This window comes from Lissotriton vulgaris, chromosome 4_1 (assembly GCF_964263255.1).
Source record: "Lissotriton vulgaris chromosome 4_1, aLisVul1.2, whole genome shotgun sequence".
NCBI classification, from domain to species: Eukaryota; Metazoa; Chordata; class Amphibia; order Caudata; family Salamandridae; genus Lissotriton; species Lissotriton vulgaris.
Window position 1 is genome coordinate 1,735,645,487 of NC_141691.1, and position 72,089 is coordinate 1,735,717,575.

Here is a 72,089-nt window from a genome sequence, read left to right on the forward strand (position 1 = left end):
TCAAGACGCGCTGCACGCCGCTTCAGAGCCTCACACGGGTAAGACAGGAAAACAGAATGGATATTGTGACTGATATTCCTTACCAGGAATTGGTCATGTTAAATTAGACTATGAGCTTGACGTTATTCAAATTTGCTGTTATTTCAGCCTGGGGTTTTCGTCGTTTTTCGAGCCATGCCCGGCATGAAAACGTGGATTGAAACAATTGAAAAGGTAAGCCTGCACTAATTTTCACCCCAGTTACGATCCTGTGACATATAGTACGTATTGGGAATACTCTTATCGGAGCCCCTAATTCTTTCAGAACAGCACCCTGTTCGATGTTGTCTACAATACTGGATTTACTATATATTTTTTGACTTCCGAGCCTCTCAGACACTGCTACACTGCAGATATGTAAGTCTTTTTCAAACTACTTAATCCTGTTTGTGAGGGATAATCTAGATTCTGACCCAACAAATATGCTTTTCAACTGATAATCAGGAAATAAAAGTGTCCACGAGTGGATTTTGTCCGTCAACGGTCGGTTACGATGTTTCTATTAATTGGCATGCTCTATATAATAGTCATGGAAACTGGATTCATAGTTCAGATGACTACTTGTGAAAGTTTTGATAACGAGAGTCCGACTTATGTGTAGTGACTCATCTTATTTGGTCCAGTTATAGAATCAAGAATTTTAACCTTCGTCGCATATACTCATACCGAGTGCCATCGGTCACGGGCCCGGCTGGGTCGGAATTATCACCAGCTGAGCGGTGAGCCTCCATTCACTTTCTCTGACAGCCTCACTATTGTTATGTTTTCTTGCCTACTATTACAATTAGGACATGTAGTGATGAGGTTTTTCCCCTTTTTTTCTTGTTGTTGATTTCTTATCTGAATATACAGACCTTTTGACGTTGACACGGCCATCTAGGTATGTGTTCATTCTGTGCATTAAGTCACAGTTTCTATCACTGTGCACTACTCACTAAGCATGAAGTATGAATGAGTCGTACACGGATAGTACACTTTTTCCGCTGCGACAATTATGACGCTATATATCATTCTTCTCAAGGAACGGTATTTAGGTTCCTTCACCGTGTCATCACAAACTCACCAGTCACAAGCACGTCCATTTAAAATATCGGCATTGGACACACTCTCGACACGAATGTGTTGTGGTGGCACATAGAAGATGCAAGGTGAATCACTGTGCGTTCACTGCAGTAGGAAGCTAATAAAGTCTGTACAGACCACATACCAAGGTCTTATTTGTAACTGTATCCATACAAGACACATGCTCTATTGTTACTTATCTGTTTGTTTCAGCCCTGAGGAACCGCGAGTGCGATGAAACACGTGTCGGCTGGCTGTATACTTCATTAAAGATTCCACGATTTACTCTTCAATTGGAGTTCTGTTGAAATACTTCTGTCATTATTTTGCTAAACTGTTGTTGTATTGTTACCTAACAATCTATATACTATATTTGAGTGCATCGGCAACCCAGCCAACAGACTTAGCAAAACGCCTCCTGATCTTATCCAAAGAACCAATACAATCCACTTGTCCCATCAGCAACCCAAAAGAAACTGCTGACAACATAAAGTCTATCCGCTCAGGGGCCCATACTGGCTGCTGCTCCCATCACGCTTACTTCAGAGAACTGAAATCCATTATTGCCATACTCACACCCACTCTGAATGCATCCACCTCTTCTACGACATTCTGAGGCACTTGGAAATACACAACTGTCCTCCCAATGCGGAAGAAATGCTCTGCAGGCCTTCAAGTCTCACCAACAACCGACCGATCTCCCTGCTACCATTACCAGCCAAGCTCTTGGAGAGAATCATCAACAGACCCATCACCAAATACCTTAATGACCACTAAGACCTCAACACCACTCAGTCTGGTTTCAGACTCAACCACAGTACAGAAACTGCGCTCATTGCCGTCCCGGATGACATTCGCATAACTCTGTACAGAGGAAACATGGTGTCCTTCATCCTCCTGGACCTCTCAGCAGCAGTTGACACGGTCTCCCCACCCATCCTTACCTAAAGCCTACATGAAGAACAGAATCCAAAGGCATGTACTCTGATGGATCTGCTCCTTGCTGACTGGAAGGGCCCAGTCAGTTAGCCTGTCACTGCATATCTCAGACAAATGCAAACTCATCTGTGGATTTCTGAGAGGATCCTCCCGGAATCTTACTGTCTACACCACATACATGATCGCTCTGGTTAGCATCATCCACTCTCATGACATCATTGTCCTTTTCTACGCCAACAACACACAAATCCTTCACTCCCTGGATGAGAGACCCAGAACCTGGATCAAGTTCAAAGTCTGCATGACTGAAATTACCCACAGGATCAAGACAAACTGTCTGAAGCTGAACACCAACAAGACCGAAATTGTGATCTTTGTGAAAAGCAATTCACTCTTGGGCTCCACCTGGCTTCCAACAGAGCTAGGACCCACACCCATCTACCCGCCCCCCCACCCTCACCAAGAAACCTCAGTATTGTCACTGACGGCAAGTTTGATATGACCGCTGCTGAAAGGTGGTTTGTTAGTAGGTGCAGGCAGGTACCTACAGTTAGTAACAACACCACAGTCTCAAATAAGAACCAGCAAAGTCTCAGTAAATTAGTCCTTGCTGGACCCTTGGTAGCTTGGCTCACGAGCAGTCAGCCTTAGGTGTGTAAAGCATTTAAAAACAGCAATAACAGTGAATAAGTATTATACAACACACAATAAAAAGCCTGTCAAAGGCTGGCCAAGCAGAAGAGGCAGCTACAGGACTGAATTGAGTAACTGTGGGAAAACAGTTCTATAACTTAATTCCTATAATAGTTATAATAAATACAACTTGGCAAGTTGTTGATTTATTACAACTATTAATTTGACACTTTAAATTATTATAATGTTGGCTTACTCCTGTCAAAAGATAAACATTATTAATGTTAAATCAAGCTTTCCAATGTTAGCCTGTTGAACTAATGTACTACAATGAGGGAAAACGAAATTGGCTGTTTTTCACTCACCAGGGCATGTAAACATCTTTTATAACGTCCCTGCTTATTTTAACATGACACCCTCCCCTTGCTGCACATAGTGCAGACCTTAGTAGTATCTTATGTAAAAATAAGATAGTTTAAAACTCTGGAAATACCTTTAATTGCAAAGTCAAATGTGGACTTGGTGTTATTTTAAAAGCAGTCGGCAAGACTGGCTTTTAAAATGACAGCACGTACCACAGCTGTGCACACTTAAGTGCATTAAATCTAATGGGCCCCTAAACCTACATGCCCACGATATATTAGGGACTTACAGATAAGTTGTCCCTACCAATTGTAATTACACCTAATTGCCATATACCTTTTATTCAGAGCACATACCCTGGGCCTGGTTAGCAGATCCCAGCGTACAATCTGAGTCAGTAACCAGCAGTATCAGTAAAATAAATGGGAGTGATCAGGGCACTCAGGATGACTTTCTTATTCACCCCCCTTCAGACAAAAGATGATGGGTCCTCTTCAGCTAAGTTGAAAACCCTGTTTAGCAGAGCCCAGTGCACACTCAGAGTTAGTAACCACCAGTATCAGTTAAAGAATGGGGGTTATCAGGGTAAAAAGGATGACTTTCTCTCAACCACCCAAGTCAGCGCTGTCTCCACCTCATGCTTCCATACCTAGAAGATGTTGAGGAAGATTTTCAAATGGCTCCCAATCAGCATCCAGAAAACCATCATGCACAGCCTCGACACAAGCAAGCTGGAATATGGGAAAACCCACTATTCCGGGATCAACAAAAAAGTCACGAGAAGGAAGCTGCAGATCATCCAGGACTCGGCAGGCCAGAATCACTCTCAACCTCCCATGCTGCACTCACAGCACTCCACACCTGAAGGAGCTCCCCTGGCTCCCCATACACAAACACTTTCAAGGCACTACATAACACTGACCCAGCATGCCTCACCAATTGCAGCTGCTTTCACAAACCTTGCAGACACCTCCACTTGTCTGGACTCCAAATTGCGCCCATTCAATGTACACAGAAAACTAAATGCTGCTTTTTAGCCTTCTGCTTCATCTTTCTTAAAGCATGGAATGACCTGCAGCAACACATAAGAGCCTCATCCTCACTTTTTGAATTCAACAAGAAGCTGAAGACCTAGCTTTTTGAATAGTCCCTAGGCCCTAGGTTTGGCTATACTCAAATCTGCTCGGCACCAGGGTACCCTCCCTGGTGATAGTATGTTCTACAAATCTGTGTAACATCACATAGCATAATAAAACACCATTTTAAATATTAAATAAGTCACCCCTAAGAGCACCTCACTGCCCACAAGGTAGAGGGCATGACATTTAAAAGTGGAACATTATTGTAATTAGAAATGGCATATTCTCGCAGTGATTAGGCCCAAATGACTTTGTCACTGGTCTGGCAGTAACTGGTACAGAGGAAAAGTCAAATATAGATTATATACTTTAATCTATTTCCTTTGACCTGTAACAGATACAAACTCCATTCAAAGACTTACTTTTATGGTATATATAACTGTTGTACTTCATTACCTTCAAAGGAACCTACCCAGTCAAAAGTAAATATCAAGTGCCAGTTGGAAAGGTCCATCCTTGGACCCCATAGTCAAGCTGGAACCAAACCCAGTGGAAGGAAAGCTACCCTCAAAAATGGTTTTGAGTAAACAGAGGAGGGGACTGCACATTAACATGGCCACACCTCGGAGTGGGCACACAGGCTCTGCACAAGGGGTGGAGGGTTTCACCATCTTGCATTTTGAGATTGAGGGGCGCTATTGGACTATTTACAGTAAGGCATACAGGAACTACAGAAGAAATGGTTAGGGCTGCCCCCAAGAAGTAATCATCCATTTGTTGTTAAGTGCCCAGGAGTCACCCCCACCCACTAGCTGGTGTCAGGAATAAATGTGGCATCCCCAGGAACCCTCCTCAGAACACTTTTTGGACTAGCAGATGAACAGAAGAAGACTGGACCTGCTGTCTGTTACCAGAGGGAATGCTTGAAGGATTGGACCTTCTCCCCTTTTTGCCTTGGACAAAGTTATGGACTCTAAGAGTCAGTTGGCTGACCTGTGTGCTAAAGGGACAAAACAAGCTGCAAGAGGTTTTTCACAAGCGCCCAGTTGATAAGTTTGGACTGGACTTGGACTGGACTTTGCTGTTGGCCTCTGTCTGACCCCTGTTATTCACTAAGTGGCTTCCCCAGAGATCCTGAGGGGCCTAAGAACTGTACTCTTGTGGTTGTTGGGGCACCAGAAGAAAGTTTGGAATCTTTTACAAACAAAGCTTCAGTGGGACCAGACATGGAAAGTATACAACTGGCAGTTGCATGACATTGTATTGAATTTCAGCGTTGTCCTGGTAAAGGTTCCTAACAACTTGACAATGACAACAAATTAAGACAAGACGGTACTAAGGAGGGACTAACAAGCCTAATAACGAATCAGAAGCCAACATTTACGAAGGACAAGGACACGAGCCAATGACAAATATGGGCGGAGTGGTGGGGGGGCCTTCGAGTACATACTCCAATACAGCATTGCTGGCAGAGCAGCGCATGCGCTTCCCAGGCTCGACCTAATAATGACTAGATCCCATTCTGAGTTGGAATTTTTCTTCTCAAGAAGAGATGATGTTTCTTTCTGTATTAGGACTTAGCTACATTTAAATGCATTTTTTTTTTTAAAGTGACTATGTCTCCTTCTGAAGTTGGTCCTAAATACTTTTTCAAACTTTTTGACTTCCATATTTTTCACAGGACAAATCCACTTGTATCTGACCAGGACTCCATTGAGGTCATCCTCAAATTGCACCAAGGTCTCGGTATTTCACTCCCACTGAGTATCATTGATACTTTGTACTTTTGGTTGCTTTTGTTCACTATTTTAAGATGTAAAAAATTCACATCTCCGGCTCTCCTTATTTAATTTTTCTAAGTAGGTTTTTGTTTTTATCGTTTGGTGTTTTGACTTTATTACTGTTTTGATACTTAATACAAACTTTATACATTGCCCTAAGTAAGTCAGTCTGCTCTGTGCCATGGCTACCTGGGGTTGAGCTCGGGGTAATTTAGCGACCTGAAGGGCTCACCCTGACAAGAAGTTTTATCATTTCCTGAGGTGGGCAGTCATACACCAAAAATAACAATCCACTTTCTTACAGAGCTGATTTCCTGTTTATGGTAATTATGTCCACTATCCAAGAATGCCTGGTGCGTCATCATGCGCAAGTTTAAAGCCACACTTCCATGTAATGAATCATCACAGTAAACAATTCATTAATCTTGCAAATAGTCCTTCTCATCCTTTTTATCTTTCTTGAATTTGAAGTTCAGACGGAGGCGATGTGATTAAAACCTGTTAATGCTCAAAGACTGCCCATCCTGACTTTCTCCAACAGCTTGATGAATTGCATTTCATTTCGAGTAACCAAATACATGTCCATACAATACATTCCAGGCTAAGAGCACCTCATCAGAGGTAAGCGTGATTTAAAAACAGCCCTTCTGGAACCATAAATGGATTTTAAACACTGCCAAAACCATGTAATATGCTTTCCATGCTATAGTTACTCAAACATCTATTGCATCAAAAACATCGGTGTGCTTTGGAAGGGTTCTGTACTTGTCTCCTCAGTAAATTTATGTTATGTTTTTTGTGTGTGAAGGAAAGGAGTTTAGGGTTCTTTTAAATGCAGGGAATCACTTTGTTGCACAGTTTTGGCCCAATGTTTGTTTGGTATGTTTTGTAATACTGCTGCTGGTGTGATGTAGTGATTTACAAATGGTGTTGTTTAGGACTGACCTTGCATGAGGGAGCTATTATCAGATATAGATGTTAAAGGAGGGTTTGCTTGGCTTTCTCGATAGACAAAAGGGAATATATTGAGCTGATATGCTCTGAAGGTTCGGCACGCAGGAAAATACTGAGATAGGTGGGCTGTCACAAGACTGATAGGGGCATATGTATAAGAAAGTGGCGGAGCGCGAATTAGCTCCAAAATTGCTAGCGCTGCGATGCCGCACTTTAGAAACACAGAGATGCACCGTAATTACAATAAGATGGCGCACCCCTGTGTTTCTCCCTGAGCTGGCGCTAAATTCAGCTACCTAGTGCCAATGCTTTCTCCCCTGCAACATAGTCCCTTCCTGCACATAAACAATCCAAAATGTCCATTTGAAACTTCCATGTTTGCTGCATTATGTAGAACACATAGAAGTTACAAATCGTCATTTTTCAAATGATTGTTTATGTGCAGGAATGGACACCTTCCTGCACATAAATAATAATTCATGGCACTTTGCTGTTTCTATGTGTGTTGCACAATGGTGCACACATAGAAACAGCAAAAGTGAGGAAAAATAAAGCATTTTTCCTCGTTTCGCCATGTTAAGACCAGGTTTTCCCTGGTCTTAATTTTGGCGCTACCTCCTATTTTCGCCACCCTTGTAAATAGGGGGCAGCGTCAAAATCAATGGGTGTTGCCGCGGAAGGTCCACCTCAAAACCCTTTGCACACCTTTTTCATGCTAAGTGTATTGTGAAAGGGGGCCTTATTTACAAGGTGGCGTTAAGGCACGTTAAGTGATTTAACGCCACCTTGTAAATAAGGTGCAGGGTTTATCACCACAGGAATATCACTAAAAGTGATGTTCCTGTGGCAATAGGGGCTTGTAAATATGCCACATAGTTTCTTAGTGGTGGACTGAAATTAGCAAGAGTTTAGTGGACAGCAAGCAGACAAATAGGACTAAAAAGCAGGTTCGTGCCTCCAGGGACATAGGAAGTGTGAATTTAGCAGCTGGTGCATTGGTGTTCTCCAGGTTTGTTTTGAGTGCTGGTATTAAAGTCCCAATGTTATCCCCAGATCAGAATTTGGGGAAACATAACTTGAGTGTTGGCTATAACTTCTCTACCGGTGATCACTACTCAGCTTTGGTGTTAGGAAAAAATAACCTTAGGGGCTCAATTGGTGAAGGAGACCTTCTAAAGATCCTTGCCTCAGCATCTCCCCTTCCACATAATTCCACGTGTAATAGCCCTGGCTAAAGGTCCCTATGGAAAATTGCATGGGGAAAACACCTTTTGGTACTCCCCTTTTTTCTTAGCCCCCGCTTGACGAATCACCCCCAAACTTTCAGGGAAGAAGCGGAGCGGAGCAGGCCATTTTCTTTAAGAAATTCGCGAAGTTTCGTCCACCGGCGCCAACGTTATTCCAAATAGAATGTTGTGGATTTCCTATGAAAACTAGGTCCTAACTGTCGCCAGTAGGTAATATATATATAGAACAGGTGGTGTTTCATCATGATAGGGGGCGGAGCAGACTTTCTTCTACAAAGAGTGCGGCAGGTTGGAACATTATGCAAAATTGGAAGCTGAGTGAAGTTCTTTGGCGCTGAAGAAGGCACCATTTGCCGAAATGCATCCGACATTACTCTGCCAATAAAGCTGCTTCCTTTTTGATCCCCCGACGTGGCCTCTGCTCCTTTGTGGTTTTTAAGGAGTTTACTGTTATATATATATATATATATATTCACTAAAAAAAACATAGGTTTCACAATTGTTATAGTTAGGAAACTATGCCCGGGAGAGTGTCAGAGACCTGGCACGTAATCCCGCCTCAACTTCCACCGGAGGACAAACATCATCGGGGAGAGGAAGATCAGTGGAGCTGATTCCCAACATTCAGCCTGTTTTCAGCGACATCAACATTCGTTGTAAGCAGTGTAATGAACTGCTTTGTGTTGGAGAACAGAGTATCCTCCTGATTGTTCGCAAAACGGAAGAACACCGCTGCCCTCCCCAGCCCTAATTTTTCCCCTTTTTTTTGCTCCTGCTGAGCAGTTTGGCATTCCCTATTTTTGTTTTTGTTATGATAAAAATACCCAAAAAAATGAAAAACTTTCGTAAAAAGAAAAAAATAAATAAAAAAGAAGAAAAAAAACAGTTCTTTTTAGAACTCCCTCCAATTCTCCAAAAAGAGCTATATTCTTTATATTTTGTGAAGGAGTGAGTGAAGTGGTGAGCTCAGGGTGTGCGTACCGGTGAGCGTACATGGGAAGGCACCCAGCGCTTACCCCACGAAAATTGCAACAAAAAAAAAAAAGGTTTTTTACCCTTCAGGGTCCTTCTAGGCCCCCCTAAGAAAACCTAGGGGGTCAGAGGGTGTGTACCCTGCCCCCTTTTAAACATTTCCCCCTTTTTATTTTCACCTCTTGTGTCTCGATTCTACCGAGACACAAGATGGCGGACACTCCGGACTGTTTAGAATGTTGACAGACATCCGACAGCCAATCAGCTTTCCGCTCGCGCGCTCTGATAGCGAGCCGGGTGCGCTCTCCGGTATGCGTACCGTTGAGCGCTTGGAGCGCGCTTATAGATATATATGTGTTTTTGAAGTTAATTTTCAAAAAAAACACCGGAGCAAATTTCACCAAATATAGCAAAGGCACATCTGCGCACCAGTCCCTACAATTTTGCAAAGTTTGACGTAACTCCGTTCAGCGGTTCAGGCTGTAACCGTGTCAGAACGTCCTATGGAAAATTGCATGGGGAAAACATGTTTTGGGACCCCCCTTTTTTCTCAGCCCCCACTTCACGAATCCCCCCGAAACTTTCAGGGAAAGAGCAGAGCGGAGCTGGCCAAAATTTTGGAAAATTACACGCAAATTCCTCAACTGGCGCCAAAGTTATTCCCAATAGAATGTTGCGGATTTCCTATGGTAGCTAGGTCCTAACTATAACTACCTACTGGGGACCGCCAGTAGGAGATATATATATATATATATATCGAAGCTCCAAAGATCCTGAGAATGCCCAGCCGGGTCACAGGAAAGAAAAAGCACTCGCAAGCACGGCACAGCTCGTTTCACAGGGCAAGTTTATTAAAGACAGACGCGTTTCGGGAGAGCCCTCCCTTTCTCAATGGTTTCATCTTACAAGACGGGCGCAGCGCCATTATGAATGTTTACAAACTCATATGAAAACAAACAAAGGACTGATACTTTTTCGCAGCAAGAGGCGCCATCTTAGAATGTACTAATTTGACATGTATTATACTGTTTTGCTTATCAGAAAACCACAAACAAAATAATGCCGTGTATCGGCTATCCTATTGTCAAAAAGAAAAACCCCAATATTATTCATATGTAGTATATCATAAGGCTAAGACAATAACAAGATGTTGGAAACTGCCCAACCTACGACATGAACACCGTGTTTGCAATGTGAACAGGTCGGATAAATCTTGCCGTGGATCGGCAATTGCAGCCCAGTGGACTGCAGAACATACAATGTGGTTAACTATTTAAGCACATCCTCCAGTATAATCTCAGTGGTGATGAAGGCATCCATCACACAACAGAAACAAAGAACAAAAACAAAAAACACTCAGAACAATTCCAGTGAATCATAGCACAAATAAACAGAATGTCAAGTCGATGTTGGAAATTCAGTACTTAACTTGACAGAAAGTCATAGCACAAAACTACACATGTTTTCAACCCAAGTGAGAGGCCAGTTCCTCTCCCATATTTAGGCCTCCAGGTGCTTTCGTCTCAAGGTCGATGATATACCGGGACTCAAGTCTCCTGAGTGCAAGTAATCTATTGCCTCCTTTAGGATTTTCCTCGACTCGGTCCAGGCAAAAATACCTGAGAAGGTTTCTATCACTGTTGTGTTTTAAGGAGAAATGACGGGCCACTGGATAGGTGAAGTCCTTATTCACAATGGCCCGCATGTGTTCCAAAATTCTCAACTTAACAGGATTGATGGTACTCCCAACATACCGTGACTGACAGGGGCACATTAAGCAATAGACAACAAAGTCAGACTGACATGACATAAACTTTGCTATTTTCCTACCACTCTTTTTACCCGGGACTTGGTATGTTAAGGTCCTTCTACTTGAAGCACAGGCTTTGCATTTTCCACAAGGAAAAAAGCCTTTGGCGTCTTTCAGGGTTCCTAGTGATTTTTTCATGGGTGGTAAGTAGCTATGCACCATTTGATCTCTGAGGGATCTGGCCTTTCTGAATGTAATCAGTGGGGTGTTGGAAATGTCCGGCCCTACGATCTGATCCGATTTTAAAATGTGCCAGTGTTTGGACAGAATAGATCGTAATTTAAATGAGTCGGCAGCATATGGTGTTATGATGCGAAATTTACCTTCAGTTTCAGGGCCTTGTTCCTTGGCAAAGAGACTAGCACGTGGTATTTTTCTGACCCTGTTTAGGGTGTCTTGCAAAAGGGAAAAGCTGTAACCTCTTGTTAGGAATCGTTCCATGCATTCACCAGCTGCTTTCTCGAAGTGAGTGTTATGGCTGCAATTACGTTTTAACCGCAAAAACTCCCCGTACGGGATGTTATTAATCAGTTTACGGGGATGGCCGCTAGAGGCGTGTAAAACGCTATTGCCGGCCGTAGGCTTGCGGTACAGTTGCGTGCAGATACGTCCCTCACTTACACTAACTTCTAGGTCTAGATAGTTGACCCTGTCCCTGCTGATTTCACTGGTAAACCTCAGATGGTATTCATTTTCATTGAGCAGTTGGATATATTGGTTAGCTTCCTCAACCGTACCATTCCACACCAGGAACAGATCGTCTATGTATCTGCTCCAGGTGACCACCTTGGTGTTCCAGGTGGCCAGTCTGGGGGCCCAGGCTACCTGCTCCTCCCACCAGCCAACGAAAAGATTCGCGTAGCTGGGGGCGAAGCAGGAACCCATGGCCGTACCAGAGAGTTGGCGGTACATAGTATCCTGGAAGAGAAAGATGTTATGACGCAGGCAGAATGAAATAAATTCCAAAAGCATCTTATTATGCATCGCATATTTGAGTTCTTTTTTGTTAAGGAAGTATTCCACTGCCTGTAACCCCTGTTCGTGGTCAATACAAGTATATAAACTTGTTATATCCAAGGTAATCAAGATGTAAGATGATTGCCACTCCAACTGTTCCACCTTTTCAATGAAATCAGTAGTGTCTCTGATATATGATCTGAGGGACAGTACGAAATTGAACAAGTGGTGATCCAGGAATTTGGACAGATTTTCAGTCAATCCTCCTATGGATGAAATAATTGGTCTACCTGGAGGTTCCTTGATATCCTTGTGAACCTTAGGTAGATGGTAGAAGCAAGGTAATACAGGATTCGTAGTTTTTAGAAACAGATATTCCTCCAGCGTTAGCATTTGTTTATCATACCACTTCTTCAGTAAGGTATGAAGATCGTTAATGCTGTTGAGATATTCTTGTTTTTTAATCACAGCATAACATGAACTATCCTGAAGCTGGCGCATGGCTTCTGCGATGTATTTTGGCCTTGACATGATCACAATGTTGCCTCCCTTATCTGAGGGTTTGCATACAATGTTCTTGTCCTCCATGAGTGAGTTAATGGCATGTTGTTGCTCCTTGGTGGTATTGAATTGCGTCTTCTGGTTGCTTTCGGTATTTCTTAGAGACATCAGATCCCTGATGACCACATCAGAAAAGACGTCAATAGGGTCCACTGGTAATTGGGGCACAAATTTAGAAGCCAACTTAAAATCACTCTTTGGTGCAACCTGATCTATGTCGACATTGGCCAGTCTTTGTGTGAGTGTATTTTCTACCAAACTGGCTTCCAAGTCGCCTTCTCTTCTCAGATTGTGTAATACTTCACAGGCTGTCAGGTCATTAACTGTGAGGAGGTCCGTTACATTACGATTCAATCTCAGTTGTTGAGCTTCTTTCGCTGTGGGCTTGGTTTTGTGAAACTTGTGAAGTTTGACTTTCCGAATAAATTTGTACAAGTCAATACGCGTTTGCGTATATTCCATGTTCCTATTCGGACAAAAAGTGAGTCCTAGCTTTAACACGGACTCTTCAGTTGGCGTGAGGTGTCTTTCGGAGAGATTAACGATGGTGAGTTGCTCTGACGGACTCACCATCTTCCTCTTCTTTGACTCCTGGTAACCCTGGCTGTCGGTTTGGTCTGGTTGGTGCCTCTGCCTTTTCCCTTTTCCTTTCCAACCTCCCCGTCGGGTTTGTCGGCCACTTCTGGTGGCTTGTTCTTGCCGTCCCTTAGCCAACTTTCTTGGATGACCGTGAACTCCTGTTGAAAAGGGGTCTGTTCAGCCACTGCCTCAGATGTAAATGCCGCGCCAGATGTTTCTTCGCCTGACAGTTCACTGGCATTAACGTCGGAGTCTGATGTTTCCACTCTCGTTGCGACGTTTGATTTGGGCAGTTGTCTTTTTCTTGCCACCTCCTTACGTGGCTGATCATACTTCTTTGAGAAAGTCAGAACCCTTCCCATGGCATAGTCCCGCTCATCTCGGTCAAACTTTTCCTGTTTCCGTTGTTTGATTTTCGTTTCATATTTCTGGAGTCTCTTTTTCATGTTGGCCCTCAACGTTTCTTGCTCCTCTTTGTCAGTATTTTGTGCTATGACAAATTCCAATTCTTCAATTTCTTTAACCACTTTGTCGCGGTCACTCCAAGCAAACTGGATTAAGATCTCCAGCATGCCTTTACATGAACTGGCTATGTGGGCCGCCCAGGCTTCTAGTAGGAGGGGGTCTGGGTTTTCGTATGCAGGGACGGTAAAAATTCTCAAACCTCTAGGTACTCTCTGTACCTCGATGTAACCCTGCAAGGATGTGCCCTCCCACCATTTACGCAATTCACGTTCATATAGTTTTTCCAACTTCTGGAACTACGTTGTCAGGGCATTAGGGGTGGTCACATTGGTGGTGCGTGCTGGTTTGGAAATGTCCGGGTTTTTGTTTTTGAACATGCCCCCAGCTGCGTCTCTGCGCTCTGACATATTAAACATGTCGCAATCAGTTGTCTTGTATCTCAATTGGAGCCTGGTCCCAGGATCCAATGAATTGCCCTGCTGTGAGTCTGCTGCCGGCTTTCGCTAAGCCACCTGTCAAAACGCTCAGCTCAAACAGTCAAATTGGGATTGTAATTGTAGATACGGCTTACCGCTTCGTGGGTCTGCCGGTAGGCTGCAATCCCTTGCGCTGTTCAGGTCCGGAGTAAAACAACGTATAACCAAGTACACACCTGTGTACGAAACGCGTCGTCCTCGTCCTCGCTTGTGGCAAAAGAAAATTAAAATTAAAAGCTGAACAAAACCCAAAGGGTGGGCTCGTCTGGATTTCTTTCAATTGGATTTCCGACCATCACGATATATATATATATATATTTTCATGATGCTGACAATTCGGTAGACATACATCTAGCTCAAGGATAGATGGAGACTCAAATTGTTGCTCAGTGATGATTTTTATTGCCAGGCACAATTCTACCGTAGCATGTTTTGACCGCCACTGACTGCCTTGATCTCACACCTGTTTGCCACCATTTGGTGCCCATTACGTCATCATGGAAACCGACAACAGAACCCAAACATTTTATACCATTCCGGTACGTTGGAGCCCAAAAATGTGAATAAAAATAAAATAACATTTCAAAAGGAACATAATTTACATCTTTCATTACTTCATGATGTTCTTAAAAAATGACACAGGTTCACATTTGAAATAGATTCAGTGTGCCAAAATCCCATAAAAGTTCAATATCTCTGCACAAATGTCAACTATTCGCATCATAGTGACGACATTTCCTATCATGATTGAACCCAAATGGTTGATATATATATATATATATATATATATATACAAAACCTCCTTCCCAAGAAAAGAAGAGACAGATTCCCAGGAGGACCAGGTAGGGGACGCCTCTTTATTGGTAACCTTGCAAATGCATTTCGGCAGCATAACTGCCTTCCTCAGCGCCCAAAGCGTTCCATAGATGAAGCACCACGCTGTATGTCAGTTCCTCTCAGATATGCTTGTTAGAGCAAGTCAGCTCCGCCCTTCTGCTGAAGTCCTCGCACCTGTGAGTAGTTCCAAGTGTTGCCCGGAACTGCAAGTCCCAGAATGCAGCAGGAAAGATGTTAGGGACCAAGGTGCAGGGGAATGACTGGAATGTACAAAGTCATTGCGGGCTGACAGGGGAAAAGGCGTGATGTCTTAGGAAACTGAATGTCCGTCTTGCTTTGGAGTTTCCAACTAGTGAGTGCCTCCTCCGGTCCCCCTTGACCACCGCAACCACATCGACCTGAGAGTCCGTAAAGCATTATATAGCAATATATAGTTCCACAAGTGCCCAAGAGCGGGGCTCACTCCCTGTTGGCTCACTCCAGGTAAGGGAAGGTACCAGTGCACCCAGCACCATCAGAGCCTGACGCGTTTCGGGCTAGCGCCCCTCCTCAAAGGCTTTCTGCATATCGATGAACTGCCAACAAAACTACCACCAGTATTAGTCCCTTATTTATTTCCATTCCTCAATCACATTCAAGTGGATAATATATTCGAAATGCATTCTGGGGCCAGTAGTTCATTAAATACATTCCAAGTGGGCCGCAGGCAGTACCATCAATAAAATACGATTTCATGATCACAGGTGTACAGGCAAAGTCCATCCCATTCAAAGTTTGTGCCAAAATGTCCCGCTGCGCTGATAATCACACCAGCTGCGGAGACGCACAATTCCGCGGCGGTGAGCCCCCCGGCCAGGTCAGCCGTTTAAGAAACAGTTCCACAAGTGCCCAAGATCGGGGCTCACTCCCTGTTGGCTCACTCCAGGTAAGGGAAGGTACCAGTGCACCCAGCGCCAGCGCCAAGTGAATAACTTTATTGAGACAGACCCTGACACTATCAATAAAGCCCAAGTGGGCACAGTAATACAGGAGGACAATAATGTTTAAGATCCTTAGTTCGACGATAATGCCCAAGTGGGCAAAATTACCACAATAAGTTTAATCAATCCGTGCCTTCCCCCAAGAAGGTAAGACAGTCTCAGCTCATATATCCATTCTTGTCTCAATGCTGTGCCTCCTATAAACCTTATATCATGACAAGCAACATTACATTACCCATGTCCCCATCAAGTAGATCTTACACATTATTGCCCTCCTGTATTACTGTGCCCACTTGGGCTTCATTGTTAGTGTCAGGGTCTGTCTCAATAAAGTTATTCACTTTATCGTTTCGAGACAGCAACACATGTCCCAACGTCATACACTCCTGCCCAATCAGCGCATTATACAGCATGCACATGGAGTCGGGAGGTGGTAATCTATTAAACATTGCTATGACGAATTGCTATATGGAAACTTGATTGGAATCCCTGCAATGTTCATTCCGAGTTATATCCAATGTGCAGAATCACAGCATTTCTTTGGATATTTATTCACTATTAATTATATATCCAACTGGAGTATACAATGTATGGAATATTCAAATGTTAATTTGGAATTATATAACTTGTACACATATGTTTTGGGATTCATGCAAAACAAACTGTGATGAAGTGCACATTTAGAAATGACCGAAGCAGTTGCTCGTAAATCACATGGGTGGTGAGTCCGTTGTTTAATCACATTGCTTTGAAGCGTATTTAAACATGGTGTTTGAAAGAATTCACGAGCGTGATCAAGGTGTAATAACCGAAATGCATCGTTTTTCACTTGCAAAATAAATGATTGCAGCAATTGGAGTGTTTGAGTGGTTCCTGAGAGCGATGGGGACTTGTGGGAAAGGATTTACAGAAGTGCCGGTATTCGAACTCGGACCGCCCGTGACAGACCGATACCCCTCTACCGGCAATTGTGGAGCAGGATATATATAAATATATATATATTCACTGAAAAAAAACATAGGTTTCACACCAGTTATAGTTAACTGGAAATTTTACTGACATAAAACCATTGAAATTTCACGTTATAGTTAGTTGGACTCACTATAACTTGCGCGCCTGCAATGCACTGCTGATGACGTCACATATTACATCACTCATGACATGGTCAGTGACATCACTCATGACATCACTGATGACACCATCCAGTGAATGTGTGTCTTTGTGAAAAAATAATATGTTTTATATATGTATTTGTAAAGGTTGATGGAAGAATAAATGTTTAAATAAGTGTGTAAATGGATGTTTTTTAAATAAAAAAATGATTGGTTAACTGGCTTATTAAGTGTATCTTAGTAAATACATATATTAGCAAGTAATTTTTAAATATTTAAATCTATGTATCAGTGTTTCCCTTTGTGTATAAGAGGCTGCATGGGTTGGTGACTGACTCACTGTTTGTATGTGTTTTGAAGACAGCATATGTGCAGGACTGTATGGGTGGATGAGTGTGTATATAAGTGTGTTAGTGAGTGAATGCCTACCTCACTAGTGTCTTTATGAGTAACTACATATGTTTTAATCTAGTATATGTGAGTATTGATGTTTATAAGTGAGTATATGTGAGTGTGAGAGATTGTAAGAGTTCCTGTTTAAATGAGTATGTCTTTCTATAAGTGATTGTTTAAGAGAGTAAGTATGTGTAAGTTTCCTTAGAAGCAATGTGCTAGTGTGTGTATAGCTTATATGCAAATAAATGGATGTTCAATAGTTTATTTGTATGTCTGTGAGTAACTTTTGGAAGACTGTCGGTGTGTAACAGGATGTATATGTGTATCACTACATATGATGAGTGAGTATATGTATGAGTGACTATATAGAACTGTTGGTGAATGAGTGGATGTGTATATAGATGGTGGTATTACTGGATTGGTTGTTGTAACTGGTATGGGTATCTCTATTTATATGAAAATTTTAGTTTCTATTTTTGAATATGTGTTTCAAGGGTTACATTACACTGAAAGGAGGTCTGTCACTCTGTTACAAGGATGGTGTCATCAGTGATGTCATGAGTGATGTCACTGACCATGTCATGAGTGATGTAATATGTGACGTCATCAGCAGTGCATTGCAGGCGCGCAAGTTATAGTGAGTCCAACCAACTATACCGTGGAACTTCAATGGTTTTATGTCAGTAAAATTTCCAGCTAACCATAACTGGTGTGAAACCTATGGTTTTTTCAGTGAATTTAATAGGTTTTTTAAATGCCAATTCCTAACTATAACTGGTGTGAAACCTATGGTTTTTTCAGTGAATTTCAAAGGTTTTTTAAAAGCAAATTCCTTTCTATATCTAGTTTCTAACCTACGATTTTTTTTAAAAAATTTGCTGTTTTGTGTAAGTATTAATTATTATTTTTTATTTTTTATAATAATATTTAAAAAAAAAAATTTTAATCATTTTTTCCTGGAGCGCTTTGGGTGCGTGCACCGGTAAGCTCTCCGGAAAGCGCACCCAGAGCGCTACTTGCGTTCGTGAAAAAAAATATGAATGAAAAGTAAATATTAAAGCAAGACATTTAGTACCATACATATGAAAGCAGTTTTTTTGAATAAGGAAATGAAAATGATTTTGCATTTCCGTGAAACTATCAAAACGTCACTTAGGCGCGCCGCGTAAGCGCCCCCGGAAGCGCTCTCGTTCGCGCCGCGTATGCGCCCCCGGAAGCGCCTACGTTCGCGCCACGTTAGCGCCCCCGGAAGCGCTTCAGTGCGCGCAGCGTAAGCGCGTCAAGTCATGTGAGCTTAAAATAACACTTTTCATTGGTTGCTAACAGTTTTTTTTACAAAGAATGAAATCCCCACCCATTTCCTTCACTTCTTCTTTCACTTTTGTGACTGAAAGACCTGCCTTTTTGCTCTCGGTTCTTTGTTGGATATCTTGGATTATCATGGCTGCCAGACCATCCAGCAGTGAAGATGACTCCAATGAATTCATCGATGAAGAGCCTCCTCAGCCAAAAGTCAAAGAACATTTCATCTGGAAACATTTTTCCATACCTGATGACCAGAAGAAGGTAAATCCTCCAAAAGTGGAGTGCAGGATCTGTCACACAGTCCTGTCACGGGGTGACCCCACTAAAAAATATTCTTTGGGAACTCCACAATGATTCGCCATGTGGAGAGGAGGCACCCCTAGAATTTTGCCCGGGAAAGTGTCAGGGCTCTGGCACAAGAGGTTCCCAGTGATGGGGCCTCTACATCAACCGGAGGACCAACAACATCGGTGAGGGGGAGATCACAAGAGCTGGTTCCGAACATTCAGCCTGCATTTAACAAAGGCGTCCTTAAAAGCAGATACTGTGATCAGCTACTTTGCTTTGAGGAGCAAAGTGTTCTGCTCATGGTTCGATCATTGGAGAACCATCGCTGCCGTTCCCAGCCCTAATTATTTTTTTTTTTTTGCTCCTGTTGAGCAGTTTCCATTCCCTGTTTTTGTTTTTGTTCTAAAAAAAGAAAAAAGAAAAAAAGAAAAAGTTATTTTCAGAACTACCTCCAATTCTCATCAAAGAGCTATATTCTTAAAAAAATGAAAAAGAGTAAGTGAAGTGGAGTGCATTGATAAAGGAAAGGAAAATGAGTAAGAAAGAACAGAAAGGTATGAGAGGAGAAAGGAAGTGAAGTAGGGGGACTGAAAGAAGGTGAGTGTTGGGAAGGAAAGTAAGGAGAGTGAACATGGGGAATGTAGATATTCAAAGAAAATGTAGAAAAGGAACAGGGGTGTGGAAGGGTAAGAAAAGATGCATTGCTGGAGTTGCATCATTTTTGTGACGCACTCCAGCAATGCATCACTTTTGCGCTTACAGATACATCTGAAATACTGACGTATCTGTAAGTACTTGCGACATAATATGTCATATATTTAATATGACGCATGAGTAGAAGACTGAAGGCCTCATTTATGAGGCCATGCGTCACTTTTACGCCACCGGTACGTCACTTTTTGTGACGCACCAGTGCTGATAAAAATGCACCTTATTGAGTCATATTTACAAAGTGACGCATCGAATAGATGCGTCTCTTTGTAAACCCCTGCACCACATTATACCTACGTCAGGTGTAATGTATGCAAAAGGGATATATTGACGCAAGAAAGGGTCGTAGAGGTGACGCAGTGAAATCTATGAAATATCTCTGCGTCACTTTTATGACGCTGTTGCGTCCAAATCTTGCGCCCGTTTCACATCAGGCGTAAGACTGATGCAGGCCCTTTCACATGGGCCTGGCCCCATGTGAAAGGATGCATTGCTGGAATTGCATCATTTTTGTAACGCACTCCAGCAATGCATCACTTTTGCGCTTACAGATGAGGAGAGTGAACATGGGGAATGTAGATATTCAAAGAAAATGTAGAAAAGGAACAGGGGTGTGGAAGGGTAAGAAAAGATGCATTGTTGGAGTTGCATCATTTTTGTGACGCACTCCAGCAATGCATCACTTTTATGCTTACAGATACATCTGAAATACTGACGTATCTGTAAGTACTTGCGACATAATACGTCATATATTTAATATGACGCATGAGTAGAAGACTGAAGGCCTCATTTATGAGGCCATGCGTCACTTTTACGCCACCGGTACGTCACTTTTTGTGACGCACCAGTGCTGTTAAAAATGCACCGTATTGAGTCATATTTACAAAGTGACGCATCTAGGTAGATGCGTCACTTTGTAAACCCCTGCGCCACATTATACCTACGTCAGGTGTAATGTATGCAAAACGGATGTATTGACGCAAGAAAGGGTCGTAGAGGTGACGCAGTGAAATCTATGAGATATCTCTGCGTCACTTTTATGACGCTGTTGCGTCCAAATCTTGCGCCTGTTTCACATCAGGCGTAAGACTGATGCAGGCCCTTTCACATGGGCCTGGCCCCATGTGAAAGGATGCATTGCTGGAATTGCATCATTTTTGTAACCACTCCAGCAATGCATCACTTTTGCGCTTACAGATACATCTGAAATACTGACGTATCTGTAAGTACTTGCGACAAAATGTGTCATATATTTAATGTGACGCATGAGTAGAAGACTGAAGGCCTCATTTATGAGGCCATGCGTCACTTTTACACCACCGGTACGTCCCTTTTTGTGACGCACCAGTGCTGTAAAAAATGCACCTTATTGAGTCATATTTACAAAGTGACGCATCTAGGTAGATGCGTCACTTTGTAAACCCCTGTGCCACATTATACCTACGTCAGGTGTAATGTATGCAAAAGGGACGTATTGACGCAAGAAAGGGTGGTAGAGGTGACGCAGTGAAATCTATGAGATATCACTTCGTCACTTTTATGACGCTGTTGCGTCCAAATCTTGCGCCTGTTTCACAGCAGGCGTAAGACTGATGCAAGCCCTTTCACATGGGCCTGGCCCCATGTGAAAGGATGCATTGCTGGAGTTGCATCATTTTTGTGACACACTCCAGCAATGCATCACTTTTGCGCTTACAGATACGTCTGAAATACTGACGTATCTGTAAGTACTTGCGACATAATACGTCATATATTTAATATGACGCATGAGTAGAAGACTGAAGGCCTCATTTATAAGGCCATGCGTCACTTTTACGCCACCGGTACGTCACTTTTTGTGACGCACCAGTGCTGTTAAAAATGCACCATATTGAGTCATATTTGCAAAGTAATGCATCTAGGTAGATGTGTCACTTTGTAAACCCCTGCGCCACATTATACCTACGTCAGGTGTAATCTATGCAAAAGGGGCGTATTGACGCAGGAAAGGGTCGTAGAGGTGATGCAGTGAATAAACTGGGTTTTCCCCATGATACGCTCCCCTGTCCGCTCCCCGGTGCGCGTACCTGGCGCTCACCCCGCGAAAATCGATTTTTTTTTTCTCCCGCGGAGCCCTTTTATAGCCCCCACATCAAACCTAGGGGGTCAGGGGGGGTCTACTCTGCCCCCTTATGGTAATTTCCCCCTTTGTTTTTGCCACCTCTTGTGTCTCGATCTTACCGAGACACAAGATGGCGGCCGCTCCGAACTGTTTCGAATGTTTAGACACCCGAGAGCCAATCAGCTTTCTGCGCGCAAGTCGCGTAGCGCGCCTGGTGCGCTCCCCGGTGCGCGTACCGGGGCGCGCTTATAGATATATATTTTTTTTTGAACCTAAATTACTCAAAAACCACTGGAGCACATATCTTGAGACATAGCAAAGGCACATCGGGCTACCAGTCCCTACAATTTTGCCAAGTTTGGTGGAAATCCATTCAGCCGTTCGGGCTAAAAGTGAGGTCGACCACCCTATGGAAATTAACATGGGGAAAACACGTTTTGGGACCCCCCTTTTATCTCGGCCCCCGCTTGACGAATCCCCCCCCAAAGTTTCAGGGAAGGACCGGAGCGCCGCGAGGCAAATTTGCGGAAATTTTCAGGCAGATTCCTCAACCGGCGCCAAAGTTATTCCCAATAGAATGTTGAGATTTTGCATTGAAAATAATCCTAACTATAACTACCTACTGGCGACCGCCAGTAAGTAATTTATATATATATATATATATATATATATATATATATATATATATATATATATATATATATATATATATATATACATATATATACAATCTTTTTATTTATTTTGATATCCTTTCCAAATACTCAATCTAATATATTGTTTACTTGTTGCATATAAAATACAAGCAGACTCTTAGCAAGCCCACAGGAGTGCCAAATTCTCACTTTATGAACAAGAATTTATTTTCTGTATTTTTTTTAGCATAGTTATAGTTCATAAACTGTTGCCCAAATAACAACTAGCAGTACTGCACCTTCTGCACAGTCTCTCTCAATACACCGCATGCTATTTTCGGAGCTTTCCTAATGCAGCTCAACAACAGTTACTCACAGAGAGTTCAGTGCCTCAGTAAACATCAGGAAACATGGCAGTCAATGACGTGAGTACCAGGCACAGCCAGAGTGGGCACTGAAATCAGCTTTGGCAATCAGCTCGACCGGCCCTCAAGGGGTGGGAGGAGGAGTGGAGGGGAGAGTGGGAGCACTGTTTTGTAACAGGCGGCTGATATTGCAGCACTGCTGCAAAACTGACCACCTGTAACAAAACCAGTCCTCAGGGGTCCAAAACCGGCTTCCACCATTCCCTCCCACTGGGGAAACGCGGGGTGCCCGCTACAGGCAGTCAAGCCCTGGTTCCAGAGACATTTATCTGAGCACAGTGGCACAATTCAGTTCACTGATCTACAGCCTATGGAACTTTACACGAAACAAGACCACCATAGGAAATACAGGTCCACAAGTATTTTGAATATAGTATTCCCCTTAACTCACCCTCCACATATTGGACCATGGCTTATAGTTCTTGACCGGTGTAAGTCTTCCTACATCAACCACCTCCCAGGTAAAATGTCCTTCCACTCCACTTCTTTCCTATTGAACTGAATGTTGCTGAACTTTCTCGGGCATCCTCTTGCCTCATATATTGTCTCTTCGGCTCACATGCACCAGTCCATGTTTTTCTCTCAGTGTCCTATTCGTGGCGGCGTTGCTGCCACTAGAACTGCACCATGTCACTTTGTGCCACGGCCAGGCGAACGTTCCATCAGAGCAATGTGTATTTAGATATAGTCAGATTCCCCCACAACCAGAGGAGTGCTATTGCCGGGGTTAACTGCATGTCCTCTTCAGTGACCACCCTATTCCGTCCCAGACCCCAACCCTTTCCCAGAATGGATGTAACACCAGGCAGTCATGTGTAGCAGTGCCCCTTTCTTCCTGTACCCCCTACACATAAGTCATTATCTGCTCTTCTCATCTTCAAAAGCCTTATTTTTGTATAGTAGGTCCGATGCAAGATATTTAATCGGTACAAAAGGGGGTGGTGATGGACCCCCTTTTCTACCGCAAGATATTGAATTGCAAAATACACAGTTGATGGACAGAATGTAGAACAATGTCATACATTCACCCCAGTACAAGGATCTGGGCCTAAATGCATAGTTTTTTTGCACTCCACACCACCCTGTAAAGACAAGACATGGCTTGGTAGTTCGGACTGGACTGTTCCCCTGAAGCACAGGGTCAGAGCTGATTTGCATATAGCCAGTGTCTAATCCAGGGTGGTGTGGAGTGCAAAAAAACGATGGATTTAGGCCCAGATCCTTGTACTGGGGTGAATGTATGACATTGTTCTACATTCTGTCTATCAACCGTGTTTTTTGCAATTTTCACCCCGAGTGTGCTGGGTATACTCAGACGTGAGTCCCAGGCTCTCCACACCACTGGAGTCAAGCTATCCAGGCTGATGAAGGCTGATAGCCAGAAACCGGTCCTTGGATGCTTGATTCCGGTCTGGGAAAGTCATGGCTTGGTAGTTCGGACTGGACTGTTCCCATGAGGTACAGGTTCAGAGCTGATTTGCATATAGCCAGTGTCTAACCCAGGGTGGTGTGGAGTGCAAAAAAACGATGGATTTAGGCCCAGATCCTTGTACTGGGGTGAATGTATGACATTGTCTACATTCTGTCCATCAACCGTGTTTTTTGCAATTTTCACCCCGAGTGTGCTGGGTATACTCAGACGTGAGTCCCAGGCTCTCCACACCACTGGAGTCAAGCTATCCAGGCTGATAGCCAGAAACCGGTCCTTGGATGCTTGATTCCGGTCTGGGAAAGACATGGCTTGGTAGTTCGGACTGGACTGTTCCCATGAGGCACAGGGTCAGAGCTGATTTGCATATAGCCAGTGTCTAACCCAGGGTGGTGTGGAGTGCAAAAAAACGATGGATTTAGGCCCAGATCCTTGTACTGGGGTGAATGTATGACATTGTTCTACATTCTGTCCATCAACCGTGTTTTTTGCAATTTTCACCCCGAGTGTGCTGGGTATACTCAGACGTGAGTCCCAGGCTCTCCACACCACTGGAGTCAAGCTATCCAGGCTGATGAAGGCTGATAGCCAGAAACCGGTCCTTGGATGCTTGATTCCGGTCTGGGAAAGACATGGCTTGGTAGTTCGGACTGGACTGTTCCCATGAGGCACAGGGTCAGAGCTGATTTGCATATAGCCAGTGTCTAACCCAGGGTGGTGTGGAGTGCAAAAAAACGATGGATTTAGGCCCAGATCCTTGTACAGGGGTGAATGTATGACATTGTTCCACATTCTGTCCATCAACCGTGTTTTTTGCAAGATATTTAATGGAACCCCACTCTAATGGATACTATGTGTGGGTATCTGCATGCCTCCTCCCAATCTACCTTGTCTAATTCCCCCAGGTCCTCCTCCCACTGTGACTTAAGCCTGGACAGCGGAGCGTGGTAGTGTGCAGTTTGTGTCCTATAGATCTGAGATATTGTTTGTCTGTACGGCGGGGCACTCAATACCCTCAGCTTCAGCGAGGGTTCTTCTGCCACTTCCTGCAGCCTGTTGTGATATTTAGCCAGAGCATGGAGAACCTGGAGGACCTGGAGGACATGGAGGATGGCTGTCTGCCAGATCATACTCCCTGTGCAATCTTTCAAAGGGGATCAAAGCCCCCTCCTTCCAGATGTCAACCCCAGTTTGTATACCCCTATCAAGCCCCACTGTCTGCTCCCTTAAAATAGTCTCAAATCTGCCAGGATCTCAGAGTTCCAAGGTGGCATCTCCAATGTTACCTGACCACCCCAGTCCAACTTCACAGTGGCTTTCTTCCATGCCTTAATTACAGTTGCCTTCGTTGCAGGGAGTGGAGGTCGTCTGTTACTCCAGTAAAAATTTCCTATGCTTCCCCTGGTCCCCAAGGCCCTCTTGTCTGCAATAAATGCTGGGTCCTGCTGAGTGCTGAATGCACAGTCATTCACTGTCACCAGTTGGGTCACCCACTAGTATAATTGTAAGTTTGGGAGTGCGATCCCACCATCATACAGGCCTCTAGTCAGCGACAGAAGCGCGATCTGTGAAGGACCGCCGTCCCACGGTAGATGTCAGGTCACCCGTCTGCCACCTGGAAAAACCTCAAAGGGTGTATTGGGCAGCAAATGTAGGAACTTTGGCAATGTATTAATTTTATAGAGGGCTGCCCTGCCCAGTAGGGAGACGTGGAGGAGTCACTAGTGCCCAAGATCCTTGCTATACTCCTCCAGTGCTCTCCTCAAAGTTAGCACGGTAGAAGTCCACCTCGCTTGAAGTAATATAGATCCCCAAGTATTTAAACCCCTCTGGGGGCCATCACAGGGGGGATATCACAGCCGCTCAGGGGGTGCCAGGCTGCAACTAGTTATGCAATTGACTTGGGCCAATTTATATGGGTTCCCAAAAACTCTCTGAAGGTGTTCAATATCCAATTACAAACTTGTGATGGAATCCTCTGGGTCTGCTATATCAGAAGATCATCCGCAAAGAGGGAGATCGCATCTTCCCATTGAGAGTCCCATTTATGGCCCATGAGCTGGGCATCGCAGCATATCCAACATGCCAATGGCTCAGCCACCAGGGCAACAGCATCGGCAACAGCAAGCAGCCCTGTCTTGTACCCCTGTGAATCACAAATTCAGCCGAAGTTGTACTGTTTACTCTCAACCTGGCTACTGGGTTGGCATAGAGAAGGTTTACCCAGGCCCTAAATTTGGGCTAAATCCCCAACCTCTCCAGCAGGACTTTTAAATAGGGCCATTTGAAGTAATTGAATGCTTCTCTGCGTCTAATAAAAGGATCACATCTGGTTCTCTCACCGAATCCCCCCAGACTAGGCATGCAAACAAGCGTCTGAGGTTATGTCTCATGGCCCTATGGGTCATAAAGCCCAATTGGTCTACCCCAATCAACTTTTCCACCACCTGCCCCAGTTGTGCAACTAGAAATTAACCTCCATGTTTAGGACGGAAATGGGCCTGTAGGACCTGCAATCCTCAGGTGGTTTCCTGCTCTTGTGAACTAGAACTATCTGTGCTGAGTGTAGATCCTTTGGAAACCTGCCCCCTTGTCCCGCCTCGTAGAACGCATCTCTCAGGGACACCCCACATTTTCCTTTTAGGCATTTAAAGAATTCAGTGGGGAATCCATAGGGGCTTGGGGTTTTCCTGCTCTTTGTTTAGGCTTTTGACTTTTGTATTTCCCCACTCTTATGGAGGCCTCCAATTGCTCCCAGTTCAACTCCGCCAGGAGCAAGTTAGGAATGTCGCTCATAAACATTCTCAGGGCATCCTCCGTTGCCAGGTATCGGGATTCATATAGTGCCGGAAAGTATGGCTGCCAGGCCTGGACTATTTCCAGAGAATCGGTTCGGGCCAATCACATTACTAATCCACCTCTGACCCTCATCGTAGCGAGCCAGCCAGGCCAGCAACTTCCCGGCTTTATTGCCCATTTCTATAGTCTATGTTGCCTACCTCTATAACATCCCCTGGCCTCTTACTCTACTTCTTTTCTATAGTCCTCTCACACAAGGGCTATCTGATGCAACAGTGTGAAATTTGGCTGCTTTGTGAATTCGGTTTCTAATTGAAGCAGTTGCGTATCTGTGTTCCTCACCTCCCTGAGCCTCTTCCAGGTCTACCCTGTAGTATGGGAGATGAGAAGATCTCTTGCCACCATTTTGTAGGCCTCCCAAAGTGTTAGAGGAGATTGGACTGATCCCTTTTTTCCAGAAAATAATGGCTAGTGGATTCGGCCAATCGTTCATGGGTCTCCTGGTTTCCGAGTTCAAATGTACCCACAAGTCTAACCTCCACCCGGCCGAATATCTATGGTCAGTCACCTTCAGACACGTGTTAAAAGGGGAGTGCTTAGTGATAGATGGGGCCGTAATCTGAGATTCCCCCTCACCAAATAATTAGTGTCTCAGTAATGTTTCCTCTGCATTTGTGGGATTAGAATGTAGTCTTGTCTAGACATGGATAACATTGCATTGGACATATATTAAAATTGTCTGGTCCATCCATGTTGCTCTCACAACAGGACTAGCAGACTGAGGGCCCTAGTAAAGTCAAGAGCCCTGAACCCTTATGCATGCAGGTAGGTTCTGTCCAGTTCCCCATCAATAACTAAATTCAGGTCCTGTCCTATAAATAGAAGAGTATCTGGTGCCTTTATAATCCATTCCCCTTTTTCCCCCAACTGCAGAGTCTGCAGAACCAGTGGGATGAACTGTGAGGCCACTATCAGTCTAATTCCATTCAATTCCTCTTGTATAGCTGCCCAACATACCCGTTGGTGTCTCACGTCTTTGTGATCATCAGGGGGAGTGGCTGGCATGCTAGAATATCTATCACTGATCCCCCATTACCCAGTGGAAATGCATCAACACCTTGCATCGCCCCTCCCAAAGTAGCCACAATTGTTCCCCCTTAGGTGCCTTTCCTGCAGAAGGATGATGTCTGGGTCTTGTCTAGCCAGGTATTTGGCCACCACCCCTCTCTTCGAATGGTTGCCCAACCCATTGACATTCCACGATATCAACGTAAATATAAGTCCTTCTCCTATACCCTGTCTTGTCTCCCCCATGTGTGTGTGTGTGTAATGTTGTGGGCGTGCTCTCCTACTGTTTTACAATGAATCCTCTGGTGTGGTCGGTGTCCCAAAACTTATTGTGTCCTACTGAACATCTCGCCCTCCCAAACTGCCCTCACTACATCCTCATGTAGCAGGTATCGAACTGCCCAACCCCAACTTATTAGGTATCTATCATCCCCAAAATGTTACCATCAGTCTAGGCATATAGTCAGTGCCACTGGACCATGTGTCAGTGTGTGCATGGAACTAATTCCTCCTATTTGTGGTTCTTGAGCGTGTTGCGCCTTGCCTCAAACCACAGCTGGCTTCTCAGGAGTCTGATCTGAAGTAGTTGTTGGCCTCTGCTGGCCACCCTGGCATCAGTGGTCTCTCCAACTCCTTGCTTGTACCAGTGCAGTCAGGCGGTGGTCCATCTTCCCATTACCCACTGCCAGCCTTCCAGTCATTTCCATGCCTCCTCTTTAGACTCGAAGAACCACGTTTCCCCCTCCGCTGTGAGACATATCTTGCCTGAGAATAAAATAGCATATGGCAGTCCTCTCTTCTGAAGTACCATCCTTATTGAGTTGAAAGAATGCCTGTGGGGCCTATACCTCTTGTGTAAAATCAGGAAAGAAAGACCATGATGTCATTGTGTTTGTACCGCATCGGGACATGAAGTCTTGCTGCTCTCATAATGGCATCCCCATCTCAGTAATTTTGAATTTTGGCTATTGATGGGTCGAGCTCTCGCCCCGGATCATAGCGGGACTCCGGGCGTATGATGTGCTCTCCACCACAAAGTGTACTGAGAGGTCACCTGGCTTGACCCAGATCATAAGTTAATACAGTTTCCAGGAAAAGTTTTGAAGATAAGGCGAGGAAGAATATCAGAAAATTGAGCGAAGTGTTATAAGTGTGTTAAGCAATCTCATCTGGGAAACTCTAAAGCATGTCCAGCTTTTGAAAACCTTTGCTCAAACTGTAAGAAAATGGGACATTAAACAACATATGCAGGAGTTCTGGACTGAGTATGGTAAATCTATTTAAAAGATGAAAATTACAGAGGTGAGGAGTCAGGCCAAGTCAAGATCCCAACCTAGTTTCAAGTGCAGAGGATGGCAATGAAAATAACGGACCAGTTTCCTATGGGTGATCATACACGGGAAATGGCGCTCAACAAGCAGTACACGTTATTGGTTATAATAAATGGTCTTTCTGTGGTGCTCAAATGTGCAGGGATTCACCCAGCTCCCTAAAGAATGATCAAAAGATCATCAGTACAAATACTTCTTATCCTACAGCACCCAACTAATACATAGTACAAATAGCTAATTCAACATTAGTATTCATAAAAAATCCACAAATAAAAGCTCTGGGCTTACTGGCTGGCTGTGCACAGAGGATCTACTTACTATTTACCAAATGCAGGATATTTGGCTAATGTTTTTGAATTTGAATCGGGAATACTTCAAATTGATTGACAAGAGACGTCATTAGACGGGGCTACTAATTATAACGACATTACTCGAAGTGACCACGACAAAATTACAACCAGAATTAAGACAAGAAGAGTCTGGAGATAGTGATAGCCCTGAGGAAGTCGCAGCTGTATCCCGAACAGAAACAAAAACACATGTTGGCTTTGTGACTAAGAATAAAGAATTGGACAACGGACGGAAAGAATTGTAGATTTTGTATGAATACGAATGTTGAATTAATATTTGTACTATGTTTTAGTGTGTGCTGGAGGATAAGAAATAAATGAAAATAACGGGCCTTCCTTCTTGTGAAGTAAGGCTAGACAGGAAACCAAAAACTGTACTTCTAGACTTCTGTGCTTGATTTCACTAACATAGGATACACAAAATGGGATCAATTAGAAACTCAATTTTGCCATATGTGTGCCTGCATCTCTAATCTGATCGATCATAAAATAGATTTATTGGTCATTTCCGGGCTGATCTTGATTTTTCAGGTAGTCATACCTGTAGTAAATTGCATGTTGCTATGCTTGGTCAGTCTTTACTAGGGTGTCCCCATCAGGAAGAGATGGGAAGCAAGTTACCTCCTAGAGCAGACCCTCCCATCTTCATTCGAAATACGACATAGTGTCGCGTTCTAATCTAGGACCCTGATCGATACTGTGTCTTATGCCCCTATACGGCTATGATCCCTTTGTACCCCTATATTGGCATAACCGATCAAATGCAATATTCAGAAACTCGTCTCTGGCCTCACACGAACAGAGCCACATTTCAGAATCGCTTCCTCTGCAACTTCCTTTGCAGCTCATTAGTGCAAATGACACAGCAGAAGCCACTATCTAAGATTCCTAGATTACACTCCGAGTTCTTCAACAAGATAAAAACTCAGCAACCTGGGAAAGCCCCGCTTGCTATGTTTTGATTAGTAATAGAACTCTAATGAGCACTGAGAGACGATCACTTCCTAGTGACATCTTTATTGACGTCTTATGTCCAAAAACTTACGTCAAACCAGGCACCTTTCAGGTATAAATATTACCAACGTTGCCTTAAGCAAACGCTGACGCAGCTGATCCTAACACGGCTGCTACTATCGCTACTGCTATCGCTGCTAACGAGCGAATGATGGTGTGGTGAACACAGGAGCTGAACAGCTGTCCCCTTCAGAGCCCAGCAGATGCAAGCTGCCCGCGGACGCTGCCCCTCCTCCTCGACGCGCTGGGAGAGACGCTGTCTTTTCTCCTGCAGAGAAATCCAGCTCCGGCGTTTCCAGCCTACTCTTGCGAGTGACTGGGATATCGAGTCCCTGGAAGGAGATACCAGACCTCCAACATTCTATTTCGGAGGTATGGTGTTGACTAAACCCTTAGAGAGAATTCTTGAAGCAAACCTTGGCAAAACCAACTTAACTAAAACTGCTACTTACCTACTCCCTCCCAAGTATTAGGCTTAGGTCAGGTACACTGGGGTAGGCATAGTTAGAAACACCAGTTGAGTAGGTTAGCTAAATGTATATATGAATGTATATATGTTTTATTCATTTTAAACCATTGTATGGCTAAGAAACTATATCAATGCTTTTACAGTATTATTTCGCAATACTCATTTTACTGTACGCACTTTTTATAATAACTAGTCTTGCAATTGTGGCAATTCATTTCTCTTGTACGAAAAGAAAGACGGTTCAATAAATAATACCTTTTTATTGAAAACGCCCGTCTCTCTATTCTCTGCACTTTGGTGAAAGTAATCTGCACAAAACTGACTTAGTAAAATAACTGTCTATTGTTTCACACGACTCTAGAGATTGACTCTTATTCTAAGGAGCAAAGTTGTCATGTTTATGCGGTTGTTGGAAAACTGAATCCCTTCTTGTCTGTACCAGGGAAGCTGATAACTTCCTATTCAGTCAAGAAAGTTTCCAGTGACCTCTGAGCTAGTTGGTAACACACCCAATTAAGTTTAGCATAGTCAGTGGAGACCTGGAAGATCCGAACTTCTACGTCCATACTACTGTTTATGTTATTCCAATGCGCAGGGCCTATTGGGAAAATAGGAACTACACTACATGGCGCCCAACGTTTGGTAAGGCGATAAACTAACGCAAGACGTTAGAGTAACTCAGTCGTGCATTTTTCACACAGACCCCTTTCTCCCGTAAATACTCCAATAGACGTCTGGAGTGGGTGAAAGGTTAAAATCCGCCCGAACTCAGTAGGAAGAGATTCCTATGTAAAGCTATGGTTTATTCAACGTTGAAGGATACAGTGTTCCAAAATATTGTGCACCTAATCTTTGTCTACTTGGAGACCTGCTCTGCAAACCTTGCATTTATACAATGCCAGGAGAAAACGGAACCGCTGCACCCGCAGTAGATGCGACTCAGCAGGGTCCCGACGGTGTTACTGAACCGGGTGCAATAATCATCCCGGCACATTTAAGAAAATCTATAACGTCAAAACTTATAGAAAATGGACTGACCGCACAAGGTGGCACAGTCATCTTCGTGATAGAGGCACACGAATATCGGCAGACAGAGGTATTCTATTCGTGGATAAAATTTCCAGTGGCAAACGCCGCAACACACGAGTTCCACTACTATATAGTAGGGGATCCACCGGAAGAGTATGCTCCTTTCGAGGAGACTGAAATCCCATTAAAATACCAAGAGCATTTGCTTTGGTTTAAAGGCGCCCTAAAACACAATGATCATATAACCAGGCTCGGTCCACTAGGTAGACCAGGAGCAACGTGGCCGATTCTAGCCAGCTACACACCACATCCGGACATTGAAAAAATGTCTAGAGAAGAACTTTTAGCACAGCTAAAAACATTAATTAAAATACATAGGCAATTAGTCCAATATGTAATGCGGACTGCTACAGTCCAATCAGCTGTTAATGTACCACAGCTGACCCCTCATCAGGGGAACACGAATAAAATTACACCACAGAACATACAGTCATGTCTTGGTAAAACACCCATAAAACGGGAACAAATTCCTTTCTGGTTAGCCCAGAAAATCACTCAAATAGAGGCAGTATTTCCGAATACTACCCCTATTGAGAAACACAGAATCTTGACCATCTGCCTTCCAATGGGGGTCGCACCACACGTGGAGGACTGTGACACTTGGGGTACAGTCTTTGCTTTCATTTACACAAAAACACATGCTGTTCCGTCAATGGCGGTAATACCAGAAGTGCTAAAACAGATTCAGAATGAATACGGTCCAGAACCTGCTTTAACTCTTGGTATGAAATTACTGAAAGACTTCAAGCAGGTCTCGGCTATATTACTAGCCAATATAAAAGGAGAAGCAGCATCTGTGGCGATCCGCCAGAAGTTGAAGGAAACAGATATAACAGATCAACCAATTGAGCTTGCCAGAATCATAGAAAAATGCTATGAGGAACTAGGTAGAGACAGCTTGGGTGGAAAACCAGTTAAGCCCCAACTGCTCGAAAATCCTGAAAAAGTATTTATTAAAAATAATTCAAACACTCCTAAAAAGAGCTGGGATGGAAATAAACAATCCACTCCCAAAGAAAAAGTTTTCCAGTCCAGAGGAAGGTCTCCTCGACGGAGGGAAAGAACTCCGACTCGAGAACACCAGTCTCCCCAGAGGGAGTCCTCTGAGAAAAGATATAACCTTAGAAATAGGGATAATTTGAAGAAGCCTGATAGATATCAAAGTATTGATGCACGTCCCTCTCGATCTTTTTCGCAGAAATCGGAAAGAAGAGGACGGTCAGACCCAGGAGAGCACACCAAGTCCAAAGACAAGGAACCTGCTCAGAGTAAAAAATCTCAATTTCCAAAAAAGAAGGTAGCCAGTATTAGAGTAATCGAACATGCCGAGAATACTGAGGACACAGTTGAAAAACGGGGAGTGGGCACAGACAATGCTAGACAGTGCAGCAGAAACCAGTATAGCCCGCAAGATCCTGATGAGTCATCTGGAGACAGTGGACACAAATGAATACATTCAGGTTGAAACTGCAGACACCAGAGTTAGCGAGCCCCATAAGATATACGAAATAACATTGCGTATAGAGGGTGATAAGACTAGGAAAATAAGGGGTCTCTTTTGGGATAAACTCTCAAAAGGCTATGATATTCTGTTAGCTGAAAAAGATTGGCCCCCAGAGTTTGTCAGGGAGTGCCCTCGTGGCGAAGAAATGATTATGCCTGCCTTCTCGAATCACATTCCGATTCACAAAAAATATATTTATGCAAGGAAATGGGCAGTGGCCCAGGCACCGGCATTATATAAAAATCATGTAGGATGGGATGAGGACTCTCCTCCTCACAAAATCCAGTTAAAAAGTGAACCGACTGCACAAAGGCAGTATCCCATTAAGCAAGAAGCTAAAAAACAAGTCAGGGAGATTTTAGATCAACTTGAATACCAGGGGGTGATTGAAACATGCACCTCTTAAATGAACAATCCTTTGTTTCCTGTCTCCAAGCCAGACAATTCATATCGTCTAGTTTTGGACTACAGACACCTTAATGCATGTTGCAAAACTTTTGCAGTACAAAATTCGCATAGTACTGCACTAATGAACAACATAGTTAGGAAAAAATATAAAACGACATTAGACATATCTAATGGTTTCTAAGATAAGTTTATGTTGGATCAAATGGGATTTGAGGTTCTGGCCTATACAGGACAGGAAGGGAGAAGTAAGGGAGTGGCGATCTTGGCCAGGAAAGGCACTGTAAAAAAGAAAAAGGAGGATCGAGATGGGAGATGGGTTGTGCTGGATATGGAAACCATGGCTGGAAGATTTACACTTACTTCACTATATGGGTCAACTGAAGATGAACCTGAGCTAATTGAATTTTTGGATGGGGAATTAGCACTGTGGCCAGAACCTGTAGTATGTTGTGGGGATTTTAATATTAACGGTCTGGATGGCCTAACTGACAGGGGTGGGGGTAGATACCGGGGAAGGAAGAGAAAGACATACAAAGCAGTACAAAACCTTGTGCGACATAACGCTCTGGTGGATATGTGGGCAGAGAAAAAAACAATAGGTACAGGAAGTACTTATTATTCAGCTCCACATAAAACGATTGCCAGACTGGCCTATTTTTTTTATCTCTAGCTCACTTGTGTGTGGAGCCACAATAGAACGACTTCCCAGGATAGTGTCGGATCATAATCCGCTGGTTTTAAATATGACAGTGGCTAAAAATAGGGATAGGTCGATTACCGCATGGACATTTGAACGGGGGCTGTTGAAGGAGAAGGAATATGTTATAAGGATGCAAGAATGGATAACACAATTTTGGGACATGAACAGGTACTCGGCTTCAGCGGATATGGTATGGGACGCTTTTAAAGCGGGAGTGAGGGGGGAGACACTAAGCTATACTATGTTAAGAAGCAAGAAGGAAAAGGAGGGGATGGAAGAGAAGATTAGAAGTCTGGTGCCCTTAGAAGAGGGCCTAGTGGCAGCAATAAGCAGGCAAGAACCTATCGAGCAGATCCTGCTGGACCTGGAAGTACAGAAGGCAGATGCAGGCGTTACCTTGGCGCAAAAAAACAGCAGGGAACTATCTAGGAAAAAAAGAAAAATGCTACGAATTCAATGAGAGGGTGGGCCATCTGCTGGCAATTAGGACTAGACAAACACTAGCAGCAGGGGAAATAAAAGAAATTAAGGATAGTACAGGGACAATTGTCAATAAGGTGGAGGAGGTACAGGAGGTGTTCAGGAGGTTTTACGAAATATTATACGAGCAAGACACAAATAATGTAAATGTAGAGACAGGGATTATAGAATATTTGTCACAGGTACCACAGGTAGGGCTAAGCATAGAGGAGAGGGATAAGCTAGATTTACCGCTAACAATTCAGGAGGTAAGGGACGCGACATTCAGCCTCCTCTCTGGTAAAGCAACAGGTCAAGATCAGATACCAGCAGAATTCTATAAGACCTTTTGGGATGTGCTAGGTACGGACATGTGGGCAATCTGCTGCATGGCACAGGGGGGTAGAGTAGTCCCACAATCCTAGGCCGGGGCAGATATCATAGTGATACTAAAAAAGGACAAACCTCCAACGGAACCAGGCTCATATAGGCCAATAACGTTACTGAATGCGGATGCAAAAAAAAATTCTAAATCACTGGCAAATAGGTTGAGTAAGGTTATTGAGGGGGTGGTATCCCCCATGCAGCATGGCTTTATCCCAGGTAAAGGGACCACCCAACATACAAGACAGATGATCCGCTGCGTCTAGGATGGTGAAGTTGCAGGAGACCCTGTCGCGGCTATTTTTCTGGATGCAGAGAAGGCCTTCGACAGGGTCTCCTGGGACTATCTCTGGAAAGCCATGGAATGGGCTGGTACAGGCAACGGTTATATAACAGCAATCCAGGCACTATATAAACAACCGTTAGCCAGGATAAGAATCAATAAATCCTATACGAAGGCAGTACAGATCAGACGAGGGACTAGGCAGGGTTGCCCAGCCTCGCCTTTATTGTTTGCCATATATCTGGACCCGTTTTTAAGAAGGCTTACCCATAATAATAGGATTAAGCATGGGCGAATTTTGCGAATCTCGCGTTCGCAAATTTTGCGGATTTGCGAACTCGCAATCCGCAAAATCCGCGAATTGTAGCGAATTTGCGGATTTTTTTTTTTTGTGTTTGCAAGGATTTCTGCCAGTTCGCAAGGGTTTCGTACCAGTTCGCAATTGCGAACTTACATTTCGGCACGCAACGGTCGCGATTATGTTGTTTCTACGTCTGGTTCATCATCACAGGTTCCCAGCACCCTCTGTTTCACCACTGCAACCCTCTGTTACATCAATGCCACCCTCTGGTTCATCATCACTGTAGATTATGGGGGGGAAAAGCAAGCACACCAGCCCTGCTTCAACTGACATGAATTAATTTGGGGTTAGTTTATTAATGTGTCACTGTTTTAAAATTCCAGTCTGGCACCTGCTTCCTTATCTGTAATTTGCTTTCTGTTGCAGTGCATTTTTTTTTCCCAGGACCTTTGTGGCCTACTTGTAGCTATTCTATGAGCCTGCTGTGAGGGTCAGAGCAGGGTCATACAATTGTTGCAACTAGCAACTGAATTCTGGAGGGGCCCCAGTCAGGAAGCACTACAGGGAATTGTTACTAATGATGAGTTTGAACTCTTGCACCTGCCGAGTGCTTTCAGTTTTGCAAAACACGTTTTACTGCAATTTCGCGGGATTTGCGGAGAGCGAACACTTGCGAGATCGGATTCGGAAGCCGCAAATTCGTGCGAATATGCAATTTGTTTTTTTGCTCCGTGTTAGTTGGCAAGGTTTTATGCGTTTTTGCGAGCCGCTCGTAGCGCAAGGCGCGAAGTTACCCTCGCGGTCGTTTAAGGGCGCGGCCATCTTGTTTGCCTGACGTATTTCCGTTTCCGGGCGCGAAGTGTAATCTCGCAAAGTCTGCGGCTTGCCAGTACAGTTTCGCGCTTGTTCGCAAGGAAAATCTCGCGCGAACTTACCCGCGCGGTCGTGAACGGGCGCGGCCATCTTGTTTCTCATTCATTGCTATGGTTCTGGGCATGGTCTTTGTATCCTCTCTACATCTCTGCCATCCTTTGCTTGTTTGTAGTTTTTTTAATCTATTTTACTTATTATCTATCCCTCTATTTTTCTAGCCCTATATTTTTGTGTTTACTGCTACTTTTGGTTAATTTTAAACTACTTTTTTAAACTCTTTTCTTTTCTTCTCTTCCCTATTCTATTTTCTTTATTCCTTTCCGCCCAGACCATGGTGAAGGGAGCCGGGAAGCATCCAGAGAAGGGGAAGGGTCCCGCACCCCGTGTCCGGCTCCCGTGCGGGCGTTTGAGGGGGGAGGAGGTCGTACCCAGGGAGATCTTTACCCCGGAGGAGGTGGGCCAACTCATTTTTTATGTTCAGCGCCGCCTCCCCAGGACCATCATGGGAGGCGGCAAGATCAGTGCCGGGTACGGGGTACGGGGTCCGGGAGCGCCGGAAGCGGTGGGAGAAGGTGTGCCAGGCCATTTACCACCACTCTCGGGTCTGGCGCACCTACAACCAGGCCACCCACCGCTGGACGGATGTCCTGACCCGGGAGCGAGATCTGCTCGACCTCCTTGGCCTTGAGATCCCCGGGCTTGGTGAGTAGTAGTAGCTATTTCTTTACTACTATGTTTTCTCCTGCTGTGTTATTATATTGCAAATCTTTGTTTTTTACCAAGAGCAATAATGCTGCTCATTACATTGTAGGTAAATTATATTTCAAAATCTTCTGTGCATTTCAGGTACACTACTCTCCTTCTTCTCAGTAGTGTTGCTACTATGCTTATTTGTTTTAGATTTTGTGTTCATTTCATTGGCCTGTGAAATTATGTATGAGTATAGTTTAAAGAACTGCGTAATGCTACACACTAAGGTTCAGATTTTTAATTACCGGCGCATCCCTGCAAAGTAGCAGGGATGCGCCAGTAATTGTGCGTCACGCCACCATCACCCATGGGCCCAAAACGTCACCAAAGCGTTACGCATCTGTGCCGTAAAGGCGGCGCATTGCTGGAGTTGCGTCGCAACGATGGTGCAGCTCCATCAATGCTCTGGGGTGCCCTATCTCCCAAATGCTGCGTCAAGCCGTACGTCTGCTTCAAGCAGGCGCAGGGTTTGAGTCACGCATCATTGTCCTCAAAGTGACTGATTGAAATCTTGTAGATTTCCCTCAGCCACTTTTAGGATGCGTTCCTGCGCAGGAACGCCCTCCCTTGCGCCGGAACGCCCCCTTATTGGCGCAGGGCTTTACAACGTGATGCATCTCCCATATGCGTCACGTTGTTAATATACGCCGCACCATTGCGCCTCTTTTGTGCTGTCGCTGCGTCACAAAAGTCACGCAACAATGGAGCAAAAGAACCGCAAGGGGCTTCTAAATCAGCCCCTACAGACTCAAGTCCAGTCCTTCCTTTGTACACATGGCGATAAGAAGAAATAGTGGTGGTGGATTGATAGTTTGAGTATTTTAATGACTGGTTAATGTAGTAGGAAACTTTAGTGTTGTCGCTGATCTTCAATCACGATGGACTTTGGCTGTCACTTCGCGTGCTGCGGACTGCTGCCTGCCAATCCTAGGCAAACCTTTTTAGTACTTTGTTTAGTGAGTTACATAAGGTAATTTCCAATTCGACGGTCCGCAAATCAAGCAATACTAAAGTAATAACGTAGTCGACCACATGAGATTGGTCAATAATATATCCCGTGGAGTAGTTGTCTATTTGCTATTTCACAAAAATATTTTGTTAGTTCTTTTGAAATGTTTGATTTGGTTGACAAATATCATCCATGTTTTCTGTTTTTCTTTCTTTCATGTTGTACATCAGCTTCCCCCAGGGGCAAGAGGAGGACACAGGAGGAGGAGGAGGGTGCTGTTGACGATGCAGGCCAGGACCGGGCAGGCGAGGGCTCCTTTGCTGGCCCCAGTAAGTTTTAATTTTAATATAGAGTACTTATTTTTTCCTAGCGTTCCTCATTCGATTTTTTCTAAATCGTCTTTGATCTTCTTGTAGACAGGATCTAAATTCTTATCCTGCCTCGACTATGACTCCGTGTAGTATTACTAGATTATTCTTATTAGTCTGTCTGTGTAGCTAACTAAGATTGCACATTTGGCATTTCCATTGGACTCCCATTCTAGTCAGCAATAGCTCTATGCACTGAGTGCAGTCCTCTGGGATTGTCCATAATGTCTTTTCAAGTATTCTAAATGTTTATGCTTTGACAATTGCCAACAATAAAAAGGTGAATGACCACCAAGAAAGAATAAGATACTACTTTACTTTTGGTTTGGATAGGAGGACAATCCATTCTACTACTGTTGCAGGGACAAATCTGCACAAACAGAACTATGGACACTAAATAATGCATTGCTTAGCTTATCAATTATAATAGGTGCTGTTAGACTTTCCACATACCTCAGTGATAACAGACTTTGTAGTTGAACCCCCAATCTCCTTACTGACTAGATAGTGTGGCAGAGTCATTTAGCTCCCAAAGTCACCGATGGCAGAGGCACGGACTTATGCTTGCAAAAATTCCAAAACCTTTAGCTCATCCACTCTAGTCTGGAGGACCAAAAACCACAGAGTCTATTTGAGTTTAAAAGCTTTATTAAAAGTAAACACTTTTATTGAAATCAAGTTTGTCATAAAAGTAAACGTTTAACTGGAAATGGAAAAGTGCTTAGTGCTGACGATTAATTTGACACATTTCTTGTGGTCGAGCCGAGCTCTCACCTGGTTTGAACTTGATCCTGCTCGTGTTCTTAGAAGTCAAGCTTCTGTCTGTTAGGAGAAAAAGTGGTGCGTGTTAAAAATAAAAAGCAAGCATTCATCAGTTGTGCCAAAAAGTGCAGCAAGACAACAGCCTTCCATGGAAAAAGGGACATTTTTACTTTACAGTAGACAGTCACAAATTATTAAATTGTATACAGTTTTTTTCACATTTCTTTCTTCCTCCTAGACCAAATATTATATAGTAGTGAGTGGTGTATTCTAACATTATTAAATGTACTTTGTAGGTGGAACATCTGGAGGCGGGGCCAGCGTCGAGGTGGTGGTGGCATTGGACGAGGAGGACAACTCTGGGGAGGAGGCGGTGCAAGTGCCGAGCAAATCTGTGGGGGATGACACGATGGTGGCGGGCAGAGGTAAGCTATACATTCCTTACTCATTTGAGATTGAAGACTGCAGAGTGTGCTTTCTGCATGGGTGTATTATAAATAAACCAGGTAGTAGGCTCCTCTAAATGTACTTCGACTTAGCTGTGAAGTTTTTGGCGAGAAGAATCCCAATCAGATCTGAGGTGAACTTGATGGAAGGGCTGAATGAAAAGCGAAAGAAGGGTGTAAGTAAGTGTGGAAGGACGAGAAATGTAATGATGACTGGCAAAGAAGAATGATATGTGTTTGCTTGGTCCCCGAGGTGGCTGGGAAGGAAAGAATATGGTATGGTGCATGGCTGGGTGAATGATGAAGCAAGGATGGGTGTAAGGAGAACAGCCTGGGTGGGTGAAACAGAAACTGTATGTGTGCATATACTTTGAATGGATGGATGCCTGGATCATTCATGGTACTATCTGACTCTTAGATAGCATATGTGTATCTAGAGAGAGTAGACGGTCACTGGATGAACTAAGTGTTACTTTGAAGAGCATGTAACACTGCACCCGCACGTCCGTTCCAGTGTAGGAAAGGCAAGGAAAAGAAGTTGTAATTTTGTCCAAATACTACCATGAATAATAGCAGTAGTTTGTATTGCAACTGCAAGCACAGCATATATCCGGTTATTACGGTGGACACTCCCTACCTCTCTTAATAACTTTAGTTTAGCAGTAGTACGTCATTCATGTGTGGGGGTATCACTGTTCACTCCATAATAAGCAAAGCACCTAAAGTCATCCCATATGTCATCAAATACATCCCATGTGAAGTGATAGATAATCAGATTATTTAGCTTCTTTATTTTCCTTTTCTAATATTCATTTGCACTGTAGGGTGAAAGCTAAATTAATTAAGCAGTAGCCCTTTTAACAGAGTATTCTCAGTGCCACCCGTAATAGAAAAGTAAGAGCTTCACCACCTGCATGTACTGGACCGGTACAGTAACGCAAGTCTGTCTCACTCACCATGGTGTGCGTCTGTTTTTCTCGGGTGCAAGTTCACTGCGCTGGCATTATGCCGGCTTGCATAAGATAAGGTACCAATTTTCCTAAACAAGAGAGAAGAAGAAGAATAAGACTGGTGTACTGTCATAGTCGACTGTAATGGAAGTCCATAGTGCTTGTAGAATTTGTCCCTTAAACTCCCACTAATGTTAGAGCAAGGATGAAGAAGTCGGAGGTTACATAGATACTGTCCTCAATAGTTATGTACTGTTCTTTCAATTTGCTACTTGTACTGTGACAACTTTCTGCTCAATCATTTTGTGTTAATCTTAAGGAGCATTGGTTACAGACTATGTCTTTCTTTCTTCATGTAGTTGCTCCTTCCAAATCCAAGACACCATCAAGGAGGAAGGAGCTGGCTCGAATGGCCCGGCAACGGAGGCTGGATGCGACTGTCGCTGAATATCGGCGGCTGGTGGCCCTGGAGGAGGAGGAGACGCAGTCTGGTACAACAACAACGTCCACGGGGACAGCTGCATCCTTCTCCGTGCGGGCTGCCAGCCAGCGCAGTGCTCCAGTGGTACGGAGCCGGGCTACCAAAGCCCAACGCCACCGCCGAGCAGCAAAGACAGCAGCTGCCCCCCACAGGATTTGCAAGGCACACCGGCGCCGCTTATCCCTCAGACTGTCCTACCTGGAGCAGGAGGTCCTGAACTATAAGAACTTGGTGGAGGGCCTCCGCTTCGAACTTGCCACCCTCCGCAAGGAGCATGATGCCCTGGCTGCTAAAGGCAACAGCACCCTGCCATAGTGTCCCTTGCCCGTTTTTTAGAGACTTTTGGGGGGTGGGAATTGGGAGTTGGGTTTTTTGGGGACTTTTGAAGGACAATCGTTGGGGTTAGGGAGGGTCCTGCGGGAGATTATTTTGTTAGGGCTATAAAAATATAATTTTTGAAACTTTATCTGACCATACCTGTTTTTTACAGCTTTTGAGTCTGGTGGGTGGGGGTTTAACAGTAAGTTTGTTTTCCTGAATAGTCCTGTGACTTTAGTAGTACTACCGTCAATCTCTCGTCTCTCCTAATACTCCATTATACTACCTCCAACCAAACGCCTATCTTACCTGTAATTTCTGTTTGCAAGTAGGGCTAGGCCCAGGGCTGGCTCCACGGGAAACAGCGAATAAGGTTGGCAATCCTGGGCGGATAAAATTTCCTCATAGAGGTGGTACTAGTGGTGTGACACAGTGGCAGTTGCATGCCTATGAAAAAAAAGAAAATGAAATCTGGTTTGTCCTCCTGAGCAATACAACGGTACAATAGAGAATATAGCAGGTGACAGTACACTAGAACAGTGCCACATTGTAGCCTAACAAATGGTAAAGTATAACTACTAATTCGGTTGAAGTTCTTTGACTTTAGCCATGGGTCTTTGTCAAGCAGAGTAAGAATATATCCTCGGATTTCTTCACCAGCCTGTTGGTATCACCTTATCCTCCCCAGCAAGTGTGTGGATTTATTGCTGTAATTTAGTCACACATCAATCAAAACCACACAGCCTGGGGGAAGAGGGTTAGGGTTTGAAAAATGGATGGGTACGGGGGTTTTTGGGAAAGGTTTTGTGAGACAAGAAAAAAAAGCACAGCATGGACAAACAATTGTGAACATAAACAAATCTTTGGGTACAAACCCATCCATCAATCTTTGAAAGTGCATGCACTACTGCATGCATGTCAGTGAAAAGTCAGTAGTACTTTCGACAACTGTGGAAGAAAGAATGCGACAGTACAGGGCGTGTGTGGAAATATTGATAACTATATTCAAGATAAGGTCTCTGTTGCCAGATACCTGAGAGCCTTGCTGGTCACTATAAATCCATTCACAACACTCAATGGGGTTGGTCTGGAAGGTGTAGTAGATAGAAAAGGAGAAATTGCTCTTTTTCTAGGTGTCCCCTCACTTACCAGGGTTGCCCCTTGGTGACATGCTTCATCATTGGGGCCATCCCAGTCCTCTACGGGCTGGGGCGTGCTGCGACTTGTGAATTACGTAGGAGCACTTACAAATGACTATGTGTGGTGCAGATGTGATAGTGGAGTGGACTAAGTGATGTGTTAAAGGATCAATTTAGAAGCAGAGAGAGATCCAAGAAATGCAGTCACAGTCCTAGAAAAACACAATGGATACTGTATCTGTATGTTGTTGTAGTTGTCCTGTTGAATTTGGTAAGTAAGTTGCATGCAGAAAAAAAATCCTCTTATTAGCGGCACTCCTCCATTGCAGCTGACGCTTCGTCCATCGATGTTGGTCACCACCAGAAGACACCCTGTAAAAAAAGCACAGCATGGACAAACAATTGAACATAAACAAATCTTTGGGTACAAACCTATCCATCAATCTTTGAAAGTGCATGCACTAGTGCATGCATGTCAGTGAAAAGTAAGTAGTACTTTCGACAACTGTGGAAGAAAGAATGCGACAGTACAGGGCGTGTGTGGAATTATTGATAACTATATTCAAGATAAGGTCTCTGTTGCAGATACCTGAGAGCCTTGCTGGTCACTATAAATCCATTCACAACACTCAATGGGGTTGGTCTGGAAGGTGTAGTAGATAGAAAAGGAGAAATTGCTCTTTTTCTAGGTGTCCCCTCACTCACCAGGGTTGCCCCTTGGTGACATGCTTCATCATTGGGGCCATCCCAGTCCTCTACGGGCTGGGGCGTGCTGCGACTTGCGAACTACGTAGGAGCACTTATGAGAATGACTATGTGTGGTGCAGATGTGATAGTGGAGTGGACTAAGTGATGTGTTAAGGGATCAATTTAGAAGCAGAGAGAGATCCAAGAAATGCAGTCACAGTCATAGAAAAACACAATGGATACTGTATCTGTATGTTGTTGTAGTTGTCCTGTTGAATTTGGTAAGTAAGTTGCATGCAGAAAAAAAATCCTCTTATTAGCGGCACTCCTCCATTCCATCTGACGCTTCGTCCATCAATGTTGGTGACCAGAAGACACCCTGTCCACTGCCTGCCTGGCGGATGCTGAATTGCGGCTCGCTAATGTGAAGCCTAACTCCATCCTTTTTTTCCCCATTGCACAGACTGAAACCCGGCCTGTAATTATTCAACGAAAAACAGGAAGTGATATAATATTACAACACCACTGATAAATAAATATAAGGTATGTAGGCTGTGGAGTGCAAAAACTCGCACTTTGATTTTCCTAGTAGACAGTATAATATTTTTGACAGTGCGTACTCTGTCTGAGTCACCTTTTGAAGGATAAAAAAGTATGGGCAAATTAATGTAGCGGATCTTTCCCCTCAAGCTAGGTGTACTGTAAACTGTGTTTTAGAACAAAATTAGATCTTCCCAGCAGTGCTCCCACCCAGACCCTTACTAAAGCCAGTCGCAAAAATGTAGAAGACCCCCAATCAAATCGGAAAAAACTAGGCCTAGCAGAAAACTGGTGACAAAACGTACTTTGAAAGTAAAAGTAGGCCCAAATACCCCCTTACCCACCGTGGATTGCATTCAAACCACTTGCAAGCAACCAAGCAAAAGTATCCATAGCCAGCATCGCTCCAAGACTCGAAAACCCCCCCACCCAAACACATGCAATAGAAATACTGCTAACCCTAACGAACCCTAAGTTAAGAATAGTGGCAAAGGCTTTCTTTAACTATGCCAAATCCCCCCTTTCCCACCCAGGATTTTCTTCAAATGACTTGCAACCAAAATTACACATTCTCACGAGTGCTCTAAGACCCCAGAGAACTCAGTTGCAAAAATGTAGAACACCCCGAAACACATGCAATCCTGCTGCTAGGGCTAACCCTAACGAACCCTAAGTTACAAAAAGTGCCAAAAGGCTTTTCGGCGTGAATTTTGTCCCAACCACTTCCACCCGGTATTAGACCTTCCCAGGAATGGCCCAAGACCCGCCAACCCACCCGCCAAAAAGCATAACACCCCCAAACAGGCCAAAAGCAACATCTCCTACTTACAATATTTCTCGGCCTTCGGTCCAAACGCGCTGCGTAGCTAGGCCATAAGTCGGGTTTGCCACCACGGATTTCCTGAAAAGCAAATGCAATCAAGATTAGAGTGTCCCAGCAGTGCTGACAGACCCCGAAACTCACCCACAAACAGACGGAACCCCCCCTAAGAGCACCTCAAAGGCAAGCAAGTCAGCAAAAATACTAAAAGATTTGCGCCTCGGATTTGGTCCAAACCACTTTTATCCGGTATTAGAGCTTCCCAACAATGGCCCCAGAGCCGTCAACCCAAGAGAAAACGAGTAGAAGACCCCCAAACAGCCAAAGAGCAAAAGTACAAAAATGGGGACTTAGTCATTTTTTCCCAAATTTCCCAAATCACTCCGCGCGCGCTCTGCAGCTAGGCCCTAACTCCCCTCTGCCACCATGGATTGGCTTCAAACCTCTTGCAAAGTAAAGTATCCATAGCCAGCAGGGCTCCCAGACCCCGAAACCCACCCACAAACACCAGGAAGCCCCCCAAACCGGCCCCCGAAAACGCTACATTGAGCAAAATGTCAGAAATAGCAACAAAAAAAAATCGGCCTGGATTTTGTCCCAACCACTTCTACCCGGTATTAGACCTTCCCAGGAATGGCCCAAGACCCGCCAACCCACCCGCCAAAAAGCATAACACCCCCAAACAGGCCAAAAGCAACATCTCCTACTTACAATATTTCTCGGCCTTCGGTCCAAACGCGCTGCGTAGCTAGGCCATAAGTCGGGTTTGCCACCACGGATTTCCTGAAAAGCAAATGCAATCAAGATTAGAGTGTCCCAGCAGTTCTGACAGACCCCAAAACTCACCCACAAACAGACGGAACCCCCCTTAAGAGCACCTCAAAGGCAAGCAAGTCAGCAAAAACACTAAAAAATTTGCGCCTCGGATTTGGTCCAAACCACTTTTATCCGGTATTAGAGCTTCCCAACAATGGCCCCAGAGCCGTCAACCCAAGAGAAAACGAGTAGAAGACCCCCAAACAGCCAAAGAGCAAAAGTACAAAAATGGGGACTTAGTCATTTTTTCCCAAATTTCCCAAATCACTCCGCACGCGCTCTGCAGCTAGGCCCTAACTCCCCTCTGCCACCATGGATTTGCTTCAAACCTCTTGCAAAGTAAAGTATCCATAGCCAGCAGTGCTCCCAGACCCCGAAACCCACCCACAAACACCAGGAAGCCCCCCAAACCGGCCCCCGAAAACGCTACATTGAGCAAAATGTCAGAAATAGCAACAAAAAAAAAATCGGCCTGGATTTTGTCCCAACCACTTCTACCCGGTATTAGACCTTCCCAGGAATGACCCAAGACCCGCCAACCCACCCGCCAAAAAGCATAACACCCCCAAACAGGCCAAAAGCAACATCTCCTACTTACAATATTTCTCGGCCTTAGGTCCAAACGCGCTGCGTAGCTAGGCCATAAGTCGGGTTTGCCACACGGATTTCCTGAAAAGCAAATGCAATCAAGATTAGAGTGGCCCAGCAGTGCTGACAGACCCCGAAACTCACCCACAAACAGACGGAACCCCCCCTAAGAGCACCTCAAAGGCAAGCAAGTCAGCAAAAACACTAAAAAATTTGCGCCTCGGATTTGGTCCAAACCACTTTTAGAGCTTCCCAGCAATGGCCCCAGAGCCGTCAACTCACCTGCAAAGAGGTAGAACAACACCCCCACAAGTGCTGAGTCTTTCTTCATTGGGCGTAAACGAGCCCTCTGCTTTGATGGAAATAGGAGTCTGGAGGAGGAGGATAGAGGAGCATGTTCTTCTGAACTTGTGAACCTGAGGAATGCAGACTACGGCACCTTCAAATCAATTAGCAAACAAGTGAAGACAGTTCTGCTGATGGGCTTGTTTTTGTGATTATCTGATTAAAGTTTGAATTATATTAACTGTGCACAACAAAGAAAGACAGACACACAGGAATAAAAGTGAATAAGGACGAAAAAGAAAGTTATTGATTCGTTGTCTCATTTTCAGGGCTCGGTATCACGGTCCAGGAATGAGAATAAGGCTTCGTCATCATACTCTGCGAATTCAGGCAGGGTGAGCTCAGTGTCACCTGACAGAGTAGAAATTCCCTCATCTATGTTGCTGGCCACCTCGTCTTCATCCGGCGCGCTTTCTCGTACTCTGAAATCTGGTGGTATGAGGTGCTGATTCATTTTGATCATTGTTAACCTCTCCACATTTTTGGGCGAGAGGCGGCTCCGTTTGGAAGTTACAATGCCACCAGCAGCACTGAAAACACGTTCAGAAGACACGCTTGCGAGTGGGCAAGACAAGTAGTTTAAAGCCAGGTTGGTGAGCTGTGGCCACAATTCTTTTTTCCCATGCCAATACGCCAATGGGTCAGCATTAACATAGACCTCTGTTGAGTCATTCAGATAGTCCTTGACCATCGAATCAAGGTTCTCCTCCAAGGTTCCTCCTCTTTGCTTAGCTGTTGCTGTGACCTTTTGAGAACCAAACCCAAGCCGAGCTAGCCAATCCTCTTCAGCCTCCAATGTTACTGTTGCGTCTGGTGGTGCAGATGATCCGGTTGCCGGTCTCTTTAACGGCTGAGAGGTCACTTGTGCCGCAGCCACAGGTGCAGAAGAGGATTGTTGTGACTGGGGATGGCCTGCTGATGCCGATGTACTGCCTTCTCCTTCAATTTGCTGCCGTTCTCTTTCAAACCTCTTGGCTGAGGAGGCTATCCACCGTTTGTAACTTGTAACATCTTCATCAGCAAAAGGAAAGAATGCTTGGCCTGCCAGCGCCTTTTTGTAGCGTGGATCCAGAATAGTAGCACAAATGTAATGCTGGTCTGAGTGGATCATTTTAAGACGTTCATCACCTAGTAGGTTCTCTAATAATTTCTCAGCCAGAACAAAAGAGTCTTGGTTTTTTTCATCTTTTTCAAACACAGAACACACCTCCTTCAGTTGGTGCTCCAGCATGTACAACAATGGGATAGCTTTTCCCAAATTACAGTCCTCCTTGCTGACTGCACGCGTGAAGAACTCAAAAGGACGAAGCATGCTTGTCAGGCTTTTAACTATGTTCCATTGCGCCGCACCCATCCTCAGGTCCTCCTTCTGAGCTGTACCATGTGTTAAGAAATAGTGATCGAGTACCGTATACTGCTCATACAGACGCTCAAGCATGTAGAAGGTTGAGTTCCAACGTGTTACCACCTCCTGGATGAGTGCTTTCACTGGCATTTGACGTTGATATAGCAGGCTCCTCAGCTGTTTCCGCGCCTTAAAAGAATGGCTGAAATGGTTGCACATTTTTCGGCAGGTGTCCAATACTCTGTACGCTGCACTGTCTTTATTACCCAAGAATTTTTGGACAACCAGGTTTATACAGTGCGCCAAACACGGCACTCTGAAATAGTCACCCAGCTTCATGGCCTTAACTATATTGGCGCCATTGTCCGTGGAAACATAACCAACCTGGCGTTTTTTTGGGGACAGCCAGTTAAGGACCTTTGTGTTAAAGACATCCAAAATGTTTTCTGCTGTGTGACATTTCTCCAAACCAAACATGGCTAGTGTTGCATGTTTCCGAGCAGCTTTAAAAACAATGTCTGGGTCAACACCTGCGTTTAGCTTTGCTTTAGCCCCTGAAAAAGAGACCCAGTGTGCAGTGATGCACATGTAATCAGCGCCTGCGCCACTGGTCCAGATGTCTGTTGTCAGATGTATAGTGTGAACAGCACTCTTCTGCAAAGCTGCCCCAATCACCTTCAGAACATCTTCATGTAGTGCTGGAACCGCAACTCGGGCAAAATAGAACCGGCTAGGAACCTTCCTTTTAGGGCAGAGCGCTGCCACTAATTCTAGAAAACCAACCCCTTCTACAAAAGAAAAAGGGAGAAGGTCCAGAGCTAGCATTTTAGCCAGCTTAGTGTTATACAGACGCGTCAGTGGGTGGTTGCGTTCATATTGCGCTTCTGTAAACAACATCTTTTTAATGTTGCCCTGGACCAAGGATTTACGGGATGATGATGATATCCTCGACCCAGTTACGCTCGCTGATGAACTTTTTCGCATTGATGTCTCACTCTCTCCCACACTCTTAGTGTGGCTCACATGGGGTGTGCTGCTGACAGGGGTACTGGGTGTAAGTGAAGTGTTTGAATCGTCTTCTTCCTCCTCGTCATCATCAGATGAAAAATCAACGTTTTCATTACATGCAATTCGGGCTTCCTTGACCGCATCTAGGTGCGCAAGCCATTGGACAGCGTGCGTTCTCTTAAGATGACCTCTCTGGCCTCCGGTACCATAGTTGGTACCAAACTTACCACGACTAACTCGAAGCTTACAAATGCTACAAATGGCTACGTTTTCCTTTTTTGGGCAAACACTAAAGAAGTCCCAAACTGGAGACTTGAAATGTCTTTGGGGTCCGGAGGAGGCGGCGATACTGGTGGTGGTGGTCCTGCTGCTAATGCCAGATGAAGTGGAGGATGTGGATTGCCAAACTTCAGTACGTTTTGCACTTTCACCACCACTAATTGAGGTCGAGGTGGATGGAGGTCCCTTCTTGCGAGGAAGAAATATGGAAGCGGTAGGTGTTGGTGTACTAGTTAACTCCAAATCCAATGATTGTTGTGTTTCCATTGACTCCTCGTCGACATCATCATCACGCTCAGCAGCTTCTCGGGATAGGGTCAAAATGTCTCTTTGCTGCATGCCTGCTGGGGCTGCAGTGACCATTATGATGACTGGCTCGTCGTCGTGAGGGGCTTCATCAGCAGCAGTATGCGTCACTTCTTGTTGAGCCTCATCACACTCCATAGCTATGAGTTTTTCGACGACCTTCCTTTTACGCTTAGGTATCTTTGTCAGATCATGGTGTGCCTCACTCTCAGACAGCTGTGGTGGCCGTGGTTCCCAATCTTCATCCAGATCATCAGAAGGAGGTGGGCTTGAAGAAGATGTAGACACCCCCCTTGATCTTTTCTTTGCTAGGGATGCGGAAGACAATGAATGATCATCAGGAGGAGTGGCTTCCTCAAATGATACCTCGGTCTGATTGTCAATTTCCTGATGTGCCCCTACTTCGGGAGGAACAACTATTGTGGGCACTTGTGACCCTCCATGCACCTCTGCTTGCGCATCTCCTTGCGCTGCCTCTCCTTCCACATGTACTTGGGCTTGTACTTGCACATGTTGTTGTTGTTGCGGCTGTGGTTGTTCAACACTTGTCAGATGAGTTACAACAACCTGAGTTGATTCAGGGACATTGCTGCAACTTTCTTGCGATGAGCCAACATCACTGGTCGATGGTGATTGAAGAAGTACACTGACTGCCTCTGAAGCACTCAAGGGCTTTGACTTAAGTTGGCGTGGTGGTGGAGACACTGAGCCCAATGGAGCGGGGGTGCTGCTCCCAGTTTGGTCCCCAGCAGATCCCGCTGCAGCTGCAGGCGTACTTTTTTTTTTACTCCCAAAAAACGCGGCGACCGGCACACCAGCCTCCTTGGTAACTTGCTTCTTCTGCTCCTTACTAGCAACTTTCTTGCTAGAGGAGCTACGGAGACCTTTCTTTGGGGCCATCTTCTTCAGAGCAGGTCAGAACAGCAGGCCGCAGTTGCACGAGTTGCAGAGTTGTCTGAGGCCAGACGTGACGTCGCGTGACGTTATGCTGCACACACACCGCTGCAGGACTTCTTCCTGGCACTGGTGGTTCTCTTGAGTCTTGTGCACCTAAAAGCAATGGAAGACAGAGGAACAGCAGTTCAGTTATACACCCCAAAAAAAATCGAAAAAAAACAGAAAAATCAGCACAATCCCATGTCCTCCATGATGCTTACATTCAAGACACCCCACAGAAAGACTAGGCCCATGCAAGACTCAATACCCCTGGTGAAAAGGCCACAAGTACAGTCCCAAAAAACGAAAATCACTGAAAAATCAGCACAATCCCATTCCATCCATGCCCTCCATGATGTTTAAGTTCAAGACACCCCACAGAAAGACTAGGCCCATGCAAGACTCAATACCCCTGGTGAAAAGGCCACAAGTACAGCCCCAAAAAACAAAAATCACTGAAAAATCAGCACAATCCCATTCCATCCATGCCCTCCATGATGTTTAAGTTCAAGACACCCCACAGAAAGACTAGGCCCATGCAAGACTCAATACCCCTGGTGAAAAGGCCACAAGTACAGCCCCAAAAAACGAAAATCACTGAAAAATCAGCACAATCCCATTCCATCCATGCCCTCCATGATGTTTAAGTTCAAGCCACCCCACAGAAAGACTAGGCCCATGCAAGACTCACTACCCCTGGGCATAAAGGTTGAAAAGTAGGCAAAATGGTTGCAGGCCTAACAACACTGCCTGCATTCAAAATGGCCACTTGCCTCCCAGCACATGGCCAGGGCCTGTAGCAGCACTCAAAATGGCCCCCACCCAAATGGCCTGTCCCCATGATCACCCCCAAAAATCGAAAAACACAGAAAAATCAGCACAATCCCATTCCATCCATGCCCTCCATGATGTTTAAGTTCAAGACACCCCACAGAAAGACTAGGCCCATGCAAGACTCAATACCCCCGGTGAAAAGGCCACAAGTACAGCCCCAAAAAACGAAAATCACTGAAAAATCAGCACAATCCCATTCCATCCATGCCCTCCATGATGTTTAAATTCAAGACACCCCACAGAAAGACTAGGCCCATGCAAGACTCACTACCCCTGGGCATAAAGGTTGAAAAGTAGGCAAAATGGTTGCAGGCCTAACAACACTGCCTGCATTCAAAATGGCCACTTACCTCCCAGCACATGGCCAGGGCCTGCAGCAGCACTCAAAATGGCCCCCACCCACATGGCCTGTCCCCATGAACACCCCCAAAAATCGAAAAACACAGAAAAATCAGCACAATCCCATTCCATCCATGCCCTCCATGATGTTTAAATTCAAGACACCCCACAGAAAGACTCAGTCCACCCACCACTGAGTACCCCTGGGCAAAAGGCCCCAAAACAGCCCAAAAATCGAAAATTGTAGTTGCAGCAACTGTAATGCCCCAAACAAACTTACTTGTGAAATTTCTAATCCAAAAGTGATCCAAAGAAAGTCAAAAAGGCCTCAAATCCAAATATCCAGCAGCATCCACAAAAAGTAATCCTTCCAGCTCCAAATGAAAAGTGACCAGGAGATGGACAAAGCACTGGGAGGAGCCTGCTGGACAGGAACAGGAAGTTGAAGACTGTGGGGCACTTCCTTCCTCCCACCCCCCCCCCTCCCCAAAATGGACTCCTCGCAAAAAAAGTGCAGGCAAATGTCAACCTGAGGAAATATTCAGATAAAAATCATCATTTCCAGAAGGTTTATGCTGCTTGCTGGTGGATTTCTTGTGCAGAATTGCAAATTTTATATTTTCGCGAGTGCGAGATTGTTGCTGCTCGCCGCATCTCCAAGCTCGCAATTGCGAAATCCCGCGATACGTGATCACGCCGTACTCGCGTTGACAAACTCTCGCTGTGCAAGTTGGCAAGCCGCGATTACGTAATCGCGCTCGCCAAATTCTCGCGGGATCCCGCAGCAAGATCCAAAATGGCGCAGCACTCGCAAAATATCGAGAAAAACAACTCGGCAAACGCTGAATGACGGTAAGTGAACGCCGCGTGCCGCAAAAATTGTATCACCCAGAAAAAAAATCCGCTGCGTGCGAATTTAGCGGATTTTGCGGGAAATCCGCGAATCTCGCGGATTGCGAATTTCCCGAAAATCCGCAAAATCCGCGAGCGGAGCGGATTTTACGCCCATACTTAAATAGGATCCCCCCAGTTAGACTACATGAGCAGGAATATAAATTATTCACTTACGCGGACGACGTAGCCATTACAACACCAGCACCGGGGGGGGGGGGGGGCACTTATCGAAATAGAACAAGAGGCAAGGAACTTCGGGGCGGTTTCAGGGTATCTTATAAATAGAGGAAAGACACAGGTAGTGCAGAATAGGTACACAACATTTGAGGATACGAGGGTAGTCTCAGAAGCTATGTATTTGGGAATCAGGGTGACTGCAGATTTAGAGAACTTAATAGAGATTAATATGGAACCACTTTTAGGGAAGGTCAAAAGAAATATGGAGAGAATCAATAATCTACATTTGACACTAATGGGGCGTATTAATTTGGTTAAAATGGTTACTTTTCCAAAATGTTTATATATTTTTAGAGCAATTCCCTTATACTTTGACGGCACATGGTTTAATAGAATAGAATCAACAGTGAATAGATTAATATGGGCACAGGGGAAGACACGTAGAGCATATCGATTTTTGACACTATCTAGGGAGAAGGGAGGATGGGGGGCACCGGATTTTAGATTCTATTATTGGGCGGTAGCTCTCCAATATTCTCAAAGTTTATTAGGAGGAAGTGGCCAGCATGACGAGAGATTGGGTCAAGTGAACGTTTATGAAGCAATTCTGGGAAAGGCGGCAGAGAATGCCTTAGTAAATATAGTGAACTATGCCTATTTCAAACACACGAGGTTCAAGACACTGAGCGCTGTATATAAAATCTGGAGGGCTATTAAGATAAAGCTAGGATTGGGGAGGTATTATAGATATCTGATGCTGTACACGAACAACGATCTTCCTGCAGAGATCTTCAGGGATGCAGTCATGAAGGAGTGGGATGGCAAGGGGATTAAGAAATTAGGGGACTAGTTGGATGTCAATGGGGTGTTCCTACTGTTCCAGGATATTCAAAATAAATTTTAAATATCAGGAAATAATTTTTTTTAATACTTACAAGTGAGGAGCTACTTCCAGAAAAAACAGGGTGGGACAGCAGGGCTGACACATTGTAGGATAATGGATTATTTGGGGAGTAGCCCACATTGCACGATTAGACAACTGTATGCAGAACTACAGGAATTAAAAACAGATGATAGAGAAAAATATGGCAATAAATGGGTGGAACAAGTAGGGGCGCATCCCGAGGCTCTACAAGCCTCATTAGACCTAGGTCGATCTGTCTTGTGTTCAGCAACACTACAAACTCAACACTACAAGACAGTCTACTCGCTGTATCACACACCTGCTAGAATTGCCCAGTGGGGGGGAGCACTGGAATAACTTGCCCACGCTGTAACTCAACAAGTGCCAATATTACACATATGTTTGCACAATGCCCACAGCTTTACACTTTAAAATTGGCAATAGAAGAATTTCTGGAGGGATCTCTGGGGTTGAAGACCAAACTATCGGATGGGTTGATAATGCTAGGGGTCATTATAGGAGATAATAATGAATATCCAGAATTTATGTTTATGGTTACTGCAGTTTTTAGGATTATTATTGCAAGAGCCTGGATTGATAAGACGGCACCGACATTTCAGTCATGGATAGCAAGGCTACTTTCCACATATAATTTGGAGAAAGCTATCTATGATAGGAAAGGCAGAAGGGCAAGGGCATTGGGGGGTAGGATTTGGTTACCCATTGAGCAATGGAAGAATAGGGGGAATTAGAAGCAAATGATGTGTCTCTTTCTGCTTTTTCTTGGTTTTCTTTTTCTTTTATAGTTTCTCTCATTATTTGTTTGTTTTTGTTTTTCTTTTTGTTGCTGATAACTGTCGAACTTTATATGTATGCAATATCTGTACTGTAAAAATGTATTGGACTTATTGGAAAAATGTGGGGGGGGGGGGAAATCTTAATAAAAATATTTAAAAAAATTAAAAAAAAGACATATCTAATGGTTTCTTTTGTCAAAACATTGCACCAGAAAGCAAATACTTGACCGCTTTCTCAGTAATGGGGTCTCAGAAAAATTTCTGTAGGCTCCCACGGGGATTCAAGAACAGCCCAGGACTATTCTCAGCCAGAGTAACAGAGTTACTACAAATATAGGATGATGAGGCATTATCTTACGTAGATGATATCTATCTCACAGACGACGACTTGGATACTCACTTGAAAAGAGGGAACACCATTATACTTGGGTTCGCAGCGGAGGGTTACAAATTCAACTTTAAAAAGTCTCGAATTGCCCATCTGACAGTATTATTTTTAGGATACGAATTATCAAGTGAAGGGAAAAGCCTAGCGGACAACTTCTTAGAGAAGTGCGCTGTACTCCAAGCTCCAAAAACGCTGAAGAACTTACAATCGATTCTAGGCTTCCTGAATTTCGGTAGAACTTACATTCTAAATTACGCGGAGAGGGTTAAACCTCTCTATGAACTAATTAAACCTGATTTTAAACAAATCAATTGGACTCAAAAACACACAGAAATTTTGAGATCACTGCAAACAGACATGTTAGCAAAAACAAAATTAGATACATGTGACAACACACGCAATCTTGTAATCCGAGTCATCCCAGGAAGATGCGGATTCACGTACCTGACCTCTAATGAGGGAGAAAAGGTACCAATTTCAAATAAATCTCACTTGTACACACAAGCAGAAAAAACATTCAGTCCCACAGAAAATACTGTGAAAGCAGTAGAAACTGCATTAGCGAATGAGCGAGAACTAGCACATGGCAAAAGGATCAATATCCTCACAGCGGAATCCGCCTTCGAGGTGCTATTCAGCCCAGTAAACCTGCCTACAGTGTCACTGGATCCGAAATGGATACAGTGTGTAGATTCTCTAGGAGCGGAAGATGTGAAATACTATTTCGCCCCGCAATTCAAAAAACTGAATGATTTAGAATATGAAGAAGAATATCCTTTGCCAATCGAACTTCTGCCTCTCCCACAGTACGCCTGTATAATCTATACAGATAGATTTGTACAGCATTTCAGCGTAGAGAGCAAATCCTACGATGCAGCCTATGCGATTGTTAAAGGTCGTTGGCTGAGCGGTAAATTCAGACCGAAAATAACAAAAACTGAATCAGTGAAGTACTGTTCGGCTCAGAGAGCTGAAATCAGATCTTTGAAGATGGCGCTTGAAAATGCAGAACGTGAATTCCCGACACTAATCGTGTGCGATTCTCATTTTTGCGTCAACTCTTACAATAATAAGTTGCAGAGCTGGATTGAAAACGATTACAAAGATGACACAGGTGCCACAATAAAGCATAAATTGCTCTGGAAACAGGTAGCTCTTTTACAGAAAGAACTACAAAAGACTCACGTGATACACACTCTGAGTCATCAACGTGATGGCGTTCACGTTGCAGGGAATTCATTGGCTAATACAGCCACAGCGGAAGCAACTAAACCGGCTTCCGTAGCCACAAAAAGGCGTGCAGAAAAACACATAGACGGGGAAACTATGCTGGCAGTCAAAACGTCCGTAAAAGGCGACTGTGCAGCACTACCCGTGAACTATCCACTCAATTATGCATACGTAATTGATGCAAACTCCGTTCCTTTTGCTCGAATCCCTGGAGTGTCAGTCAGTCAGAATATCTTTATTCGACTTAATCAAAGTCATACAAAGAAACAAAAGCAATAAAACATGACATAGGAAATATAATTAAAATTCCTAGCATCTAAAAAGCATCAAGCTCAGTGCACATTATAAATACTATTTACACAATTTAAAATGATACATTTGAATAGAAGACAGTACATATAATCTCATTACGGTTAATAATCTCTTAGGGCGGAGATTGGCCAACAGCTTTCGCCCTTGCTGCGGCGACTAAAAAATTTGCAAGACTAAATACTGTGCGTGGGTTTGTCATAAGCTGTAAATAGAGCAGCGCGGGGCGCACCTGTGTGAACCCTGCATCTTTAAGTATGGGGAGCAAATATTTTTTCCTCTGCTCATGATATAGACTACAAAACATGACGAAATGCATTGTGTCCTGCACAGAGAAATGGTCGCAACTGCAAGGGGCGGCTAATTCTGGCTTCTGCCAACCCTTAAAAGAGCCTAGGTGAAAGTGAATAAGATTAAACCTAAGTTTAGATAATAAAAACCTATGGTAAGGGATTGTTACAAAACGGAGGTAAGGAGCCAAATAAGGATCGCTAACCAATAGATAGTGAGCCCTTACTGCAGGTTTCTGCAGCTCAACTACCTCGCGGCATGCTTCCTTCCTTTCTTTGAAGGCCTTTTTTGTATAAGCTATGTCCAAAGCCGTAATTTTCTCTGGGCAGCGGAAAAGTTCTGGGCGACCCAATTCTATAAAGGATTTACTTAGATAGGCCAACCAAGGGATTTTACTATGGTTATCCAGAGATAGGACATCCCTCAAAATTTTGTGGTTCAATGGTAGATCGGTGTTTAGCCACATTTTCAACCACAAGATCAAGGGTGCAACGCTTAATGAATCCGACAGATATGGCAACCCAACCTCCTTATGGATGGAATAGGTTGGGGTTGATTGGGGGACAGAAAGGAGAGATCTTATGAATCTATTTTCTGCTCTCTGAATGGGGTCAAGGTTTACATAACCCCACAGAGGAGATCCATATGAGGCGATGGCAACAGGTTTACTCTTATATATCTTCAACATCGCTTCCATGGGCCTGGCACCCAGCTTGCCGGCAAAACCCAAGAGTGCGGAGGCAGATCTAGTAACTGCCAGCCTCTTTGCACTTAACTGTGGACCCCAGGTGCCTTTTTGATCAAACAACACTCCCAGATAGGGAAATGTGGTTACCTCGGACACAGGGATCCCGCTACAGAAGAATGATTTATGTCTTCTCTTCGCACACTCTCGGCCCATAACCATAGTATGGGATTTGGATGCGTTGACCTTTAGGTCCAGGTTTTCCATAAAGGAACCGAAGGAGTTAAGAAGAACCTGCAGGCCAACCCCCGTGCGGGCGATCAGCACGGCGTCATCCGCGTACAGGAGTGCCGGAATATGGGTATCCCCTGCTCGCGGAACGTCCGTGCCCATGCCCCGCAGGTGCGCCCCCAGGCCATTAATGTAGATGGTAAAAAGCGTGGGGGCCAGAATGCAACCTTGCCGTACCCCTTTCAGGGATTTAAATAAAGGGGTACACCTACCATTGTTGGACACTCGAACTGCTGCAAAAAGCTCCTGGTGCAGAGAGGCCATGAACATGACCAGGGCTTCATCGATTCCCAAATCCAACAGAATCGGCCATAATTTAGACCTATTAACGAGGTCGAAGGCCGACGAAAGGTCCATAAAGGCCAAAAACACTGAACCCTCCTTAGCCACTGTGTATTTAGAGATGAGTAGATACAGATTAATGCATTGCTCGATCGTGCCTTTACTCTCTCTAAAGCCATATTGCAGTTCGCACAGCCCGCCACATCCCTCAACGTTCTCCCTCAACCTAGATAAAAGGACTTCCCCCAGAATTTTTACGGTTGAGTCCAAAAGGGATATAGGCCTGTAGAATGCCGGGTCGTCCCGCTGACCTTTGTTTTTATAAATGGGGACGATGGTGGATTTAGCCCAAGAAGCAGGCGCTGAATTGAAGTTAACTGCATTAAACACGTTGGACAACACCCTCGACCACATTTTAGGAGAAAACATGAAAAAGTCAGCCGGAACTCCGTCCGGACCAGGTGCCTTGTGTTTGGTGGTTTCCATGAGCGCCTTTTAATCCCTGGAGTGGGCGATAGGGTAATTCCAAACATGAAACGGAGAGGTTTCCTATTACAGGAAGCACATATGGGGTTGGGTCTGAGACACCAAACAATCAGGGACTCTCTGAGAGAATTGGAATCAGAGTACTGGTGGCCGGAAATGAGTGAAGGAATTCATGATTTTGCAAAAAATTGTGAAGACTGCAACAGAGATCGCAGTGGAGAACCGGCCAGTGTAGTGTCAGAAGCCCTAATAGAAAGCATAAGGCGATCTATCCGCGCAATCAAACAAGAGAAACGCGTCCCATTGTACATCATGAAGGCTAAATCCACTTAAAAAATGTGGCCCCCAGCGCTCGGCTGACGCCAGAACGGTTATAAAAGATCTGCGAGTCTTTATCGGCACATACGCAATTTCCATGTTCCATTCTAACCAAGGTCCTGCTTTTAGCTCTCGAGCTTATAAGGAGGCCATGGCCAGCATGGACGTTGGCTTGCGGTATTCTTGTCCGTCACACCCCGAAGGGAACAGTGTGGTAGAAAGAAAAAAACGGGACATAAAGCAATCTATAACAGCGAAGGTATTAAGTTCGGGTGCTGGGTGGGTCAAACATTTAATAAGTGTCCAGTTAAGCCTAAATAACTTGCCAAGAAATTCTCTAAAAGGTTTCAGCCCATACGAACTATTGTTCGGAACTAGAATGCGAATTCAGGACTTAGATAGTCAGGTATCAGTGGTACAAGATAAGAAAACAGACTTTGACATCAAAGATCGTTTGGCTGTTTTACAGGACTTGAACGAAACAAGAAAATCCTTAAACATAAAGTTAAAGCAACAGCCAGCTACCACTGACGAGGCACCACCAGCCCCAGCAAGGCCTGTCTGGATTCCAAAGATTGGGGATCTAGTCAGAGAAAAAATAGCGGTGAAGAAGGAATTTGGGCCTTCTTACAGAAAAGCAGTACCTGTCTTAGCTATCAACGGAACAAGATCAGTAGTACTACCGCCCCTTGCTGGTAAAAAGGAGAACAGAGTTGTATCAATCGACCTGGTAAAAACACAAGCATGTGGCCTATAATCAACAGTAGGCCCAGTGGACTCCCGAGAAACAACAGAATACCCAAACTTGCAACAATCCAAGAGGTTCAAACTGAAAGACTAATCACATTCGATCAGCCTGCAGTGCACAGAGAGGGACTATGCAATAATGCCATGGAACTCGTGCCTCTTGAGACACAGATTGAAACAGTTCGTCAAGAAACACCAGTCTACAATGATGTGGCATCAGAATGTGCTACCGAAAGACAAATTGAAAGAACAATCCCAACAATTGACAGAACTGCCTCTGGCTACTTCATCAACTTCGACAACTTTTCTGAGGATCAAAGCAACCCCGAAGTGATGCCAGAAACAAAAAAGACTTTTAAAAAAAAGCAACAGAACTCTTTTATCAACTCAAGGAAATTTACCTTATTTCTCCATGGTTAGAGTTCTGGTTTGGTCTAGGTGTATTTTTCCTCCTGCTTTGGCTCATCATGGTACTTTGTTTGGGAAAATTCATTGAGGGAAAATATAGTACAATGGACACAGCAAGTCAGAACATCAACTTAGTCCTCAAACCACACAGATCATCCCACGTGAAGAAAAGAGAACTGTCAACAGTAAATGTTACAGCCATTCCAATACCCGGCGGGGTAGTATGGGAAAAAACTGACTATGAAATATATGGACCGGTCGAGATCCTGAAGTATCCTCATCAATTCAAGGTTTCCTTAAGTGACTTTGTAAAACCTAGTACATTCTCTGATGATTGGGACTTTGAAAATATTAATAATATGATGTCTGCTTTAGTAATGTCAGCAAGATTCACAGAACATGATTTACAAGGTTTGTCTAGTTATGAACAGATGTTCTGCTTCACACACTATGGTGATCATTATTTGCATAAATCTGCACAGCCTAGAAATGTTTTTAAGTATAACCAATGGGAACATTGTGCTACACCACCTAAAAGCAGTTCTAAAACACTCTATGAGAAATTTCAGTACTTCTCAGGATTTAACACCAGTGATGCAGAAACGTTTTATTATAAACTGTTAGATAAAACAGGATTGAAAACAATGCTGACAAATACTAAATTGATATATTCAGAAGCATTTTATGAAAAAATGATGACATTTGGTTTTGATTATTGGAAAAACAACATTGAAACAAAAACAATCTGGGGTACAAAAGAGTGGCAGGTACAAGGCCTAGAAGCACTATTTCGAGCCTGCATGATCCCAGAGCAAATAATGTTTTTAAATGACACAATCCAACAAACAACTTGTCTTGGCCTAGCTAAGATCAAAGACCTTAAAAAACCGTCTATTCCAAAGCCAATACCTGAAAATGCAACAACAGATATTGAGATGGACGTATCTAAAATTTTACAGAACACATCCTGATTGGAAAAAGTGGTTAATCTGGCCTACTGACACAAACAACTGTCAAGATAGATTCCTGAACAAAACACAGGGGTTAACAATGTCCAGACAAGACCCTAGATACTCCCAGAGACAACATCCAGGGATAGTAACAACATACAGTGTAGGGAAGCTGTGCCTTGAATGGCTAGAATCATCCACACTGGCTGAAATTAAGCAACACTTGTCTTTACTTAAAGATGGTGCTGATTTGCGCGATTTTATTATGGGACCACGCAAACAGCGTCAAAAACGCTTCAAAGCGGCCAGCATCTATGCTGCATACAACGAGGCTTGGAAAGTCACGTAAATTGAAACAGCTGAAAAAATACGAGAAATTGATCGTATTAATTTGGAAAAATCACTTTCTGTTGTGGACAATGGGTTAATGACTCTGTCCTCCGGGATATATTCACTGGACAGTATTGTATCATCTGCCATAGATATAATAGACAAAGACTTGCTAATGTTACAGCATGGCCAGTCGCAATTGCGTTCTATTGTACAATTAGGCTGGACGCTGCAAAATCTTCGTTCAGGCTATGTGCCTTGGCGTTTAATCAACACAACGTCATTGTTTTCCATCTTTAACCTTACTGATAAACAAATCAGCTTGGCACAGAAAGGAGCAGACTATACAATCCTGAGCATCGAAAAACTTGAGAGATTACCTTTGACAATGTCAGAAAGTCCTGTCATTGAATCGATAATACACAGGATTATCACAATTCCGATAACAACTTTCCAATTTAAAAAATGCCTTGAATACATACCTACTGGCCAGTATGAACGATTGGGTAAAGGATACATTAAGTCAACATGGAAATTACCATACACACATACATGCTATAGTGACAGCAACAAAAATGTATTTCTTAGTGGTGAAAACTGTAAACGTTCACTAAGCGGTATACTTTTGTGCCAGGGTATTAATTTACATGGAGCCTGTGAAGGTAATTCTAACAACCTTTCATGCCACCAGCATGTCACACCTGCAACACAGATAGAGCCTTTCTTTATGCAACTCGCAAATGTTAGTTACATTCTAATAACGGATCACAGATGTGGCCTTTTGCCAGGAAAAGCCTATCTCGTAAGCGTAACATCCATGGTCAAATGCTGTATGCAAGCATTGTTTCCAAACGGCCCTGGAGACACTGAGACTCCCATCTGGCCTCGTTTGAATTTCTCTTCTATACGAATTGATACTTTAAGCAGAATGAAGTCTGTGCTTTTGCAGACAACAGTGCCCATCACGTCATCAAAAGAGACGTATGAACTCCAAGTTGCAAGGACAACATCATCATGACCTTTTATCAGCAAATTGCCCCATGCATTTCACAGAAATGCTTAGCCAACTCCTTAACATGTCTAGTGCCACAGGCATCCCAGGCATATTTAAGACGATTTTTACGGGACTGCTAACACCGTTCAAAGCAATTCTGGGAATCATTCCTAATTTTGTCCATTCAGTCTTTGGCGGCATACCCCTATTTTTGGGACTTGTAGCAGGCATTTTATTTTTGACCCTCCTGCTCCGATATGGCAAGCCAAAACTCAGACATGACTCCTACAAGGATGGAAGAAACGATCCTAGCAATACGCTACTGGGACCGCATAACTAGAGTCCTTGGATTGGCCAGGCTGAGAGATCTAAACATGACCTGGTTTCTTTCATTCAGACCTATATGGCAATACTGCATCTTACCTGTGCTTCGATGTATGCTATGCGGAGATGAGTGCGTGTTGGACATCTGTCTTGCACTTCCATCAGCAGTACCAATGGATATCGATACTTTGCTAAGTCCGATAACGGCTCACGCATTGTGTTCTCCCCAGCGGCTACCAATCCTGATGACGGCATTCGTTGAGACTCAAGTGCTACGACTAGGTGGTATCAGTGGAGCGAGAAATAAAAGCAACATCTCCCAGGTACGACCTTCTGTGAGCATTGCCGATCCAGACTTTGATGACAGCACTCATTCTCACACCTGCCAAGTTACAGCACTATCGAACTTGGTCGAACTGTCACCTGATTTTGTAGACCAATTCTTTGAGAGCCTGTCTGATATGATGTTCTTACCAGAACAGAAACAATAATTTAGAAAAGCATTCAGACACACAGCGTTCCCATGAACTCTGAATTCGGCCTTCAGTTTTGAACAACAAAAACTGCTAAAAAGCGTTGGAACTATTTCCCCCGTTCAACAAGAATTTTTTTTGAATTGATCACTTTTTAATAATTACCTTTTTCTGGCACGGAAATTCTTTGCTTAAAGTAGACCTATTCATAAAGAACAGAAGCTTCTACTTCTATTTTTAGGTGAATCTAGAGACATAATAACTTTACATCAGCCTCTAGCACATTTTACAGCAATGCATTTATATGTGATGAAATTATCTCGCACCTTTTCTTTTCTGTATTTAGAGATATTTCATGTGTAATTTTTTCGCAAAATCATTCATTGATTACATATGCTATAATTTTGAATGATTTCTATGCTTAAAGACGTACAGTACCAAATTTACCACGTATTACGAATACGCCATTTCAAATGCATATATGTATTTTGGGGTGGGTAATGTTACACATGCATCTTTTGCTATAGTTTTAGTAAATTGATGGACATAAATTCGTGGAGTGGGTGTCTCGTTCTAATCTAGGACCCTGATCGATACTGTGACCTTATGCCCCTATACGGCTATAATCCCTTTGTATCCCTATATTGGCATAACCGATCAAATGCAATATTCAGAAACTCATCTCTGGCCTCACACGAACAGAGCCACATTTCAGAATCGCTTCCTCTGCAACTTCCTTTGCAGCTCATTAGTGCAAATGACACAGCAGAAGCCACTATCTAAGATTCCTAGATTACACTCCGAGTTCTTCAACAAGATAAAAACTCAGCAACCTGGGAAAGCCCCGCTTGCTATGTTTTGATTAGTAATAGAACTCTAATGAGCACTGAGAGACGATCACTTCCTAGTGACATCTTTATTGACGTCTTATGTCCAAAAACTTACGTCAAACCAGGCACCTTTCAGGTATAAATATTACCAGCGTTGCCTTAAGCAAATGCTGACGCAGCTGATCCTAACACGGCTGCTACTATCGCTACTGCTATCGCTGCTAACGAGCGAACGATGGTGTGGTGAACACAGGAGCTGAACAACTGTCCCCTTCAGAGCCCAGCAGATGCAAGCTGCCCGCGGACGCTGCCCCTCCTCCTCGACGCGCTGGGAGAGATGCTGTCTTTTCTCCTGCAGAGAAATCCAGCTCCGGCGTTTCCAGCCTACTCTTGCGAGTGACTGGGATATCGAGTCCCTGGAAGGAGATACCAGACCTCGAACATTCTATTTCAGAGGTATGGTGTTGACTAAACCCTTAGAGAGAATTCTTGAAGCAAACCTTGGCAAAACCAACTTAACTAAAACTGCTACTTATTTACTCCCTCCCAAGTATTAGGCTTAGGTCAGATACACTGGGGTAGGCGTAGTTAGAAGCACCAGTTGAGTACGTTAGCTAAACGTATATATGAATGTATATATGTTTTATTCATTTTAAACCATTGTATGGCTAAGAAACCATATCAATGTTTTTACAGTATTATTTCGCAATACTCATTTTACTGTACGCACTTTTTATAATAACTAGTCTTGCAATTGTGGCAATTCATTTCTCTTGTACGAGAAGAAAGACTGTTCAATAAATAATACCTTTTTTATTGAAAACGCCCGTCTCTCTATTCTCTGCACTTTGGTGAAAGTAATCTGCACAAAACTGACTGAGTAAAATAACTGTCTATTGTTTCACACGACTCTAGAGATTGACTCTTATTTTAAGGAGCAAAGTTGTCATGTTTATGCGGTTGTTGGAAAACTGAATCCCTTCTTGTCTGTACCAGGGAAGCTGATCACTTCCTATTCAGTCAAGAAAGTTTCCAGTGACCTCTGAGCTAGTTGGTAACACAACCAATTAAGTTTAGCATAGTCAGTGGAGACCTGGAAGATCCGCACTTCTACGTCCATACTACTGTTTATGTTATTCCAATGTGCAGGGCCTCTTGGGAAAATAGGAACTACACTACAATAGCAAAAGATATGAGTCAGAACATTGAGGACAATTCAGAGTCAAATGAGTGTGTATCAAATTTGAACAGAATGTAGTACAGGGTAATTTTGAATGTTTTAAACGTTACATATTTTTAAAGGATAGTTCAGTACACATAAGCCACTGTGTGAGAAATGTACCATTTACATAGAAGAATACACTAAAGGAAATGGATTTACATGTGAGAAAAAACATTATTCAACTGCTGGAATTCCCACCAACGACGTCATTAGTTGCTATTTCAGTAAAAGGGCCCGAAGACTTAAACATAGACCTGTACAGTCCAAAGAAAGTGATTTGGGTAGATTGTCAGTCATCAGCCAACTTACATGAAATCGTGTTCACATTGTCAGGCACTGCAATTTTCTCAACATTAGGCTTGGCAAACGTGTATCATTAAGATGACTCCAAGTACTTAACATTTCTCACACTAAGAGATATGTTCTGATATCACAGGATGGCATGTGAGGCCTTAGTCGTTCAAAGATTAATGAAAGAAACCTTCCAACAGATTCAAGGAGCTGTAGCATTACAGACAATATCTAGATTTTTGGGAAAGATTAGTAATTCAGGCTTTAGACATTAACATTGCCATATTGTGGCTATATTAGGTGCCAAGAACAATTATATTTCACCAGAAACCAATTGATATGTGCTGTGCATTACAAAAAACACAACCATCCGTATATATCTATATCTCAACTCCAAGGCATTCTGAAACTTCCAACATATGGCGAGAAAGAATGCACAAACTCCTCTTAGTGGTAAGATGAAAGATATTTATTACTCCCTTTTGCCTGCCATGACGCGTTTCAGCTGATGAAGCGGCCTTGATCACATGAGGCTGGCTCTGCAAGAGACTTTTTTAAAGTTGCAACACCCACGTCACGGGACCATAGACATAAAAGATATACTGATGAAAATACAATAAACACATACTAAAAACTGTTACTCGTAAAGTTACAGTAATATGGCAGAATAAATAAATAGTATTTGTGGCACATATCCTGATAACATTAGTGAAGAAAAAATGCTACTGCAGTGATAAGGTTTACATAAATAAATGCGTAAAATGCTAAAACATTGCTTCACAGTGCAAGTAGTCTAAGGGGCGATCATAGTAGTATAAATACTGCATGTATTGAAAAAAACACCCCTCGCCTGCCTTCAAATAAGAGGTGCCCAACAGTGCATGTATACAGCGCAAAGTAGAAAAGATCAAATTAAGAATTACTTCTTAAATGCAAAATCATACAACAACTTCTGTATTTATCTAATGTCAGCTAGTGATGCAAAGGGGTACCTAGATGGATTATCTTCACCAATACAAATAACAGGATGTGCAAAACTGCCGTTTTTAAAAGAGAACATAGTTGTCAGTATATTCCAAAAGTGACCGCCCCTGGGCGACTGACCTAACTTATCAGAAAAAGCCTATTGCTAAATGTGCAAAGATTGCCTTAAAGTGCAAAAGTGCTAACAGTGTGCAAAAAATTGCCAAAAAGTGTGCAAAGAAAATATCATAGGCTACTAGGTCATGGGGGAGGTATAAATAAATCATATTAGCATTGTAGTAAGGTGCCAGCAATACTTATAAAGGAAAAATAATGCACAAGGTGCACATTTTCTACCAGTACAGGAAATATAAATGTGTACAAAGAAGACTGCTACACATCAATGTTGATATTGTACTCCAAAATGAGGAAAGTGTGAAAACACAAATGTGTATCTGTATCACAAGAAAGTATGGAGGTCTTCCGTGGTATTCAATCCCTGGGGGCTCGTACTGTCCAGTTCTATAATCATGTGGGTCTCCAATTGCCTCAACATGCGTTCTCTATTGCCTCCCAGTTTGGGTTTATGGATGGCATCGATCACAAAGTACGATAGACAGTGGAGGTCGTTTGTGGGAGTTGTTCTGAAATGACGTGCCACTGGATATGTGACATCGTTATTAACAATAGCTCTCAAGTGCTGCAGTATGCATGCATGTACTTAGTTTGATACTGCCTACGTAATTGAGGCCACAAGTGCATGTAAGGACGTAAACCGCATATTCTGTGCGGCAGGTGTAATGCCCTCTGATTTGTACAGGTGTTAGACTGAATGGAGTCTTATAGTGGGTCTTGTTAACTCCGAATTCACAGCCCGTCTAAAGGTGATGGTGGGTGCAGAGGGGAGTCTAGGTGCCAGTACTGCATCAGTTTTAAGTATTGGCCAATTCTTGTTAATGATGGACCTGAGCTGTTTGTGTTGCCGATTAAATGCGGTAATAAGGCGAGGTGTGCTGTTGTCTTCTCCCTCTGTCTTATGCTCATTATCCTGTGTTCTAAAATGTGGACCCAAAAGAGACTCCCTAGTCCTGAGAGCAGCCTTATCACATGCTTGCTGAAGGATAACATCACTGTATGCTCTAGCCCTGAATCTAATCAATGTCTGCTGGGTACATTTGATGTATTCCGCATTAGTACTGCAAATTCTCTTAAGTCTAATGAGTTCCCCATATGGGATACTCCTGATGAGGTGGTTGGGATGTGAGCTAGTGGCGTGTAAGGTGGCATTACCAGCAGTTGGTTTCCTATATAATGTAGACTCTAGTTGGTTGCCTGATACATAGATGTTAGTGTCTAAAAATGCCACCTGCGCTTGGCTTGTGTGCGGTGAACCTAAGGTTACTATTGTGGTTATTCAGTTCAGCTATGAAATCTTCTGCTCTGCCTTGGTCACCCTTCCATATCAGAAACACATCGTCAATATATCTTAGCCAGTGCACATGTTCCTCACATACTTTGGCCAAAGTACCCATGAGAACCTGCACCTCCCACCAGTCTACGTGCAAACACGCATAGCTGGGGGAGAATCGAGCTCCCATAGCCACCCCACTTTTTTGACAATAAAGGTGGTTATCAAACATGAAGCAGTTGTTAAATAAACACCACTTGACCAGGTCTAAAAAAATCATGTTGTGATTGTAAAAGGTCAGAGGCCTTTTATCCAAATAGTGTTTGACAGCAGTCAATCCGGCATGGTGGCCTATACTAGTATAAAGCGATTCAATATCCATTGCAATGAGCAGTAGATTATCTTCCCAAACAATATGTTGAATTTTGTCTAGAAAATCCCCCGTTTCTCTTATATATACGAGGGCAGTGACTGCACAAAAGTTTGCAAGAAATAATCAACGTATTCAGTGACATGTTCACTCATGCCCCCAATGGCCGAGATGATAGGTCTGCCTGGTGTGGGATTCATCTCCTTGTGGCTTTTCGGTATTAGATATAATGTAGGTATGATAGGAAAATCATTCATCTTGAATGTAAGCTCTTGATTGGAGATGAGTCCTTGCCTTTTCCATCCCATCAGATCTTTTTTAAGGGTATCTTTGGCTTTATTGTATTCAGTCAGAGTGGCTTTGGCATAACAGTCTGCATTTGACAAATGTTTATAGGCCTCCTGAGTGTATTGATCCCGTGGCCACATGACAACATTGCCACCTTTGTCTGACATATTTACCACAATATCTTTGTTGTTCCTCAATTTGCGGATGAGTTTCTCAAATTCCATATTTTGATGTTTAGATCTTGCTTTGTTATAGTTGGTTTTGTAATATAGTGTTTTAACTTCTTCAGTCACTCTTACATGAAAGAGGTCGATAGCATCCTTCGGCATCATAGGATAGAATTTAGATTTGGCCTTGAAAGGACTGATTCCCGCACTTGGTTCAACAAGGTTGTAGTCACAAAGTCTCTCCTGGGTTGGTGCTTGGCTACTGACCATGTCCATTTGATAGTTTTCATTATTCATTTCACTGATCGCCAGCATGGTGGTTTGCGTCAGATGCGTGGAAATTAGAATGCATGGCAACAGAAAAAGCAGTTGGATTACCCTCATTCTCCGCTAGTTTGTTGCCATTTTTGATGGTGAAAAATATCTGGAGTTTGAGCCTTCTAATGTATTTATATACATCAATGCGTGTTCTTCCATAATTAAGGCTGCTTTCTGGGCAGTAAGACAGTCCAAGGGCTAGTATCTGTGCCTCAGCTTTGGTCAATACCATAGAGGAAAGATTGACCACAGTGTTGCCATTTGTTATGGTCTCCTGCGCCATTGTTTCTTTGGCTTTCCCCTTCATGCACTTGTGCCTTTCTCGGCGCAGTTTGTTTCTCCGCTGCCCGGTACTTGTGCTGTATTCCGATTTTGTGGCCGCAGTGTCTGCAGCCGATCTGATGCTAAAAAACTGAGCTCCTCTGCTGGACTCATAATACTTGCCTGCTCTTAATATGCAATCATCAGATTCGTTTTCACTGGTTCAAGAACCAGTTTCAGAGCCCGATCCTTCCACAATAACTCCGGTTGCCAGGTTTTCATTACTCTGAACTGTGGCACTTTGGTTAGGGTTCCCTGATCTATTTTTCTTTACATAGTCATATTTACGTGAAAATGTAAATATTTGCCCCAATTGGTAGTCCGCCTCGTCTCTTGCATATTTGAAAGCTTTGCAAGCTTTTATTCCATCCTCGCGTTTCTTCATTCTCTCATTGATTTCTTGTTTTACTTTATTGATATACTCCGTTTGTTCAAGCTTGCTCAACTGTTCATTTATGCTTTGGATTTCTTTCAGCAAGATTTCACGGTCGATTTGGACGTATTTAATCAAAACTATGATCATGTTAATTTGAAGCCCTCTTTTAGCATATCCGGATTCGGATTTTCATATGAAGGTGCCACAAAAATTCTTAGTCCAATGGTCACCCTTCCTGCCTCCTCATACTTTTGTAACGATTTATGATCCCACCATTTAGTAATTTCATTGTTGGTGCATTTCTCCAAACGTTTCAGTAAGGATTTAACATTTGTGTTGCTTTCAGTTACTTGTGCAGCTGAATTCCGTACTACGGTACTTGGTAGATTGCCCTAGAGTTCCTCAGCTGCAGCCTCGCGATCTCGCAAAGCGTCCATAGACATTGCAGAAATGTGTGGGAGAGCCCCGCGTTTGAAAACCAGGTAACGCCGAGGATAATTTTGTACCAACACTACCTCGCCTGTAGAAATGCCGAGTTCACTCACCGCTTACACCAAAAGAAAACACTGCTGCTGGCGTGCCCTCCGACCCGACTGCTGGTTGTTCCCGTGGTTGGGTGAAAAAAGTCTTCAAGGTAACACAGGGGGCTACCGTTCCTTAATGTCCTCCTGGACTGCTTCTCGTTCAGGGTGGCTGATAACGGCTTCGGTAATGACATCAACTCCAGAGCATTCTGAAACGTTCAACATATGGCGAGAAAGAATGCACGAACTCCTCTTAGTGGTAAGATGAAAGATCTTTATTACTCCCTTCTGCCTGCCATGACACGTTTCAGCCATGAAACGGCTTGGTCACATGAGGCTGGCTCTGCGAGAGACTTTTTAAAAGTTTCAGCACCCACGTCACGTGACCATAGACATAAAAGATATACTGATGAAAATACAATAAACTGCAAGTAATAGAAAAATACATACTAAAAACTGTTAAACGTAATGTTAGAGTAATATGGCAGAATAAATAAATAGTATTTGTGGCACATATCCTGATAAAATTAGTGAAGAAAAAATGCTACTGCAGTGATAATGTTTACATAAATAAATGCGTAAAATGCTAAAACATACACACATACATAAATATATATGCAAAAATATATTTTAATGTTCATTTATACTGATTAATATTGTATGATTTATAACTTTCTATGAAATTCTGATTGACTTGTTGCCATATTTTTAATTTGATTATGAGAATATATTTTTGAATGTTCATGACTGTGTGTATTCATCTGAAAAATAAATAATATTACATATATTTATTTTTCAAATATATTGCTGTGTCAGTTGTAATGCACAGCACATATTGATTGGTTCTAGTCAAAATTTTATAAGGTCGATGTGTTGGCAAAGCGAAAACACAATTGTTAATGATATTTTGAAACTTGTCTCCTTTTGAGTCATAGAGATTACTCTCCTTATAGTGAAAGCTATATCATGGCACCTGTCTAAATTTCTAAGAAATAACTTACAGTGGTCATAGGCCTGATGGAATTGTATTACAAGTTCATACTGAACTATGCAACCAAGATTGAACCTCTTAAGTGGGAAACCATTTATAGAGGGGAAAGAGTGCATCATCGCTGTAGACACAAAGCAATCCTTGTTTAGGGACTTTGTTAGTGCACCGTGATGGTGAGGAGTAATGGATTGTGTCATACTGCTCTGGAACACTAAATGAAGCATAGAGAAATTGCTCTGTAATTGTGAGAGTATTGCTGCCTTGGGTGTGGGGTGCAGAGCACTACAGAATGTTTTTGTGGGAACATACATTTACTGTGAAAACAGATCATAAACCTTTAGCTAATATGTTGTCAAGTTAATTGTCAGATTGACAACATTCACCTCGAAACTTCAGGCCTTCCAGTACTGGATAGAGTATGTTCCAGTAAGACAAATGTAAATGCTAATTGCATTTCAAGGTTACCTACCAACAGTGAGGAACCAGACTCAGATGAAACTCAGGAATGTGAAGAAGCGGGGCGTGGCTTGGACGCCAAGGGTAATGGCCGCCGGACGCAGGAGCTCCG